Below are 72,089 nucleotides of genomic sequence, written 5' to 3'. Positions count from 1 at the left end.
ATTCAAATGATAGTAACCATTCCAAGGATATTTGTGGACAAGCTGTTAATTAGTAGATTAGTAGAGTCCAAAAATGAATGAGTTCAAGGAGTTAAGGACATAAATTAGGAGTCAAAGAATCCAAAGTTTGAATCTTGATATGCGTGTGCACCTTATAAAAGTGAACGGGGGAGTACTCTTCAATGGGAGTCTCATGCATATTTGTGAATTATATGAGGCATATTTTTTGACAGGCTTTCTTTATTGGGAACTATATCAGGACAAAATAAAATTAGTCATCTAGGTAGGTTTTTTTCTTTCTTAGAGCTTTCTTTCTTGTACTTTCATTGAATCAGTAAATTTTGAGGTTTGTAATCTAAGAAATCTTGTAATTTTTGCCCGTATATATCCACCATGTGGGTATAAAGGTCGGATATTAACCTTTATCTAAAAAATATTCTTTGACAGGCTTGGGCAGTGTTTCAAGATGGACAAACAAAGAATTTGTTTAATACTTCATTGTCTGACGAGTCACAGCTAGAGAAGATCAAAAGGTGCGTGGAAATAGGGCTTCTGTGCACCCACTACGGGAAAGTTTGAAGATGCCAAGTGCCGGGAGCACTCGGCGAAGGCCAAAAAACACTCGGCGAATACCAGTCCACAGAGGGGGCAGGACGTGGAGGGAGTTGACGGTGACGGCGCTTCGTCAAGTGTTTTCTGTGTGGCACTCGAAAAACAATTTCTGAAAACATAAAAAAAAATTACCCCGCCGCCCGGTGCCCGGCAGGCCGCGCCGCCGCGGGTTCCGTGGCCGCGTCGCTCCCTGTGTCCCTGTGTCCCAGCTTCGCAAGAGTGAAATTGAAGTACACAACTGGCTTCGAGATTCACCACACCAGTACACAGCTATGCGGCAAGAGTGAAATTGAAGTTGCTGCAGGAAAGCCCAACCGCGTTGAGGAACAAGGTGAAGCCGAGCTGCCGCTGCTCCTCGTCGAGCACCAGCAGGCGATTCTCCATCTGGAACCCACCGAGCACCACCTCCGGCGCCTGGCCGCTGGCCGCCTTGACGAACCCGAGGCAGGCCGTGTTGGCGTTCCCCCTGGTGGCCGCCGCGAGCCGCCCCCTGGTGGGCGCGCTGAGCCGCCCCTGGTGGCCGCGACGCACCGCCACTGGTGTCCGCGCCGCCACCAGGGCCAGCCTTCTGCGCCGCGCCGAGCTGATTGGGGAGGGACGAGGGAGACGATGAGATCGATGCCGAGGTCTGTGTTCGTGAGGGAGGGAGACTGGGAGAGGATGCTGCCTTATCCGATGGGGAGGGAGGGAGGGAGGGAGGGAGGGATCCATGTGAAATGTTTTGGACCAATGGGAGAGTATTTTTTGAGAGGTGTGGATCGATGACGTGTTATCTTCGCCGAGTACGAAAAAGAACACTCGGCGAGTGCCAAACTTAAACACTCATCAAACAATTTTCTATTTTTTATTTTCTAAGTTTCTCTTTCTTCTCATTCTTTTCCATAATGTAAATTTAAATTAATATCAATTAATTCAACAATAACTTATCAAATTCACTCAATAATATGTATTTCACTTTTTACACATATTATTCAGTTATTTTATGTACTTATAGCTCAAATTCAATTTATATCAATTAAACTTGTATAGTGGCATTGAATGCATTAAAATTATCAAATAATTCCAAAAAATTATCAAAAATTCACATGAAGCAATCTTTGTTCCCTGTTGTCTATACAAAAAATTTTGTAGTCAAATCATAATTCAAGCATTACTTTGATTCCAAATCTTATTGAATGATGTTCAACGCTACGATTCTTCCTCTGAGATGTTTCAATTTCTAAACATCGTATGTGACAAAATATTCGAAACCTTATCAAATTTTTACCACAACTCCACATATGATATCATGACATCTTGACAAATCTCATAATTTTCGGACTTAGTTTGCATTTTATAGAATTAAAAAACAATTTCGCTACAAGCACATGATCGTGTTAACTGAAGAAGACATGCAAAATTAGCTTTGATTTAAGAAGCAAGGTCTCAAAATGGACTAAGTACCATGAATAACATTTTTTTACTAATTTTATAGCATTACTGTAATCACTTCCTGTTCAAATTTGACTTATTCCTAGAAATTCCTTTAAATGAAATTAATATCTTAAATATAGCAAACAGACCAAGAAATGTACCAAAATTGAGTACAGAATACCAAGTATTGTATGAGAAGCATAGAAAAAGTTTGAAGGCAAGAGGGAGGAAAAAAATTCAAATTTTGCCAAGTGTCATGGCCAGACACTCGGCAAACAAGTGAATGCCGAGTGTTGGGCGCAAGACACTCGGCGAATACCTGTTATATGCGAGTGCTGCAGACTGCCACTCGGCAAATTGGTATACGCCAAGTGTCGTGGCAAAACACTCGGCGAATAACTGTTAGATGCCGAGTGTGGAGCCAACGACACTCGGCTAATAACTAACACCGTCGCGCCACTCGGCAAATTGGTATACGCCGAGTGTCGTGGCAAAACACTCGGCAAATAACTGTTAGATGCCGAGTGTGGAGCCAACGACACTCGGCTAATAACTAACACCGTCACTCAACTACCAGACGCGCGACGGTGGGGGTGGGAGGGACACGTGGCCGGGCTTTGCTGAGTGTTTATTTTTGCCGAGTGTCACCCTAGTCTTTGCCGAGTGTCGCCTGGTCTTTGCCGAGTGTTTTGTTTCTTGCACTCGGCAAAGGAGGCTTTCGTCGAGTGTCAGTACTTCGCCGAGTGTTTTTGTGGCCGCACTATTCGCCGAGTGCCCAATGGAAAACACTCGGCGAATATTTTAGCACTCGGCAACTTTGGGGTTTCCCGTAGTGACCGAATATGATCGGGATTATCGACCAACCATGCAGGTAGTTCTAAAGATGCTAAATGGCGAAAAAGAGATACCTACCCCCAACAAAGCGTGGTTGCTGAGAATTTCACCCAACGCCGCAGTTGAATGATTGAATTTGCCCGTCTTCACCTATGCCACGTTCTGCTGTTCTAGATCTGTTTGCTCCTTGTACCTGTATCAGCAAAGCGTGAGCACTGTTGAGTAATTGGCTATGCTTTTGATCGAAGTGTTTGCAAATTCAGAGGGGATTGAAGAAAGAATTATCCACAGTGTTCGTCGATATGCTTAGCAGCCGTTCCTTCTCCTTCAGCGGGCGTGCAGAGAGAGCCAGAGCCTCATGTCGTGCCATACGAAAATGGTGCTCCAACCCAGCGGCGGTTGGCAGATGGGGCTGCAGATGCATTGGGGAGTTGCAGAGTTACAGGTTTGCAGCTGAAACCGAAAGGTGCGTGTCGTGTAAGCTTGGGCGTGTTCCAGGCGGAGAGGGAGGGAAGCCAGAGATAGCCGAAACTTGGCCGCGCTCTGTGACAGAACCGCCAAATTAAATATCTAATTAAGCCTAATGGCCGTCATTTGAACACATCGGGCACATTAGTTTAACGGCTTAATTTGACGATCCTTTCTCAACCCACGGCCCGATCGAAACAACACCGGTAGTCCCACGCGAATGTGGGCGCAGATGGTACAAGCACGACTCATTACTTGAAAATACAAGAGTGATCACGACACGAAACATTTAGTTTTACAAACCGAGTTCAAATACATAAATAATTTACAACCTAACTTTACAATAGATACGACTGAAGTTCAAATATAAAAGATCCTACAACTACTCTAGCTTTCACCAGTTCTGATCTAACAAGACCGGTCAGACCGGTCTACGCAAAACTGACAGGCTGCACACGCAGCCCCAAGTATACAACTCGACAAAGCCCTAGCCTAAGGGTCCCGCTCCTCGACCTGCCACCCCTCTGCATCCCGGCGGATGAACTTGAAACAACAGGGGCAGAAGTCGACGTCCGGGTGTCCTGAAATAATAAATGTGGCAACAAACCCTGAGTATTCTAATACTCAGCAAGACTTACCCGACCAGTGGGTATAACTTAGCCCACATAACTAGACATGCAAGGTTTTTGACTGGTGGTTATTTTTGCAGAAAGAGCGACTAAAGTAGTTTCCTTACTTTCATTATTTTAGCTCCAGGTTCTATATAAATGAACTCTCATCTAATATTTGCATAGACCCACTATAGCAATCATGGTGGTGCAAGCAAAAACAATTCAATGTACTAAATATTTTATATAAATATACATAACTCACATTCTAACATTTTGCAACGATGCTGCAAAGAGATCAAGGCCCTCATGACCGCGAGACATGGCGAATCGATCCGATTTAACCTTGCAAGGTGGACCTAACCAACACGGCACGCATTTGCCCCGTCGGACTATACATGCCAACCATTCCCCTCCCTGCCTCGAACTACAGAACCGCCCCACTTGCATATAGTCAGCCGAGCCCTACGAGAGACCACCAAAAGTAAACATATACATTCCGATTCTCCGCGGCCACTCGACTCGCCCTAAGGGGTGGGTAGAAGTTCTGTACTTTCGAAACAAGACAGTACTCGGCTTACCGGTTTCGACTACCTCCTACTCCCGGCATGCGGTTAGTACAATTCAATCCCCGATCAGTACTGCCGACAACAACCGGTCCTTAATTGACTCAGACGGGGCTAAGGCACCCAGGAACCCTGTCCTGCGGCCATACCTATACATCATCCCCGCCCGGTCTCACATCTCCATATCCATTTCAATACTCAAGTATTGTAACATAAGTAGACATAACCTATGTCTCTCGAGTAACTGGAAATTGCTCGACTTCTATATATTCTATCATTCGCGAGTGACAAGAAGTCACTCGACTTCTACCGCGAACTCTTAAGCATAGCATTACTATCGTCCTATCATACTAGTATAAACTCAAGGAAACCTATAGATCATGCAACTAGGGTTTCAACCAATATCTATACGTAATGCACAAGTAATATATATATATATATATATATATATATATATATATATATATATATATGTGTCATAATTTAAATTAATAGGTCGTGCTCCGGGGCTTGCCTTGCGTCTGCTGCTCCACACTGGGGTGAGTTGGGCCTTGGGCCGACTCCCCGCGAACCTCCTCCTGTGGGGCTTGCCCCTACGGCTCCTATGGCTCCGCAACCACCTCGTATACGACCTCCTCCACCGCAGCTGCTACACGTATGCTTATGACATAAGAATGCATGTAGTATGATTGTAACTTTGAAATAATCCTAACCCGTACACACGCACCACTACCCAAGACAACCCGATGTTCACAATTCTGCCAAACCAGAATATCCGGATTAATACCCGGAGTTTCCGGGTGTGAAATTTCCGGAATATCCGGATAAATACCCGGAGTTTCCGGGTTTCACACTGCTTTTGCCCCCAAATCTGAAATTTTGATTGAGGCAAAACCAACCCACAAAATTTGAAACCCTTCTAGACCCTAGTAGAGTGATTCATAAGAAGATAATTGACCCAAAGAAAATCGCTTAACACATCCTAAAACGATCAAACCACTTAGCCCTAGCTTGGGTACCTTGAGGAAGCTTCCCTTGCAAGAAAAACTCGAAAATGAAACCACCCCAAGGTGGAATACCTGGAGAAGATGATTCCCCACGTCGATTTGAGCTTCTTTGGCCTTGGAAATGGATTGGGAGGGAAGGATTTGGAGTTTAGGGCTAAGGAGAGAGGAAGAGCTCGTGGAGAGAGTGAGGAGGAGTGAAAAACGGAGTAATAATGTTTGGGAACAGTCACCATACCCAGGACACGTGATATAGCACTTCAGGTCCGGAGTATCCAGGTTAATCCGGAGTTTCCGGTCTAATACCCGGAGTATGCGGATATTTCCGGAAGTTCCGGGTCCAATTCCGGAGGTTCCGGTTTTCTCTGGCTCCAGAATTTGAAAACTAAACTTGGATCCATTTCCGTCTCGATTTGTAACGGAACGTCTTAAGTCACTAACTAGCTAATTAAATCCCAAGTTTAACACTCGGGTGTTACAATCTTCCCCCAAAAAAGAAATCTCATCCCGAGATTTAGGGATGGTGCAAGAATTTAAAACAAAGAGGGAATGGTTAAATACCTCGATGAGTTTGTAGCAACTCAGGATATTTGGACCGAAGAAATTCTTCTGTTTCCCAAGTGGCTTCCCGCTCGGAATGATTACTCCACTGAACCTTATAAAAATTGATGGTTTGATTCCGAGTAACCCGGGTCTTGAAATCAACAATTTTTATTGGTTGCTCCGGATAGACAAGATCGGGCTCCAGTTGCAATTTCTCGATGTCAATCACCTTTTGTGGAACACGGAGGCACTTCCGGAGCTGGGAGACATGGAAAATATTATGAACCGCGGATAATTGAGCAGGAAGTTCCAGGCGATACGCTATCGGCCCAAATTGCTCAATGATAAGAAAAGGCCCAACGTAGCGAGGTGCAAGTTTTCCTTTTACGTCGAATCGCTGAACCCCTTTCATTGGAGAGACCCATAAGTAAACATGATCTCCCACTTGAAACAGGACAGATCGATGTTTCTTATCCGCGTAACTCTTTTGTCGGGATTTTGCAATCTTTAAATTTTCCTGAATGACCCGAACCTGTTCTTCAGCTTCATTCACCATGTCTGGCCCAAAGAAAGTCCTTTCTCCAGCTTCTGACCAATTTATTGGCATTCTACATTTCCGTCCATATAAGGCCTCAAAAGGAGTTATGCTGATGCTCTCCTGATAGCTATTGTTATAAGCAAACTCGGCTAAAGGTAGACATTCATCCCATTTCTGACTGTAGGTGAGTGCACACGCTCTGAGCATATCTTCTAGAATCTGATTGATTCTCTCGGTTTGAACATCTGTCTGAGGATGATAGGCTGAACTGCGAATCAGTTGTGTACCAAGAGCGGCATGAAAATGTTTCCAAAGCCGGGCTATGAATTGAGTACCCCGGTCCGAAATGATTGTCTTTGGAATTCCATGGAGACTCACAATACGATCCATATACAATTATGCATATTGTTTTGCCGTATGTGTTGTCTTTACCGGTAGAAAATGAGCCGACTTGGTAAGGCGATCCACAATAACCCATATGGAATCATATCCCTTGGATGTTTTGGGTAAGCCCACAATGAAATCCATACTGATGTCTTCCTACTTCCAGGATGGAATACTTAAGGGTTGTAAAGGGCCGGCTGATCTCAAATGGCTCGCTTTAACCCTCTGACAAGTGTCACATTCTGACACATATCTGGCAATTTCTCGCTTCATTCTGGTCCACCAGAAATGATGCTTCAAATCTTGGTACATTTTATTACTGCCTGGATGGATTGAATACCTCGAGAGATGAGCTTCCTCAAGAATCTGCTTCCGTAGCTCCAAATCCTTAGGCACCACCAGGCGATTGTTAAACCATAACACACCCTCAACATCCTGGTGAAAACATGCAGCCTTATGATCATTTTCCCTAAGCCTTTGCCGGATCTTCTCCATACCTGCATTATTTTTTTGAGCCTCCATAATTCGGTCCCGGAGTGTAGGTGTGAGAGTAATATTAGCAAGTGCGCCTTCAGATACAATGGCCAGATTTAATTTCTCCATTTCTTAACATAAGGTTGCATGCATCGCTGTGGCTGAGATACAATTGCAACTGCCTTTGCGACTCAACGCATCGGCCACAACATTAGCCTTGCCCGGATGATAATGAATTTCCAGATCATAATCCTTGATGAGTTCTAACCAGGGTTCCCCTTACCGGTGGGAACCGGTCCGGTTTGACCGGTTACCGGTCCAACCAGTCCGATCCGGTTCCGGTTTGGGCCGGTACCAAACCGGCCCAAATTCAAAATTCAAATTTGAATTAAAAAAAATGAAAAATTCCTAAAAATACTTCAAGGTGCGACGAATCTAATGGTGTCAAATTTTCTCAAAAATTCGTTCGTTTAACATACTTTTCGGGCATTTAAAGTTAAAAAAAAAGAAAAGGAAAAAATGAGACGGCCCATTAAGGCCCACTTGATAAACCGGTCAAACCGGCCGGTAAACCGGTCTAACCGGCCGGTATACCGGTCCAAACCGGTTACACATGCAATTTTAAATTTGGATTTGAATTCAAATCGGCCAAACCAGCCGGTAAACCGGTCAAACCGACCGGTAAACCGGTCTAACCGGTCGGTATACCGGTACGAACCGGTTGAACTGAGTTTTTTGAATTCAAATTTGAATTTGACCGGTTTCTACCGGTAACCGGTCAAACTGGTCCGGTTTACCGGAACCGGAGTGCTCCGGTTTGGGGTGTCTGGTTGGGAAAAAAAACCCTGGTTCTAACCACCGTCTATGGCGCAAATTCAGCTCGCTCTGGGTGAAAATATACTTAAGACTCTTGTGGTCTGAGTATATGTGAACAGGATTACCCAGAAGATAATGGCGCCGGATCTTTAATGCATGCACGACTGCTGCAAGCTCCAGATCATGATTAGCATAATTCTCTTCATGCCGTCTGAGGGCTCTGGTGGCATAGTCAATCACTCGTTGATCCTGCATAAGGACGCAGCCTAGGCCCGTACCTGATGCATTACAACCAGTATTAATGGCCGAATAATATCCAGCGAGGACAAACAGGGATGAGATTGTAGCCAAGATCCGTACCTGATGCATCACAATACACATCAAAAGGCCGGGTAATATCTGGCTGAGCGAGGACAGGGGCAGACGTCAGAAGCTTTCTCAAAGTCTGGAAGGCCTGCTCACATTTGTCATCCCAACTAAACCTCACCCCTTTCTTGAGTAACTCAGTCATGGGCCTAGTAATTTTAGAGAACTCCGATACAAACCGCTGGTAATACCCTGCTAGCCCAAGGAAACTCTGAATCTCTGAAACAGACTCTGGAGTCTTCCATTTCAGGACATCCTGAATCTTGCTAGGATCAACAGGAATCCCCTTGTCTGAGATGATGTGGCCCAAGAACCGGACTTCCTTGAGCCAGAAATCACATTTACTGAATTTGACATACAGCTTGTGCTCCCGCAGGCGCTGAAGCACAATGCGGAGATGCTCTGCATGTTCTTCTTCATTCTTGGAAAATATCAGGATGTCGTCAATGAAAATCATGACGAACTTATCTAGTTCGGGCATGAACACCGAGTTCATGAGATACATGAAATGAGCAGGGGCATTCGTTAGCCCGAAAGACATGACCAGATATTCAAAAAGTCCGTATTTGGTGGAAAAAGCCGTCTTGGGAATATCCTCAGCTCTAATCTTTATCTGATAATAACCTGAGCGGAGATCAATCTTGGGAAATACTTTGGCCCCGAATAGCTGATCGAACAAAATATCAATCCGGGGAAGGGGATATTTATTTTTGATTGTGACGGCATTCAGAAGTCTATAGTCCACACACAACCTGAGGCTTTCATCTTTCTTTTTCACAAAGAGTGCAGGACAGCCCCAAGGTGACGTGCTAGGATGGATATAGCCCTTATTAAGCAGTTCTTGTAATTGTTTCTTTAACTCCGCCAACTCATTGGGTGGCATCTGATAAGGTCTTCGGGAAATTGGTGCCGTTCCCGGTTGCAACTCAATGGCAAACTCCACATCACGATCAGGGGGCATTCCCGGCAAATCCACCGGGAAGACGTCCGGATATTCGCATACCACGGGTATATCTGATAGCTTCTTGTCCTCGGCATGGTTCACCGTATGGACCAATGGGGTGGAGCTAGCGAGAGACAAAGTTATCAAACCATGGACAGGAGAATTAATGTGCACAGTTGAAGAAATAGTGTCAAGAATAACTCTGTGAACTCCCATCCAATTCATGCCGAGAATAATATCCATCTTCTGGGTTGGCAACACTATAAGCTGGGTGGCAAAAATTTTCCCTTGTAACTGCAAGGGAACTTGTCTAACGAGTTGATTAGTAATCAAGTGCCCCCCGGGTGAGTGAATATTATATGGCCTGGATATGCTCTCTACTTCTAACCCCAGTCTGCTTATACATTCTTTGCTAATAAATGTGTGAGATGCCCCAGAATCAAATAGCACAGTAACGGGGTGTCCGTTAATAGAGAATGTACCCGACATCACTGGTGCTCCCTCAGGGATGGCCTCGAAGGTGGTATAGTGCACTTGTCCTGGTTTGAAATGAGCCACTTGCTGCTTCTGACTCTGCTGGCCGGACTACTGGCCCTGCTTCGGTGGCATCGGATAGTTGCGTGCGAAATGTCTAGGCTGCCCACAGTTGTAGCACAGGAATAAATTGGGGCGCATCCCCGGCTGCTGCACCCATACTTTCTGCTCACCCTGCTGAGGAACAGGAGGTCTGGCTGTCCCCTGTGATGATGTGTACTGAGGGGGCATGTATCCCCACTGCTGCTGTGGCTGGTGCTGAAAAGGGGCTCTCTATGGACCCGACTGTACTAGGCGGAACCTCTGAAGAGCGCTGCCAGAAGATCCCACATCTGGTGCCTTTCTCTTTTTCTCCGCCTTGTGAGCTAGATGGGCGTCCTCCTGAATGATAGCCCCGTTGACTAGCTCACTGAAATTGTCGAACCTGACCATTGCCAAGCGATCCTGGAGCTTGCTACTGAGCCCCTGCCTGAAACAGGCATGCTTCTTCTCATCGGTGTCCACATGGTACCCGGCATACTGTGATAGTGTTGAAGGCCTAGGAATACTGTAGCACACTGTTATTGCCCTGCTTTAGGGCCAAAAACTCTATGAGCTTCCTTCTAATCACCCCCGATGGAATGTGATGTGCCCTGAAGGCTTCCTTGAACTGTGCCCAAGTGAACCGGGTGTCCGCGGGGAACATTGCCACATTATTGTCCCACCACGTGCGTGCGGGACCCCGGAGCTGCTGAACTGCAAACCCTGCCTTGTCGCTGTCATTGTAGGGGTGCAGGGTGAATTTGGACTCAATAGTCCGAAGCCAGCCGTCCGCCTCCAATGGTTCATCCGCATTATGGAAGAGTGGTGGCTGAGTAGCCAGAAACTCCGGATATCCAGGAGCTGGGGGCTGGGGATGATGTTCGTGCCGCTGTGCCCTGCCCTGCGCCACAATCTCACGGAGGAGTGCCGTCTGCTCATCGCGTCCGGTGAGCATGGCCGCAATGGCTTGGGCCAAATCAGGAGGGTTCAGTGGTTCGCCCATTCTGCATTCAGCCATGGTTGGGTCAGTCCCAAAGTTTTTTTATTACAAAACAATCAACCCTGGAAGAATGCAGAAAGCGTAAATTAAATCAAAAGCCGAAATTCTTTTTGCATCTAAATCCGGACTATCCGGATTCTCACACGGAATATCCGGATATCCCCACCCGGACTATCCGGACCTATGTCCGGAGTCTCCGGATACACTCGTGGTGTTTCAGTTCGTCCCCACCCTCAAAATGCAAGAATCTTTTTAAATCAATGAATGACATGATGCACAATGCATGACCATCCTACGGTGACCTCTCATCTCCATCCCAATAATCTAGCTGCGACTCTAGCATTAACTATATAGGGCTATTACAATTAACCCCCCCCCCCCACGCTACTAAATAATCTTTATCTTAAGTTGAAATTCGTTTTTAAGTCGTAAAAACCTCAAAATTAGTCATGCTCGTACCACCCCCAGTGCGTTTCGGCTCTGATACCAGCTGTGACAGAATCGTCAAATTAAATCTCTAATTAAGTGTAATGGCCGTCATTTGAACACATCGGGCACATTAGCTTAATGGCTTAATTTGGCGATCCTTTCTCAACCCACGGCCCGATCGAAACGACACCGGTAGTCCCATGCGAAGGTGGGCGCAGATGGCACAAGCACAACTCATTACTTGAAAATACAAGAGTGATCACGACACGAAACATTTAGTTTTACAAACCGAGTTCAAATACATAAATAATTTACAACCTAACTTTACAATAGATACGATTGAAGTTCAAATATAAAAGATCCTACAACTACTCTAGCTTTCACCAGTTCTGATCTAACAAGACCGGTCAGACCGGTCTACGCAAAACTGACAGGCTGCACACGCAGCCCCAAGTATACAACTCGACAAAGCCCTAGCCTAAGGGTTCCGCTCCTCGACCTGCCACCCCTCTGCATCCCGGCGGATGAACTTGAAACAACAGGGGCAGAAGTCGACGTCTGGGTGTCCTGAAATAATAAATGTGGCAACAAACCCTGAGTATTCTAATACTCAGCAAGACTTACCCGACCAGTGGGTATAACTTAGCCCACATAACTAGACATGCAAGGTTTTTGACTGGTGGTTATTTTTGCAGAAAGAGCGACTAAAGTAGTTTCCTTACTTTCATTATTTTAGCTCCAGGTTCTATATAAATGAACTCTCATCTAATATTTGCATAGACCCACTATAGCAATCATGGTGGTGCAAGCAAAAACAATTCAATGTACTAAATATTTTATATAAATATACATAACTCACATTCTAACATTTTGCAACGATGCTGCAAAGAGATCAAGGCCCTCATGACCGCGAGACATGGCGAATCGATCCGATTTAACCTTGCAAGGTGGACCTAACCAACACGGCACGCATTTGCCCCGTCGGACTATACATGCCAACCATTCCCCTCCCTGCCTCGAACTACAGAACCGCCCCACTTGCATATAGTCAGCCGAGCCCTACGAGAGACCACCAAAAGTAAACATATACATTCCGATTCTCCGCGGCCACTCGACTCGCCCTAAGGGGTGGGTAGAAGTTCTGTACTTTCGAAACAAGGCAGTACTCGGCTTACCGGTTTCGATTACCTCCTACTCCCGGCATGCGGTTAGTACAATTCAATCCCCGATCAGTACTGCCGACAACGACCGGTCCTTAATTGACTCAGACGGGGCTAAGGCACCCAGGAACCCTGTCCTGCAGCCATACCTATACATCATCCCCGCCCGGTCTCACATCTCCATATCCATTTCAATACTCAAGTATTGTAACATAAGTAGACATAACCTATGTCTCGCGAGTAACTGGAAATTACTCGACTTCTATATATTCTATCCCTCGCGAGTGACAAGAAGTCACTCGACTTCTACCGCGAACTCTTAAGCATAGCATTACTATCGTCCTATCATACTAGTATAAACTCAAGGAAACCTAGAGATCATGCAACTAGGGTTTCAACCAATATCTATACGTAATGCACAAGTAATATATATATATATATATATATATATATATATATATATATGTCATAATTTAAATTAATAGGTTGTGCTCCGGGGCTTGCCTTGCGTCTGCTGCTCCACACTGGGGTGAGTTGGGCCTTGGGCCGACTCCCCGCGAACCTCCTCCTGCGGGGCTAGCCCCTGCGGCTCTTGTGGCTCCGCAACCACCTCGTATACGACCTCCTCCGCCGCGGCTGCTACACGTATGCTTATGACATAAGAATGCATGCAGTATGATTGTAACTTTGAAATAATCCTAACCCGTACACACGCACCACTACCCAAGACAACCCGATGTTCACAATTCTGCCAAACCGGAATATCCGGATTAATACTCGGAGTTTCCGGGTGTGAAATTTCTGGAATATCCGGATAAATACCCGGAGTTTCCGGGTTTCACACTGCTTTTGCCCCCAAATCTGAAATTTTGATTGAGGCAAAACCAACCCACAAAATTTGAAATCCTTCTAGACCCTAGTAGAGTGATTCATAAAAAGATGATTGACCCAAAGGAAATCGCTTAACACATCCTAAAACGATCAAACCACTTAGCCCTAGCTTGGGTACCTTGAGGAAGCTTCCCTTGCAAGAAAAACTCGAAAATGAAACCACCCCAAGGTGGAATACTTGGAGAAGATGATTGCCCACATCGATTTGAGCTTCTTTGGCCTTGGAAATGGATTGGGAGGGAAGAATTTGGAGTTTAGGGCTAAGGAGAGAGGAAGAGCTCGTGGAGAGAGTGAGGAGGAGTGAAAAACGGAGTAATAACGTTTGGGAACAGTCACCATACCCAGGACACGTGATATAGCACTTCAGGTCCGGAGTATCCGGAAGAATACCCGGAGTATCCGGGTTAATCCGGAGTTTCCGGTCTAATACCCGGAGTATCCGGATATTTCCTGAAGTTCGGGGTCCAATTCCGGAGGTTCCGGTTTTCTCTGGCTCTAGAATTTGAAAACTAAACTTGGATCCATTTCCGTCTCGATTTGTTACGGAACGTCTTAAGTCACTAACTAGCTAATTAAATCCCAAGTTTAACACTCGGGTGTTACACGGCGAGTTCCGTTCCGTTGACGAGTTGTCAAATTTGGGTTGGGGCAAGCACCAAGCAGCGATGTCTCCTGCTGTCCGGACTCCGGAGCCATCTCGGCTTAGCTTGGGCACTGCACCACCGGCAATCATTTCTTCCTTGACCCGCCTCCTTGTCCTTGTCTCCTTGCTAGCAACTAGCTGTTCGTACTAACCAACAGCGCGCACGGTGGCACAGGGAGCGACACAGACCCTCGCGTCGTAGAGATGGCGTTCCATGGCGCCGCTGGCAGGCATATGGCTGCAGATGCATCGGGGAACTCGCAGTCTCAGCAAACCTGAAGCCGAAAGGCGTGCATGGTGCGAGGTAGGGCATGTTCCAGGCGTCTGAGAGGATAGGGAAAGATCGAGAGACGGCCGTAACTAGGAGGCGCTCCGGCGAGCGGCGGTGTGAGGCGGAGGCAGCGTCCCTCGCGGCCCCGGGCAAATACCGTCCACCCCCTGGGTGTCTAGCTGTCGTCCGATGCGACGTGGGTGGCCCAGATCAATTGAGTCGCGAACGGCGAGGTACATGAGGGTCTCCCACAGTTTGCGAAGACGCCGCGCCGAGAGCTCTGGTTGGCATCGCAGGAGTTCATTTTGGCTCTGGCGGGCTTCTTGCGCCGAGGTGTGTGGCTCTTGTTCTTCACCTGCAGCATGCTCCGATTGCTGAAGCAACAACAATCGTTTGAGGCTTTGTTCCCGATTTCGATTTGTCGTCATTCATCTTGCAGCTGCGTGGACGATTGTGGTTCTCAAAATGCCATGCTCGGAAGCAGGACGCCGCCTGACGAGGAGAAGCAGAGCACGGCTGCCGACCTGGAGTCATCCGGCGGCGCCGCCTTGACAGGAGGCCAGGAAAAGATGCGGCGCGGAGCGATGGAGATCGCCGGCCGTGGCGGTTGCTTGCGGTGGGGATGGAGGAGGTCGCCGGGGAGGCGCGGCGTCACCGGCGGCCGTGACCATGAGCGTGCCAGAATACTCGCAATTGCCCCCCCCCCCCCGGATTGGATGGCAAAAGTTTCAAAATACCCCCCATATTGGATCGCTGCTAATATTCGCGATCTAGTTATTTGCTTATAGCCCCCTAATTTGGATCGCGATTAATAGTCACGATCCGAATATTTACAATAAGCACCCTGGTCGGGGTTGGCTCCTCCCGTCCGCCGCCGCCCTCCGCGCCCGGGCGCCGGGAGTGCAGAGGGCCGTCTCATCCACCGTTCCCGCACCCAATACCTACATCCACAACCTCTCCGGGATCGGGACAACTCGTCGGCAGACGAGGAGTCCAGCAGCCGTCGCATGGCGTTCCAGAGCGGCGCAGCATTCTTCCGAGATGCCGCCGCCACCGCCGCCCGTTCTCCCGGCCGCCTCGATTGCGAAGAGAGGCGAAGGGAGAGGAACGAAACAGGAGGATTCTTTCCCTTCGTCAGAGTCTTCATCGGAGTTGGTTGCCGGTGGCCGTGGTGCTCCGTCCGCTGGCGCAGAAGAAGAAACAGAGTAGGGTCAGGGCGAAGAACGCCAGCTGCATGTTCTATTAGAGCGATTCTGACATGTCGAGCTCCCTAATCAATTGGTGCCACATGTTCTAGTTCTACAACTTGATAGTTTCATCTTGTACTTGTTTTGGTTTTCCATGAATTGTTGGTGGAATGCGCAATGAGATTTGCAAACAATGTACACTAATTTCCGGGAAGATTCCTGAGTTCCTGACAGATGGATGAATTGATCCAAAAAGACGGATAGCAGTACTGGTTAATAACCTGCAAGAGTACGAAGAGGCCGTGAAACCAGGAGCACTGACAAATCATCAGTAACCTCATTTGCACGGGAAGACCATTTCTCGTTTGAAACTTTGCCCTCTCACAGTTGAGACCAACCTTGCTGATTTGCAGAATCAGAGCAACTCCAAACAGGCTAGCTATCTAGGATGGATTAGCTAAAAAAAGAAAACAACTCTCGAAATTAGCATCCAACAGCCTGGCTATCTTCGTCGGGCCGCTATCTGCCTTGCCAATTCCTCCCCATCCCTCGTCAAAAGTACCAAGCGAAGCCGCCTCGTCATCGCGGCCTCCCGCTCGCTCCTGTTAGCCCCAACACATGCCTAGACACCAAGAAGATCACACCCAAGACGCTAGGCGAGAAGCAAGAGGAAGAAGAAGAAGAAATAAGTATTCGAGCACCCACTCAAGAACTACTCGAGCCGAGCACAGCCGCACTCTCCCGGCCACACACGCACACTACAGCTCGTTGGAGCTGCTGCTACTTCACTGGAATTGAGAATGGATGAACTGATTTACATTGTCCAAGTGAGGTGATACATATACACAAACGCTACCAACTACCTACTCTCTACCAACTACAAGTACCACCAACTATTAGGTACTTCTACCAACTATTCTAGGGCACTATTGCCCACTACACCTATGATATATGACAGGGCGGCAACTGCTCCGTTGACTTTGCCCCCTGCCATGGAGAGAGTGTCTCCCTGGAGAGAGAGTAACAGTAGATTAAGTTCAACAAATCTTCCCCTAATCTGTTGGTAATCTCAAGCCTCACATGTCCACCATGCCTATCGTCTTCCTCAGCTCAGTGAACCGAAGCCGCCTGAGAGACTTGGTGAGGATGTCAGCGAGCTGCCGGTTGGTGTCGATGAACTCGATGACGAGCTTCCCTTCATAAACGCAGTTCCGCATGAAGTGGAACTTCACGTCTATGTGCTTGCTCCGGTCGTGGAGCACGGGGTTCTTTGCGAGCGCGATGGTGGACACCATCAACACTGGAGGAGTAATTTCTTCTTCTCCGGTGATCTCCTCCAGCAACCGGCGCAGCTAGACCGCCTGGCATGCGCCCGTGGCCGCTGAGACGTACTTTGCCTCGCACATCGACAGCGCCACTGTCTTCTGCTTTAGCAACTGCCATGAAATCGGGGCCGAGCTGAGGAAGACGAGCATGCCTGAGGTGCTCCGCCGCCCATCGATGTCCCCCCGCCATGTCTACATCGCTGAAGACCATCAGCCACGGCGCCTCCTTGTCGCCGGACCTGGGGAAGACAATCCCCAGCTCCGTCGTCCCCTTGATGTAGCGCAACAACCACTTCATCGCTATTCAGTGATCCTCCTGCAGATCCTCCATGAAACGGCTCACGTGCCCGACTGCGAACGCAATGTCCGGCTGAGTGTGGGTGAGGTAGCACAGACCGCCGACGATGCTTCTGTACAGCGTCACGTCCACCTTCGCCTTCGTGGTGTGCCGCGATAGCTTCAGGCGCTCCACCATGGGCGTGGCACACGGCTTGCACCCAGCTCTGTCCGTGCACTCTAGCAGCTTCTCCGCGTACGCGCGCTGCCCCAGCCGCATCTCCCTGCTCCCCTGTTTCACCTCAATGCTGAGTAGTAGGAGAGCGAACCCAGATCGCTCTTGCAGAAGCGATCCGCCATCTCCTGCTTGAAGTCGGCGATGTCTGCCATGCACGTCCCAGTCACGATCAAGTCATCGACATACACGCCGACGATCAGCTCGAACTTTCCCCTCCGCCGCACATAGATTGCATTCTCTGTCTCGCAGTGCGTGAAGCCGAGTTCCTGAAGCGTGGTGTCGAGCTTGGCGTTCCACGCCCTCGGCGCCTGCCGCAGCCCATACAGGGCCTTCCGCAGCTGCAGCACCTTGTGCTCTGCTCCCGGGATGACGAAGCCCGGAGCTTGCTTGACAAAGACCGTCTCCGACAGATTACTATTGAGGAAGGCCGACTTCATGTCGAGGTGGTGCACATCCCAGCCCTTCACCGCTGCCAGCACCAATAGTAGTCGAACGGACTCCACCGGCGCCACCGGCGTGAACACCTCCTAGAAGTCGATCCCCTTGTGCTGGACGAAGCCCCGTGCGACGAGTCGCACCTTGTGCTTGACGATGTTCCCCTGCTCGTCGCGCTTGACCTTGAAGACCCACTTTAGGCCGATCGGACGACAGCCTGGAGGAGGCTCGACTAGTTCCCAGGTCGAGTTCTCCTCGATGGACTTCATCTCCTCCATCATTACCTTCCTCCAGCTCACCTCCCGTTCTGCCTCAGTGAATGTGGGTGGCACCTCTGAGCTTGTCAGCAACAACTCGGCGTCGTCGAGTACTTGATTCGTCAGCTCGAGTACTCTGCTTGTTGTCCCGAGTACTCGACTTGCCTGCCTAGGCGCTCCTTAGTTGCCGATGATGTTGTCCAAGGTGTGGAACCGCACCTCCCCGCCGTCGTGGAAGGCGTCTAGGTACTCGTCGATGTTGCTCGGCGGCGATGCAAACTCGATGGTCCCCGCCGCCGGAGTTGCTGGTGTCGACAAGCCTTGTGGCGGCGTGTTCTCCCCTACTGGAGACCACACATCCATGCTCTCGACGCCGGGACTTGGCGGCTCGTCCTATGCCGCTTGAGTACTCGGGGCATGAGTACTCACAGATGGCGCCTGAGTACTCGGAGCTGGCGCCTGAGTACACGGAGATGGCGCCTCCTGCACTGCCTCCGCCTCCACTCCAGCATCCCCGCCGCCGTAGATCACCATGTGCTCGATGGTGAACGTGCCGCCACTGTTGCCGCCCGCAGCTTCCGCCGACCAAAGATCCTCCAAATCCCAGGCCACCGTCTCGTCGAAGACGACGTTGCGTGACACCACCACCTTCCCTGTATGAGGATCATACAACCTGTATGCCTTGCTACCTTCCTCGTAGCACAGGAGTACCGTGCGAGTACTCCTGTCCTCCAGCTTGCCGATGTTCGACTTCGTCTTCTTCACGTAGCAGATGCAGCCGAGCGTCCGGAGGAAGGAGACGTCCAGTTGTCGACTGTACCACGCCTCGTAAGGCATCATCCCCTTCAGGGCCTTCATGGGTGCGCGGTTTAGGATGAACACCGCCGTGCTCACCGCCTCGCCCCGGAACTCCAGCGACATCTTCTTGGCCTTCAGCATGCTTCGAGTCATGCCGACGACCGTCTGGTTCCGACCGTCTTCCACGCCCGAATAATTGATATTGCAAAACATCAATTAAAATATTCAATTAAAATATTCTAGCATAGCATATTATCCCACAGCCGAATTGTTGATAACACCTTATCAACACTTAGGGGAATATAACTATATTGTATTGATTCATATTATTCAACATTCAATTATAGCTTATTTCTTTCATACAATATGTATGCTAATATTCTGGCTTTTGCCCATGACCACCAATATCCAACATATCATCATCAGATACTGGAATATTCATTTTTAAGTCATAATCTTTCTTGATATTTTCTTCATAATCTTTCTTTATAGATTCAATATGTCCCTTTATTTCATGTCTTAATTCTTGCAGCACTTCTTCTTTTATATCTTCCTTCAATTGAGGAATTATTGAATCAAGCTTTTCTTCGATTCTTTTCTCAATATTTTCATCATTTGATGCTTCTGCCACATTCTTCACAACATCTTTATATGTTGGTATTTTTGAAGGTCCATCTTCTTGCATATTTGCTCCTTGCAAATTTGCCTTCTTTTCACTTGCCTTTTTATATTTTTGAATATATTCTTTTGCAGCAGGTTCTATGAAATAATTTACTCCCAAAATATTCCTTGCATATGTGAGAGCTAGATCAATGTCTAAATATTTTCCATGATATTCCTCCATCTTTCTCTTTTTCTATCTGCTGAGCTATAACAGATTCAAATGTTACATAAATTCCAGGCATTTTTCCTCTATATATAACATATATGGGTTTTTTCTCTATATTGGCAGATGATTCTTTTGGTTGTATCATTCCATTGATCAGGTGGAAATATTCAGCTAAACTGTTTAGTATTGCCAGCATATAACCTTTATCTTCTCTCTTATTATTATATTGAAACCAAAAGTTATCCAATATGCATTCTTGAACTTCATCTAGGACAATATGATCTTTCGACTTAATTTATATGTATTTGGAGGGAAAGTTCTTAAATTATTCTCAGCTCCAAAGCTGAATGATTCAAACCCATTAGGACTTAATCCTCTCTTCATTCCTGCAAAACAGATGAACATGAAAATATATCAGGCAAGGTATTACCCTTTCCTTTAATATATTCAAATATTACTTTATAACCATTTCCTGGAATAATATCTTCAAATAAAACCCATCTCCTAGTAGAACTTTTCGTACTATTAACTTTATTATAATATTAACATATAGCTTCACAATCCGTTCTTACTGTAAATTCCTTGAATCCTAAATATAATCTGAAAGCATTTATTGTATTTATTACAGCTAATATTTCTCTATCAGTATGATTTATCGCCTTTAACTTATATTTTTCTGAGGCATATCTGCATATTTTTCCTTCCGTCTTTGGTGAATACTTATGTGGTTTTTGCTTTAATATAGCTCCCCATCCTATTTTAGATGCATCTGTTTCTATAATAAAATAATAATCATCCAAAGTTAATTCTAAAGGTTTTAGGTCTTTAACCTTTTCTTTTATAATTCTTACTAGTTTTATATCTTCTGAATTAAAATATTTTTGTCCATTTTTTCTTAACTTTGCATACAATGGCCCAGCCAATTTAGCTAAATTTTCAATATAATTTCTAGAATAGTTTATTATTCCTAGGAACTGTTGTAAGGTTTTCTTATCATTCATTATATCAAAGAATTGCATAATTTTCTTTGTAATATGTTCTTGCCGATAAATGTTTCCTTCTCCTATCTCATGACCTAAAAAATATATTTTTTCTTTGCATATCTCCATTTTCTTTTTTAGAGAGTATTAACCCATGCTGCTCTACTTTTCTAAAGAATGTTTCCATATGAGCAATATGTTCTTTGTAAGTTTTCGAAAATATTAATAGATCATCTATATAAACCAATATAAATTCTTGGTTTTCATTAAAAATATTTTGCATTTTTCTTTGAAATAAGGCAAGGGCATTTTTTAATCTAAAAGGCATTAGTAGCCATTCAAAATGACCTTGAGGACATGTAAAAGTAGTCCATTCTATAGATTCTTCTGCCATCTTTACTTGCCAAAATCCAGCTTTTAAATCAAAATTTGAGAAATATTTACTTCCTTGTATCCTATTTATCCATTCTTTCTTATTTGGAATATTATATCCATCATCTATGGTATTATCATTTAGCCTTTTATAATTTATAACAATTCTTGACTTTCCTCTAGCTATCTCAGCATGATTTCTGACTATAAATGTAGCTGACCTATGAGGACTCTTACTTTCTCTTGTAGCACCTAATTTTAGTAATTCTTCAATATGCATTTTAAATTCTTCTATATCTTTGGGTGTGGCTTCTATAGGACTTGTCTTAATTATATAGTCATGATTTATTATGTTTATTTTACATAATATCTCATTTTTATCCCAATGTTTCATTGGTATTTCTCCAATTATTTGAATATCATCTAATCTTTGTATAATTTTATCTATGTCTTTTTAAGATTTTATATCTCTATACCAATTTGGTGATAAAGATTGTAAACTAATACATTCTATACATGAATGTTCTACATGAAATTCTTCTATATTTTCACCTAACTCTTCATCTATATAATTATCATGAACACAATCTTCAAAATTTTTAATTTCTATATTAGTATTATCTGAACTAGAATTTATAGTTTTTCGTACTTCTGTTATGTATGGAATATTATCCTGATGAGGAATAAATGTAATTCCTTGCTCATGTATTATTGTAGTTTGTAAAGAGAATTGCAAAAATCTTAGTCCAAATATCATATCATCATGTATCATAGACAAGTCTCTTATTGTAATTTCATCTAATATGTACTTTGTATTATTTATTTGTATCTCAATGTTGTAAGATAACTGATTATGAACCTTTTTTATTCTAGACATATCAGTAGATATATCTGCCTTATCTTGATCAATTGTATGAACTATTTCTGGACATCTTACAAAATATTTATCATGAATAATATTCTTTGTGCAACCAGTATCTACTAATGCTAATATTTTATAAGTGATAGTAGGTGTTAATTTTATTTTAACAGGAATTCTTATTCCTACAATTTCTTTAAATGGCAGCCTAACTATATATTTGCTTCCAAAATTTATTATAGCATCTTTTAATTGTATAGCCTTATCATCTTTTTTATTAATAGTCATTTGATCTTTTAACTCAATATTATGACTAGCATCCTCTTTTTTCTTATTTATTTCTTTGAGTTCTATCATGCTTCTTAGTTCTTCTAATTCTGCTTCTAGATTATTTACTCTATTTTCTAAATTTCTAACTCTACTTACTAGTATTTTATCTTGTGATTCTAATTCTATTTCTTGTCTCCATTTTTTATTAGATATTTTTAAACATGATGCACATTCTTGCTTTAAACATATACTACATGTAAATCTATTTTCTTGACTAGGATAATATATGCAAAAAAGCATATCTTATATTATAATCACCTCTTTCTTTTATCCAATCATGCTCACAATCTCCTTCATCCATTAATTCACTTTTATATTCTTTCAAATTATTTGTTTTCTTAATTTTTAGTTCTAAAGCTTCCATAGTATTTTCTAAATTTTGCCATTCTACAACATCTAAAGAGTCCATATACTCTTTGTATTGTTGAGAATTATTTTCCTCTTCTTCATTGCTTTCTAGTAAGTTTATACCATTAATTTTATTTTGTTCTATTTCAATATTATGCTTGTTTATACTAATTTTTTGTGGTTGTATAATTTCTTTAGCTCTAAGTTCTTTCTTATCTGATTGCTTTATTTCAACTTCTCTTTTCCTTTCCACAATAGGTGTTTTAAAATTTTTATCATTTAATTCATTTTTTAGCTTAGCTATCTTTCTAATAAAATATACTTCTTTTTCTCTAATAGCAGGCCATTCACATAGTATGGAAGTATTATATTCATTTAGTATTTTCTTTAGCTTTTGTTTGTAAAATTGTATCTGACTGACTAAACTTTCCATATAATTTTCCATATGGACCAAATTCTATTAAAACAAGATGTAGCAAAACCCAAATATTAAACTTTAATAACCACGATTAACCACGGCTCTGGTACCACCGTTCACGGACCTTCGGGAAAATCGAATCTTTGAAATATTCGCGATTCAAAATTTGAGTTACTATTCATAGCACTATTCAAATTTAGCACTCACTATTCAAATTTGGGGCACTATTCAAAATATTCACTACTATTCAGATTAGGAATATGAACAGTGTGCGAGCACTCACACCGAGTGGCTCAGGCACCCAACAAATATATGTCGCTTTCACTCAACTATTAGGCACTATGCAAGGCACTTGCTTTTAATTTTATGGTGAGTGGAAGCAGAATGCGTGCGCTATTAATGAATATGTGCGTGATTAGTGAGAAATGAATATGCGTGATTATTCACGTTGCCAATATGTCGCTTTCGTAAACACTATTTGCAACAGTGGTTCTGGTGATTAGTGAATATGTGTGTGATCAGAGTATGCGGACTATGCGTGTGTATATCTCAGGATCTTTTGCAGGTTGGTGAGACCAACAATTCCGCCGGTCATGGAACTTATGCTTGTGACAGCCCTACTCGGTACTCACCGCGTGCATCACAGGCTCGCTTTCAGAACCAAGCCGACCCGATCATCTCCCTCGCTATCCCCAGCCACACAAACACAAGACTCAGGCTCTATCGTCTCTCCAGGCGGTTCCACCCGAAGGGAACACTTCTCTGCGGACACAGGGTTCTCTACACACGCCGCTACCAGGGCTAACACGAGAACATCACACGCAGAGGTTTCTCCTCTAGGGTCCCTAGCATAGAGATGTCGCCCCATGCGAACGAGCTCAAAGACAGCAGGGTTACTCACAGGAAAAGCTTAATCCATTACAGCAAAGCAAGCTTACACACGGCTTTCCCTTTAGGAAAACCCCAAGCGCTTAGCACAAACCTTAGGGATTACCTTATACACAGAGGAAGGACACTGCGGCCTCCTTTATTCTACGATTACACAAAGGTGGTGGAGTAATACAATGGTAGTGGATGGTAGTACTAATTTTGGCTTATTCTCTCAGAGACATTATGAGGTAGTGGAGTTCTTTATGGGATATTGGATGGTGGAAGGTGGAGTGGTGGCTTCGGTCTTCTGGTGCTTATGCTCTGAATGTCGATCGCCCCCTCTTGGCCGATACCACTGTGGTGGCCCTGAATTTGTAAATATAATGAATATGTTAACACACACACACACACACACACACACACATATATATATATATATATATATATATATATATATATATATATATATATATATATATATATGATTGAGAAGCCTCTCTGCAGGTGAAAATTCTGCACCATTTCGGTGTGGCAAGTTTCGTTCCCTGGTGGATTTCTTGATCAACAACAAACTAACTACTAAGGTTTCAGGCATCATCCTTTATGATGACGACGACTCACCCAATAGCCAAGCTTGCTAATAAAATTCATGGTGAAAAGAGGGTCACTTTCCTTACCTGTTCAGAATCGCTTCCCCTGTACATATATTGCGCACTGCTAATCACAACATGCCCTGCTCTCGGGCCAAGTCAACATCCCATGTGCATATATGCATCCACCTTCTTTCTCTTCCAGCTGGATGCTGCTGCTTGTCCAGTTATCCTCGCTGCATTTCTTTGCTTCATTGAATGGGCTCTGGTCGTTGATAGTCAAAAGGATACCCTATGTTTATGTTTACCAAAACAAAAATAAACTAGGATGGCCACTCTATTTCAGGATCATTTGAAGTGATAATGTGCATGTATTAGTTGCAGGAAATTTCAATTTATCATAGTAGAGCTATTATGCTGTAGCACCACACCATCTGCAGCCAAAATTAATCGGGGCCATTTTTTTAATGCATGAGCCCTATGAGACCTGAACTGTGTTCTGCTCAACATTCAGATCGATCTGTTTTGTTTTTCCTCCTCTATGTGAAGACTTGAGACTCAGTGGTCCTAGTTTTATTTCAAAACTGTGGTCACAGGCTGATAGCCTGTCTTATTTTGTTTCTATGTAGTGGGTGGTTCGAACAATTATGTAAAAATAGCGTGTGCCGGATTTTTTTTAATTCATTATCTAAAAATATAGTGGGTGGATCGGCTGGAGCAATTATTTATTGGACAACTTGTTCAGACTGGAGCAGACTTCGGGGTTTCACTGAGCAGATAGCTACAAGACCAAGCCGGCAGCATCATTTACTCTGCCTGCTCAAAGGAGGAAGAGGTGTGAAGCGAAGGCAAAGAGGAAACAAGGTCAGTTCCTGCTCGACTACTGTACTTATTTTGATTCTTATGATGAAATTATGAGAAGACGAGAATGATTTGTCGATATTATCAGCTCATAAGATCAGCGTCTGATGCCTTTCCTTCTCACATATAGTCTTGAAGATTATTGTTGTTGCAGTCAACCGCGCAAGAGCAAGATGGCCGATATTGCATTTGGCAGCGTAGCGAAGATCGTCGAAATCGCGCTCAAGATCAAGGAAGGAGTGAAGACGGTTAAGCAGAACCAGGAGGAGTGCCGCGACATCCAGAGGTGTGTTGCCAGGGTCAGCGCTCTCCTCAAGAAGCTTGACGAGATGACGGAGACGATGAAGGACGAAGCGATGCGTGACGCGCTGGAGGATCTAGCCGAATCCCTGGAACACGCCCTCGAGCTCGTCACGGAGTGCCAGCGGAAGCACGTCTTTCGCCTCTTCTTGGGAGCAGGGGACATGGCCAAGGAGCTGCGCCGGGTGCAGGACGATATAGTGAGGAAACTGCAGCTGGGGAACTGCGCCACCAATGTCTAGACCACCATCATGCTGACAAACATCCAATCTGCTGGTGGTCCTCCTCCTCCACCCCCACTCCCACTCCCACAGGACATGCTTATCGATGGTAAGGAAAAGTTATCAAATGAAGTGTCAATACTGTCAATTGCATCTTGAGTCCTTGTGTGCATCATTGGTTCATGTAGCAGCTAGGATAATGTTATTCTGTAATCCAGATCAAGCTTAGTGTTTTATTGCAACTTTACTCTGTGTATCAAAATAATGTTGCTCTTATATACTGTTTTCTTAGATCAACTACTGCTCCTACAGTTTCTTAATCTAATTCAAACCCTGTTCCTGTGTGGGTTTTTACAATAGACTTTACAATATTCAGTTTATCTGAACTGAAGGCCGCTACAGAGAACTTTTCAGAAGAAAAGAAGATTGGAAGTGGTGGCTTTGGTGATGTTTACAAGGTAATCGTATCCGTTACTTGGTTTGTGTACTTTTCCATATATCACGTAGGCATTCACTACTTGAACATTTCCTCTACAGGAAGAGGCAGGTTAAGACCATACCAAATATTTTTCATGTAGCAGTGCAAGGAATTTCCAATTAAAAATTTGTACAAGTTTTCTGTCCCAAAGGTCAAGGAATATTTATCTACCTATCCCCATCACCTACGAAACCAATTAGCATACACCACGAATTATCCAAACCATCTAAAAATAACCCCTAGGGTGGTTTTAGAAGTGATTTTTTCCCTACACAGAGTTACATGCTGATAACGACATGTCAAAGACATGTTTGTAAACCTACTTAGTTCACCCGTAAACTTCATATCGCAAAGCAGACAAATTTATAGGAAAGATATAATAGCAGTGAGAGGTTGCAGATAGTGAAAAATAAGACTCGGCTCTTAAAAAACACCAGTGGATAGAAAGTTAAGGTTGCTGAAAATTGGACATTATGCTTTTTATTGGAAAAATGTATGCAATCTTTCAATTTGCAACAATGCAAACAGTCAACTATATAGAGCCGGCTAGCATCACCCCATCCTTAACCATCTTCAATATTACTCTAGCAGACATGTTTTCACCAGCGAACGGGTGCTTAGCCGGAGTGGTTAGGTGGCCTTAGTAACACCCCTCAGGTCCTGGGTCCGACTCCCCGTGGGAGCGAATTTTAGGCTGAGGTTAAAAAAAGTCACTCGCTGGTTCCCTTGGTCGGCATGCGTGAACCGACCTATGGTGGGCGGGCTCTCGTGCTAGGGGCTGGTCCTGGGTTGGGCCTCAAAGCACGAGTAAAGGCCCGAACCATAGGGGGCGGCATCCCCATGTATGAGGAGGCTAGCTTTCGTGACTTTTCTCGACCGGGCTCCGGTTGAGCTCTTCTTAATGTAATACCGGGGGGGGCGGTCTTTCCCCCACCAGCCGAGATTTTTTTAGCCCACTTTCTAAATCTCAATCACATCTTGGCAATATATTGTGTCCTCCAATAGCTCTGATAAGTCATCCTTTGTGACATTTTAGCTTCGGCTCATTAGCAAGGGAGTTTGGGGAGGTGAAATATCTTTGGTGGGTTGTTATAAAAATTTCTAGTTGTATTGGGCCCAGTTTCTACGTCCCTCGAAGTTGGTCACTCGTTCCTAGTGCAACTCCCAATTGAAAGCATCTCAAAAATTCAAACCCCGACCGAAGCACACACATTGTGATCATGCTTCATTCCAGCCCAAAGCCAAAGATGAAACTTGGATTAAGATTTTGAAGCCTGAGGCCAGGGCGCCATTGAACTTTTGGCGAAACTATGCTCCATCTGACATGGTACGGTGTGTACACTTCTCAGGGTGTTCTGCAAGACGGACAAGTCGTTGCCATAAAAATATTGTTTTCTAGTCATACCATTGAGGAGAGCCGGCTATATGATGAAATTAATGTTTTTGTAGATCTGAAGCACAAAAACATAATTAGACCTCTGGGATATTGCCACGAAATCAAAATGTCCTTGTGCAGGCCTAGGGGTAACAGAAAATGTCTTGGAGTTAGCACCGTAGAATTTTGTTTCGTAGAAGAATACATGGAAAACAGCTCCATACATTCAATGGTATGTTGTTCTGTGCAAATACTGGTTACAGTTCACCTCTGGACCAAGGATCCTAACTTTGATGTCACTGATCAATAGTAGCTTCTCGTTGCATGATATGTGATCTGCAGGGTCTCAACTTATTGATTGGTCCTGCCGCTTCAAAATGGTTCACGGAATAGCCCAGGGGCTACATTACCTACATGAGCAACGTGTCGTCCATCTGGATCTGAAACCAGATAACATCCTCTTCGATTCGGATATGAATCCTCGGATCAGTGATTTTGACATAGCTAAAAAGTTGGGCCTTGATGATGAAGAATCCATGATTGGCACACCGTAAGACGTTGCTCATGTAATAACGTTTTTTACATTACAAAAGCAGGAGGGACTAATTTATGTTTTTACTTTCCAGGCTTTTGAATCTCGGGATGATGTACGGATGGAGTTGTTTAAACCGTCATTGTGTTGCGAGTCTGAGCTAATACAGATCAAGAAGTGCATGGAGGTAGGGCGCTTGTGTGTTGAGATGAACAAGGAAGACAGGCCCACCATTGAGGATGTGCTTGGGATGCTAAATGGCGTGAAAGAGTTGCCGGCTCCAAAGCAGCCACGGGGCGTAGACTTAGCGCGGAAGCGGCCCTCCAACCTTATTTGTCCGGAATCAGGATCGCTTGTGCCTCTTGTTGTCCCTAAGGAAGAAACGTGTGCCTCTGGCGACGTGGCTTGACCGCTTGAATTACTTTTTACTCTCCCTTCTCGCTTGTATTGAAAAAGACGGCCGGACACGTAACACTAACACGTCCTCAATTGTCTAGAATTTTTGTGGTCAGGCCATCCTTAATGCAAGATTTCATGTTTATATTTTCAAGAATGATATATAATTGAATTAAGTAAGAGTGCATTTCATTTATATATAGATGAAATAGGTCACACCATGCATTATTTCATCTTTTGTTATTTCCAAGATTTCGTAACTAACTTATACAATCCTCCTCTCATGGGTTCATCATGCTTAAAAGACACAGATTGAGTGACTTGCTCTGCCGCGTACTGGAAATCATTTTCAGCTGAGTACTGAGTACTCATCACGTCTGAAATTCTGAATGCAATACACTCGACACACATATGTTGCGGTTACAATACAATTAAGAATGATATGAATTTGAGAACACCGAGTTGTACCACGGTGCTGAGCGATAGTGTGCCACCGTCAGGGTTTATCCCTAGCTCAGTGATCATCGTCTGTATCCACAGCACAAAGTGCCTTTACACTTGACATACCATTCACCTGCATAATAATACGTCTCAATTTGTTCAGTGGTGCAAATAGCATTTCCTTCTTCTGGATTACACTCTACACAGATGCAGAACGAAATTTGCTGCTTCAAATTATCAAATAGAAATTGGGAAAAAAATTATGGTAAAGAATAATGATGTCTGGAACTTTACTAGTCTTATCGATCGAGCAATCCAACAGGGAGCAAAACGAGCCACACCTTTTTTTTTTTAAGAAAATAGAATTATCTCCGGTCTCTGCAAACCGCACACAGCCAAGTTCTTACAGCAAATTCAGCTTAAAAGCTGATCACTGAAATAAAAATAAAATTTCACTAAAGAAGAGCTATATGCCTATATGTATAGGTGCAAATCAAAGACTGGACACAAACAAAAGCAGAGATATATAGTGCATAGGAGCTTACCTCAAACGGAGCAATGCCTGTCCCAGAGTGTTCAGCGACTCGGCATGGCAGATTGACAATGCGTGATCCTTGTCAGTTCAGAATCCCAATGAGACCGAGCTATCAGCTATGCAACAGAGGCAGCGGCCTCCTTCCAATCTGGGCACGACGCCTAAAATTGTAACGTACCTTGCCTGCCCAAACCCAGCTTCAGAAGTATTTCCACGAAAACCTTGCGGCCGTCTGAGATGCGAGAGGCCATCATCAGGCTCTACGGCACCGCGTGGCCGCAATAGCTGGCTCTCAATCGCTAATGCCAAACACGAAAGTGCACCGTCCGCGGCTGTATGCGAAGCACTAGAAGGATTCCGGCCATGGCGAACATCTGGGCCTGACAACAGCCACAGTTAGCTCCCTCAGCTCCGTGGTTTCATCTTGCAGCTCCGTGGACGATTGTATATCAGCAACCAAAGCAACCGCGAGTTTGCGTCCTCAATTGCCGGCGGTTCTCGAAACGCCATGCTCGGAGAAGCAGAGCACGGCTACCGACCTGGCGTCATCTGGCGGCGCCGCCTTAACAGGAGGCGCGGAGTGACGGAGGTCGCCAGCCGTAGTGGTTGCCTACGGCAGGGATAGCGGAGGTCGCCGGGGCGGCGCGGCATCACCGCCGGCCGAGATCACGAGCGGGCCGGAGTACTCGCAAATTGCCCCCCCCCCCCCCGATTGGATGGAAAAAGTTTCAAAATACCCCTTAGATGGGATCACTACTAATAATCGCAATCCAGCTATTTGCATATAACACTCTAATTTGGATCGCGTTTAATAGTCGCGATCCGAATATTTACAATAAAACCCCTGGATTTTGCATATAGCACCCTGGTCGGGGTTGGCTCCTCCAGTCCGCCGCCGCCCTCGGCGCCCGATCGCCGGGAGTGCAGTGCGCCGTCCCACCCACCGTTCCCGCACCCAATATCTAGCATCCACAACCTCTCCGGGGAGCCCAGCAGCCGTCGCATGGCGTTCCGGTGGAGCAGCGCAAAGTTCTTCCGAGACGCCGCCGCCGCCCGTTCTGCCAGCGGCCTGGTTTGCGAAGAGAGGCGAAGGGAGAGGAAGGAAAGAGGATTCTTTTCCTTCATCGAGTCTTCGTCGGTGTTGGTTGCCGGTGCCGTGGTGCTCCGCCGTCTCAAAGAAGAAACATAGGAGGGTCCGGTGCACTGTTCTGTTACCGACCGAAGCTTAGGTGACCATGGTGCTCGCCCGGCGGATGAGAGCTCAGGTTGGCATAGTAGGCGTTCGTTCTGATTCATGGATGGCTTCTTCAGCGATTGAAAAGCTGGGCGTCCACAACAGCAGGCAGATTGTGTTTGTGGAAATGCGCCTTTAAGAAGATGTGCACTGTGTCCCAATGCACAACCTTTGCCTCTCCGGCTCCATCTGAATGATGAACATTTGCTGGTTCTTTTTTTTTGCGCAACAGGGTAGATATATTAATGAAGCACAGTACATCCAGTACATCCCCCTGTTACATAAAGGACCCTGAAAGAAGTAGAAATTACAACGAGATCCTTGACAACATCTTCTCCGATGAGCAGCTCCGTCTGCTCAGACCGGAGCCAAATCCACCCGTCGCCATCGCTGGAGACTCCAAACTTTTGGTCTGCCGCAAGATCCAGCACCCCAGACCCGCTAGGACGCATCTTCCTCCACTGAACGAACGTCGGCGATCTCCACACCATGGATGACGGAGGAACCGAAACTGATGCCGACACGCCAGAAAGGGAGTCCAGGACGGCCGATGACAAGGCCGGCGGCCAACCAGACAAAGACCCCAACAAGGAGGAAGACCACAACTCCACCCCGCACGCTAGAAGGTAGAGGAGATCTAACCTCGCACCCTGCACTCCGGGGATGACGACGCCACCGGCGACGCCAACAGAGACCGCAAGGAGGAGGAAGGGGCTCCTGCATCCCTCGCCGGAGACGACGCCGACACCTCCGCTGCCGCCGCCAGAGAAGCACAGGAGAAAGATCACCAAAGACGACGGCCTCAAGCCGTCGCCGCTGGCAGAGACGGGAAACCGCCGGGGATGTTGAAGAAGGCTGCGTCGATACTCGATCTAGCTTCACCGCATCCACGCCGTCGTCACACGCAAGAGCCGCAGCAGCCCAGGTAGACTAACCTCCCAGCAGAGCCACCGGAGGTCGCGCCATCAACGACTTCAACACCGCATCTCGCCTGGAGGAGAAAGAGCAGCCATGGAAGCAAAGCCGTCATCGCCACCGCGCGGACGAACGCCGACCTCGCCCCCATCTGCAAACCTAGACTACTACCCTAAGAACTAGCCTATACACAGATTGGCCGAAGCCAACCACCGATCCGGACCCGCCGGCCTGAAATCCCACCCTTCCCGGTGTCGGAGACGACACCGGAGGGGAGGATTCGAAGCCGGCGGGCCGGAAACCCTAGCCGCCTCTTTTCCGCCTCGGGGGGAACTGTAGAAGGGGAGGGGAAAGAAGGGGAAAGACTCATACATTTGCTGGTTCTGTCAGAGCAACTTTGACATGTTTAGCTCCCCAAAGGTGCCAAGGTACCAGCTTATTACCAAATGTCTGAATGAGTGATTTCATAAGCTGTGCAAACTGAAACTGAAAGCTTATTATTTCAAGAACATTTTGACGTGCTTTACGGGTTGGCTTGTTATTGTTCCGTATTATGTCATCTTGACCTACAAAATTAGAATACGGAAAAAATCTTTTAACTTAAGTTGTAAAAATGAGCTACTACTTTCGCCCTGTTTGGTTGGCCGGTGGCTCGTGGCTGGTGCTGATTTGTTGTGAGAAAAAAGTACCGTTGACTGGCTGGTGCTAGGTGGCTTATTCTGATTGTTTGTGAGAGAAAAGTACTGCTGGTTGGTGGCTGATAAGCCAGACAAACAGAGGATTTGTTTTTGATAAAAAAAGCAAGAGTCCTTTGTCAACAGAGCTACTTTTTAGGTCTCTTTTGAGGTTTGCTTTGATTAGTGGTATGGCCTTTCTTGATCATTTTAGTGGAAAGGCTACGTTGGCTAACCCTTGCTGATTTGCTTGATCAGCACAAACAGACTGAAAATAGCACATCCAGTGATCCAGAAAAACCTGAACGAAAGAGAGCACCAGAGAGAGTTGGTCAGGTAATAATAATAGCAACTTTCAGTTGTCAATAAATAGCACTGCTCAAGAATTCAGCATTGTGTAATAGTTCAGCAGTGCCAAAATTATAAGAACCGATTGCTCCAGACTGTTAAGTGTTAACTCAGTCATCTCTGCTGCTATGGTATCTCCGGTAGATCTCCACAAACGTGATTTATTTTGCAATCAGTTCTTCAGTCTTCACAAAGTCTATGAAAAAATGGACTGAAACTACTTGCTCTTGATTCAACTTTGCATTGCTGATTGGATTGGCTTCGGATTATTGCACACGAGCTGGAGTCGCTGCATTGTAGATGCCTCATGCAGGGTCCATCACAAGAAGGGAGGCGGCGGTTGATGGGAATCGGGATCATGGTGGAGGAATTTTTCCTGCTCGGCGGCCGTCGTGTGGTGGTCCACCGCTTCACGGCTTAAGGAGGAACAGAGGAGGCCCGAAGAGCACCGGTGGTGGTGGCGATATTCGAGGCGCGTGCGGCGGTTGCCTGGCGGCGGGGACGGCGGAGGTCGCCGGGGTGGCCACGGCCCGGAATGCTCGCAAATGTCCCCAGATTGGATCGCGATCCGGTTATTTTCACATAACCCCCTAATTTGTATCGCGATTAATAGTCGTGATCCGAATATTTATATTTACAACCCTGGGTTTTGCGTATAGCACCCTGGTCGGGGTCAGCTCCTCCCGCCCTTCTGCCACCGCCGCCGACGTCTCCACCTGTCTGCCGGGAGCGCAGAGCCCATCCCACCCACCATTCCACCGCTCGAGACCTAGCATCATCAAGCTTCCCACGAATTGCAGCGGAACATCTCCACGGCCAACGAGGAGCCCAAAACGGCCGCCTGGCCGGCGCCGTTGCGCGGCGTCCCGCAGCTCAGGGCATTCCGGTAATCGGTGACATGGATCGCTGCACCAAATGGAATCCTTGTGTTCTGTTCTAGAGAGGAAATCGTTTGCTCTGTGCAGGGCTCCACCGTGTTTGCCCATCTCAGATGAGCGCAAGGTGTTCGTGGGAATGTTTCTCAAGTCGGTCTCATTGGAATTCTGAACGGACAAGGATCATGCGTTGCCAATTTGCCATGTTGAGGTGATGTACACTCTGGAACAGGTTTGCATCTCCTATCTATTCCAGAGTCTCCAGTACACTTTGGGATTTTTCTGGTGCTGCACTGGCTCCCATTGCTGTCTGAGGTATATTCTTATGCGCTCTCTGCTTTTGTTCGTCTCTGTTTCTGCAGATGTAGATTTCTGCATCATTTCTTTGTGGCACGTTTTGCTCCCCGGTGGATTGCTTCATTGACAAGAATACCGTATGCATGCACCACTGAACAAATTGGGACTGTGGTCTTACGGTCATGTATAGGAATATGGTACAACAAGTCTACCAGCCTGCTGGCAGCTTGTTCAATGGGTCCTAGATGATCACTGAGCCAACGCTAAACCGAAACGGTGGCAGAATGTTTTTCTTTTTTTATGAGAGTGGCACAATATTATTCAGGGCTATGATATGACAGGTGCATTTTAAAATTCGAATCATTCTGATATTCTAATCAGAACACTGTACATTGACAGTCTTGCATTCTGACATGATCGGTACTCCGCTGAAAAAGAAGGAAGGGTGCATTTTCTGGTACGCGGCAGCAAGCCACCTGATCTGTAATTTTTTAACATGAGAACCAACAAAACAGGTTCCATTGTTAATCAATTTTTCTATGGCATGTCGCCTTCAGTGTGAGGAATCAATAATCCAGGTTCAAACACAAGGAACTAAATTTCCATCTCATTTTACCTAGTGGTAGTTGAAATATCAAGGTCGAGCTCATCAGAAATGCTGCATGCCAGAAAATAGAGTACCTAATGGTTCAATGTTTCTGTTGTACTGCAAACCAACAACAGGGAGGTCTTGGTTTTTAAAATTAAGACCTGGAGCAAGATGGTAACTATGGTCAGGTCACAGGTCAGCCTTTTTTATGGATTGGATCCTCAACTTGCTCATATTACAACATGCATTAGTTGGAAGTTGGAACTCAGGAGAGCTATGCCCTTACATCCTCGGCGTGCTATCTGAAGGCTTTGCTGAGCAGAGTGAAGGATTGTCAAAGTAAAGCTAAGGACTGCCATAATAGGGGAGAAAAGGTTCGTTATCTTACCTTCTTACTCATGTATGCCTTTGGATGTATATATCCACCTTGTGGAGGTGGATAATATAGTTTTTTTTTGAAGAAAAAAGTGGATGTATGCCTATTTCATCTTCCTTGATCATCATATTTAGTAGTTCTGAATTTCTGATGATATATACCTTGTATATATGTATCATGCTCTGTCAGTAAGAAGGTGAGAGATGGCGCTATGTGGGATGGCTGCCAACATAACACAGCTCCTAGGGGTGGACGTATTTGGGCTTGATCAGTATGATCGAGAAGGCTGCGCGGACGGCCAGCCAGAATAAGGAGGCATGCAGAAAGATCACTGAGCGTGCATCGATGATCAAGAATCGGCTGGAACAGTTACAACAAGTCTCAAGATCCTTTGAGCACCCGGAGATGTGGAAGCCAATGAAGGTGCTTAAGATGACCCTCCACAGAGCATACAGATTCATCATAGGCTATCATCATAGCAGCTACATCTACAAGTTCTGTTGTGGCTCTGATCTCGCCAACGAGTTTGAGTCAGTGCAGAAGGATATGGATCTCTGGAATCAGCATCTGACTGATTTAAAAATGGACATCCTGTTCAAATTCACAGTTGTTGACATGCGGAGCTTACATGGAAATAGCAATACCATCAAGCAGGTAAATGTACAATGACTACAGTAATCTCTTCTCAATTTGTCGATTAGTGTTAGTGTAGCACAATTTTGTGGTTAGAATGAAAAAACAGGGAAAATTCAACTGTCCGTGATTTATCATTATTCATTCTCAGCAGTACTGTATTAACAACATGGCATTTTTTATCATCCCTATTTTATTGTTTTAGGATTGTGCTCATGTACCTTCTGCAGGGTCGCCAGCTAGTCATTTCAACAACAATAACAGGTGCAATGTTGCAACATTTCTTTTAACTTCATCAAGAATTAGCCTAGGATTGTGGAGGTAGTTTTATAAACTACCTTCGTTTAATACCTCTAATTAGTGATCTAATTAGTGGTCAAATGTGTAAACAGTTCCGGACTAATTTTTTTCCCACCAAAACAAAACACGGCCTCCCCTGACCCATTCGTCCATTGTTAAAGGGTAGAAACGCTTCCCCTATCCAATTTATTGCCCCGACTGACCTGTACGCTGCTACATGGTCAGGTCAAATCGATATCTCCATCAGCAATGAAATGCAGCTTCCCCTGTAGCTAGCATCCAGCCAAAGCTCTACTGTTCTTGTGCAGAGTTCGCGCCATTGTCAATGGTTCTGCTACGGCGTCGCAGTCTCATCTTAAACTACGATTCCTGCACTAAACCAAAGCTTATCATTGGGCCACGTTGCTTCCTTTTCCTCAAGCATTGGATGAGAAACGAACGGCATCGAGCCCTGCAATGTGGCTCTCTTCGTGAAGTTTCTTGGGTACCAAGTTTCTTAAGTAAGTCTCGGTCAGAAGAGGAAAGCGTATTTATCTCTCCCTTACCTGTTGCTTCTTCCCGACCCTTCCGACATCACAATCGCAGCGCAAGAAAATCTTTGACCAGAGGAAAGGTGTGTGATCTCTTCTTCTCCATGAGAATCCTGTTGGTCGACAGCTCCATGTCGTCGCTCCATCTCCCCACCTGCGCCTCCGCCGCCAACACGCTCCCCACGAGGTCACGATCCTGTCGTTCCACCCCTGCCCGCTGTAGCGTAGCGAGTGCCGGCCGGGGCGGAAGGACAGCATGGTCTTCGTGAGCGCCCGCGCCGCCCCGCGCCCGCGATCTCCGCCGACTACGCGCTCCCCACCTGCGCTTCCTCCCATCGCGCAGCCCCGCGCCACCATGTCCCGCGCATACGCCCGGATGGCGGCATCCTCTAATCAAAACCCTTACGGCCTGCTAAATTATAATGGCAGATTTTCTCATCTGCACAAATCTATTCCCGTCCATTATGCAAATTAAGTATCTATTGTAGTTCCTGAAAAGAAATGGATGCCAATAATGTAACAGGGGCCAAGTTAATGGATCGCTGCTGGCCGTGCCTAAACTGATCAAACAGGCCTTCATGCTCAAACTCGCTCAAATGAAAGTCTTAAAATTTAAAAGCATTTAGTATAATGGTTGCTCAAAATTTCAAAACCTACATCTTCACTACAGAGCAAATTTAGAAATCCAAAGCTCTATGATAAATCACCCATTGAACCAAAAAGATTTTAAAAAAAGTGTTCGATATCAAAATTCAAATTGCTTCTACACACGAAAAGAAAAAACTGTGCCACGGGTACATCCACCGGCCACTCGCGGCAATGCCGCGAGGTTTTCTAGTTCATTGACGAGTAGTGCAAGTAGTACGGTGCCAATGGGCGTCATTTTCTCGAAGACGACATGACTATAATGGTCGTTTCTTCGTTAAACTTTAGAAGAAAAACAATTTCAATTATTCATGTTCCTACCAACACAGGTCATAAGAACAACTCCAAGAGACTAGGTAAAATCCTAACTAAATTTAAAGTTTTGAAAGATTTGTAAAAAAATAAAAAGCTCCAAAATCAAAGGTAAACCAACGTACTCTTCAAATCTCCTAGCTATCCATATTCAAATCACTCCTCCACCACACTGACAGGTGAGACCCATTCGTCATCACCTCCTCTCTACCCCCTCTTCCCGCGGCCAACTCCGCCGGTCAACTCCTCTCTACATCTATGCTTCCACCATCCAACTCCTCTCTGTCCTCTCTCCTCCTTCCCGCTCCCATCGTGCCCGCGGACAACCCCTCCCTGCACGCCTCCGCCGGTGCATCCTCGTCCACCCCCCGCCAGCCACCGACGTTGGCGCTGGCTCCTCATCCTCCACCTCCCGTGGCGCGTCATCCTCCTCGACGGACCGGTGCGGGCGTCGATGGCGTCCCCCAGCGGCCCGATGGTGCACCTCGGTGGCATCCTCCTCCACCTCCCGCCACGCCTCCTCCACATCCCCGCAGCGCGGGCGGTCGGCAGCGCATCCTCCACGGTGGCCCGGCGGCAACGTCAACGTGTCCTCCACGGCGGCCCGGCGCGTCTCAGCGGCGACGTCCTCCATCTCCCCGCAGTGCGGGCGTCCAGCCGCGCAGGCATCGGCGCGTCATTCCTGGCGGCCCGATGACATCTTCTTTCACCTCCACCTCCCGCAGCGCCTCCTCCACCTCTCCGCGGTGTGGGCGGGCGGCGCATCCTCCCCAATGGCATCCTTCTCCACCTTCTCATCCCCGGGACGGGCGCGCGGCACGACCGAGCGAGCGGGAGCACACCCGCCAAGCTGGGAGGGTGGGACCACGCATAGGAGGCTGCAGATGGCGAGCGAATTTTCTCGGTAAAAGTAGTTAGCGGGAGGCGGGAGATTCCGAGTAGGATGGATTAGCGAGGCAGATGAAGAGTCTGTTGGATCCGGTTTTTTTACTGATTTTTCTTATTTTTATCTAACCAAATAGATTTAGCTAGTTTTTTGAAGTTGCTCTAAGTATACGCCTACCAATAAGATGATCGTTACTCATAACTATGAGCCTCCAGCTATGTTAAAGACTCAAATCCGGATGAGTGGGTTCCGTCACAAGGAAACAGACTAATTGAGCATATGGCCAGACTCAATTTTTCACAGTGAAAAATAAAGAGAAAAATGCAGTGTAGGTCCATTAATTCGTAAGCAAGTGTCATTTGGGTCCAATCAACTCTGAAATTGCACTTCTGGGTCCATAAACTTTCTAAGTGGTTTACAATAGGTTCATACCCCTTCGTTTGAGTCTTAAATTTATTTATAACCCGCCGCACATTCATTTTTCTTAGAAATGAGTCCTTCTCCCAATACCCATCTACTCTCTCAAGTGTCTCCTTGTCTCCTAGATACAGCCAGCTGCGGCGAAGCCCAGGCGGCGAAGGCACCTCATGCCTGGTGTGGCCCGCAACGTCGGGGAGCCCGCGTGGCATGGGGTGGCAGAGCCCGAGCCCACGGTGGGCATGGCCACGGATGAGATGATCGCCTTGGGCGTGTCACAGTCGCTGCAGAGGGACGCCATGTCCGTGTTGTAGGGCCGCGTGCGGCGTGCCGAGGCCCTACTAGTTCGGGACCCTACCCGCCTTCCGTCGCATCGAGGAGCTCGTGCCTCGGCCTTATAGTGCCCTAGGACTCACTTGTAAGAAAAAGAGATGTATATGGGGTTATACATAAATTTAAGGTTCAAACCAAGATCTATGGACATATGGTACGCCACTTAAAAAGTTTATATATGGACCCAAAAATGATATTTCAGAATTGATGAACCTAGATGACACACACAAGTTAATGGACCTACGGTGTATTTTACTAGAGTTGGATAAGACCAATCTCAATGGATAAGGGACGGGCTCCCGTACACCACTCCCTCTCCGCTGGAAACTATAGTGGGATATCTTTAGTCTCAATGGTCGTAAATGAGCTATTTTTTTGTTACACAATACTGTTATAAAACACGTCGTCAACGATTGGATCTTCTTCCTCTCACACCTCTCACGAAAAGCACAAGAACACAAGTAGACAAGATACAATGTAGGTGGAGCTTTTCTTTATTCCTCGTATTCCACATTTACAATGAAGGTCTCCCTCATATATATACTCTGACCTATGACTAGAGTTTTGGTAAGAGCCCACAAGCAACCGGACATGGACAAGGACTTCTAGTCCTCCTTTCCTTCTATATGCAGTCCGGTTGTTTTACAACACTCCCCCTTGGGCGATTACCGCGAAAGCATATGCCTCGTTAAAAACTCCATCCGAAAACCCAGCGAGAAAAACGGTCATTGGAGAAAAGAGTGCATATCAACCGCAATTGTATTGCATATGTTGCCTCGTTAAAAACCTTACGTGAGAAACCTTCAAGTAAAAACTCACCAAAAGGAAAAAAGAGCACAACAATAAACCTTCTTGGTTACATATAATTCTATATTTACTATTCTTCGTGAATAGGGATCAATCTTCAAGATTATGCAAGAACTTCATGGTTCTTGCAACAATGATCTACAAGATCTTAAACAATCAAGTGGTACACCTTCATGGTAAATCAAAAATTAATTATTAAGTTGATTCCTTCAAGGTAATACTCAATGAAAAATATACTCCCCCTCATAGCGACATACTTTGAACTTCGGTGTTCAAAAATAATTGCGTATGAGTAATAATATTTAATTAATACAATACATTTAGTCTTTCAGAGACTTCTAGACTACGATTAGGAGCTATGCTTCCAGCAGTAACAACCACTTATGTAATTATGCAATACAAATAAATATTTTATCCTTTCATAAGAATATGGGGACAATGAGTTGCAAATTTATATACCTTCTAGGTATTATTCTTTCAAAACTCAGTGTTTGAAATTGAATACTACATCAGCAACTCAATCCTTACTTCTTTAGTGTATGCAAAGTCTAGACAATGATCTATTCAGTAGATCTTTATTTAGCCTTTTCCACTATAGATAATCGGTCTTCATTTGGCATTTGAAGGGGATGATTCAATTTGCCAGTCACCAATATACCTTCTATGTTATTTGAGGATACTTACAATTCAGTGCTAGCTAGAAGCTATATGGGCACATGCAGGTGCTTGTATGGCACATTCAAAGCTATTTTATTCCTCATTTCATTCTTAATCATTCGGGTCTGTACGAGTCTTCGCTTGTATCTTCAGGATTATTGGTGTTTATTCAGTAATTGACTGATAAGTCATTCATTGACTATTTTCTTCAGGAATCTTCAATTCTTCAAGAATAATATTTCTCTTCTATGAGAAATTTTCTCATGATAGATAGAAGTGATTTACACAATCTATTCCTTCTAGGATATGCTCTTCTTGAGACTTTAAATGTTCATTCAAGAATATTATCTACCTTAGACATTTTAATATTTAGTATGAGATTTAATTATATTTCTTGCTACTTTATTCCTTTGAGGAAAATGAGTCATTCACGGATCCTTTCTCATGGATTTTCATAATCCAATGATTAACTGCATAATATTTCTTTTCATTCATGCCATTTGCCAGATATGTCGCAGAATATTTATTCATATATAATGGGAGTTTACTAGTCTTTTGAAAGACATATGAACCATTGCATTTCACCATATCATTATTTCACAATGACTCGTATAGTTTGAACTTCTAGGTTCAAATACTTTCTTCATGGTCCAACCTCAATTGCTTTCTTTCATTGACCCGATATGAGTGCTTCATGCAACTCTGCCATGGACTTTAGTCTTGGATCCATGTTCTCGTTTAGAGAAACATCTGCAATTCTAGAGGTAGTGTTGTCGACATTCATTCAATTCTCCCATATCTTCAGGATAATTATCTGCTCATCTCAACACAAAATATTGCGCGCGCTTTATAGTGTTAGGTACTCATCTTCATGATGACCATTTCTTGGTTTGTGAGGTATTTAACCTTAAAGGTCTTTCCTTTTCGGAATGTGTGGAGATTCTCTGTAAATTGTTTGACAAATTCATGTTATCTAAAACCAACAGGCGTCCCCGTAGATTTTAAATTAATGATCAAATCATTTGCCATGGTGAGTATATTATTAAATACCCGGGATATATCACACATAGCTTTTAACTTCTAGTTAATAACTTCATGTTATTTCTCCTAATTTCCGATGTCCCGTGAGTATTCATTATGTGCATATTCTCACTGGGATCAAGTCCTTCAGGGAGTTTCACTCCAAGTGTTTACCACATCAGGTGGCACCCTCTATGGGCTTCCTCACAGTTTTATTTTTCTGGCATTATACTCCGCTTCATGCGAGTATGATTTAGTGCGTGTTTATATTCCCACTTCAAGCTTCCAGGAATATTTTATGAAGAACATTCTTGCTTCCAATATAAGGCATTCATATGGGCTTTCTCTCCCCCTAATGCCGATATTAGATCTTCATTAGTAGCATACTTCAAAACTATCCCCATAGGCACAATATAATGGAAATTCATATCCATATTTCTCCAACTTCAAGTTGATGCCCATTTATGTATGCTAAGATGGTGAAATAATTAATCACACACACGTCTTTTAAATATAGGGGTTATTTGTTATAGCTAGACTTTATTAATGTAGTAACATTAATACTACATTCATTCGATAATAGTGTGCAATGTGGTATATTCGGCATACCTATAATTTGCACAGTTCTAAGTCTATGAGACTATTTTTATTGTCTTGCTTCTTTCTTTATTTAGCTCATTTATAATCATAATACTCATACAATATACTTCAAGTATGTAACATAAACTTCAAGTTTATAAATATACAAAGTATAATCTACATGGAATTTCTTCTAGAAAAATTAATTTCTCATTCATTCAAGAATTCTCCATATACTTTTGATTCCATAATACAAATTGTTTTCCACGTAATAGACTAACAGGTCTATTTTTCCTTTCATTTATCCGCAAATCCATTCTGATTGGGTCAACCAATTTCTAATTGGATAAATTCATATTGAGCCAATTCTAGGCCAATTTTCTCCCCCTAATCTTAGCCTTCTTGACTAAATATAATTAATGACTTCTTGTCATTTTGTATATGTGCATACAACACATGAGTGAGCCAGCATGCTAGCTGGTTGATAGATTATTACGATGGACTACTAGCCATCTCAATAGAGTGGGAGCTGCTACTCAACAGGAGAAGCTTGAGTGAAGCATAGCATGCAAGCTAGTGCAAATACAAAAATAACACGATGGCTACAAGCCAGTGCAGAGCGGAATTTTAATGTGATACCCGTGCAAGGGTTCCTAGTCAATGTAATGACATGCTGGTCCTTACATTGGGTGAAAAAAACTATTAATTGGTCATTCTAAGTGACACAATGGTATATGGACTACAAAAGTATGTGCAGAGCTACATGCTTAGTCATTGCAGTGACTATGGCTATGGGCCAACTTCCACGTTGATTGTCCCAACAATCTAACAGGATGAGGCTCTGAACCAACAATCTTACAGGATTAGGGATATGCCTATTAACTTTTTTAAAAATACTTTATCCACATTCTTCATAGACCTCTATAGACCAAATTTCTCCCGCTTTTCATACCATAATTGTACTTCAGGTACTGCTAGTGTCTATATATATATATATATATATATAAAATATGGTATGAAATTCATATATTAGTTGTACTATTCAATGTATAATAATGCGGTGAGTAGAATAAACTTCAAGTTATAGGGCTTATGTATTCAATACATAGTTGAATAATATATCAGTTCATCGCCAGATTAAATCCTTCGGGATAAATTAAGAAGCGTGTATATTACTGTTCATGTGCTTCTTGGAAAATTATGTTTCCATTCTACCTACGTGGTAGTAGGGCACACTAACCTTCATGGTTACTTGAGGATTTGTGGAAAATATCATTTCAGATGAATATTTAATAGGCAATATAAAGCAATTATTTAAGATATCCAGCATGTAATTCTTTAGTTATTATTCCATAAGATTAAACTGATTACTACAGGTAAAATATGCTACAAGCATGTGGACAAAAGATAAGGTGAGAAAACCTATGCAGAGGTAAGAAACACCATCTCTTGAATTGCCCTTCTAGTCTGGGAAAGATACTTAAATTAGTGCTATACTTCATGTTTTAAAGCAAAGGATAATAGCTTACTCTTCATGAGTATAACCAAATTCTTCGTGAATATAATTAATAATGCAACTTATGTCAAAAATTCTATTTACTTATGGTTTAAGGGGTGAGTATGAAACTTCTTTGTGTCATTGCGTCTCCCCCTGAGACTAACATCACTTCTGGAATGTATTTTATTTCCTTCCACTTCTATGGCTTATGCATCTTCTGATTGCATGAATATTGTTTTATATTGAGATTATGCACATTCTTCTCGAATTGCAAAAATGTCTACATGACAAAACAATATATTTCTTCAAGAAAACATATTAAATTCGCATAACTTCATGTTATGTCTAGCTCAAATAATTAATTTGCTTCTCAAGAGTTTACTGCTAGTAAATCATAATGCCATATTGGAAAATAAATGTGTTCTGGACCAATAAGCTAAAATAACTTTCAGAGTTATATAGCATCTCTTCTAGAAATTATATGGTGCAGGCTTCAAACCAATATTATATTTCTTTGAGAAATAATAGATTTCATGTCATGTTCTATATTATTTATGCAATTGCTACAAGCACACTTCATGTGTTTAAATGCATGAAGTAAATGCAAAATTAATTATGATTGGTTAATCTATTCGATAGATATTTCCCACAACTTTTCTAGCAAAATATTTACCTCATTCATATTCTCAGGGGTATTATGTCTAAGGTTCTTCAAGATTGCATGAATATCTCAAATTACAGAATGCGAGTGTAACTAATCTGTCTTCAAGACAGATTATCCTGAGGTGTTTTTCATCTAGAAAAAAATATTCAAAAACCAAAATGCCACGGGGTTTGTCGTAATATTTATACTGATCTCTAATTCATTTGACTTCAGGGTGTAATGCGCTAAATAAGCTTGAGTGCTTGACTACACTATTTTATATTCGTGAGCTCTCCTTCATGAATTATTTGCTGTGGTTGTCTATTACAGGCTGCTTGGCCTGGTACAACGCACGTCACAAAAATCGTCTCCTCCGCCTGTCTCCCTCTCACCCGCGTGCAACGTCGGGTGACGTGGTATGCGGAAAGAGGCATGCGCTCTGTCGCTTGAAGGCAAACGAATCCCGAGAATGCGGCTGCAGGCCGACGATGGGAGCCATTTGATGCTTGCGGCCTTGCAAGGCAGTATGCATGTGCGCGTGCATGCGCTTTCTGTGTAGGCGGTCGGAATTAGCATCACGATTTCATGATAATAGACCGACGGTGCAATGCAGGGTTGTATCTCTACTATGAGCTAGCACTAGTGCATGTACATTTGTTTGGATGGCACCGGCTGCTCTGCTTCGTGCAGCGTACGGCTACGGGCGTTATGAAACTGCAGTTCGGCTGCAGGCGAGAGATAAAATTCGGGAAGATGATGCTTCAGGCGGCGATGGCAAGTATGCGCGTGCAGGCGCAATCGCCGGGGTCGGGGTGAATTTGGGAAGCTTAGCTGCAGGTGAGTTTGATTAGAGCGAGTTCGGCATTTTGTCCGTTAGGTTCAGCCTTGGAGGTTTGGACGATGGTGGCACCTGCAAGACTGCCCTTCTTTGCCGGGCTCAAGCTGCACTTGACTTCAGGCTATGAGCTGTGCTACAAGCCGAGGATTTACATAATGATGTATCTGCGAGATGCTTGTGTGCGAGTGATCTTCATGATCTTTGTTCAGAACTATCATGCCTAAGGCAATGACAAGATCGTTTTGGCTGCCAGACATCATGCACGTGGCACTGCACAAACAAAATTTCACCCTTTTTTCATGCCCTTATATATTACTGACGTAAAGTCAGCAACATGTCCCGTGTCCGTGTCGATCATGGAGATCAATTTAAGTATACGACTTATTAGGTTCAGCAAATTAAATCTTCCAATTCAATGCTTGGATTCACAGATCTAATCTACTAAAAAAAATCATACCGTGCTGCTTTATTCAACGAACAGATTCGAAGCCTGTCGCGTAGGACAATTCGGCAAGGCCGGGGGACCTGCCTGCGTGATGACGAATCGGAGCAGATCCGATCGCTGGCGACGTTGATGTAGTCGACGTCGTCGAATGGCGTGGACGACGGCGAGATTGCCGGCGTCGAACTTGATGACAACTCCTTCGGCGCTTGTAGTCGATGAAGAGCGGTCGTGCTGATAACGTGTTATAAAACACGTCGTCAACGATTGGATCTTCTTCCTCTCACACCTCTCACGATAAGCACAAGAACACAAGTAGACAAGATACAATGTAGGTGGAGCTTTTCTTTATTCCTCGTATTCCACATTTACAATGAAGGTCTCCCTCATATATATACTCCGACCTATGACTAGAGTTTTGGTAAGAGCCCACAAGCAACCGGACATGGACAAGGACTTCTAGTCCTCCTTTCCTTCTATATGCAGTCCTGTTTTACAACAAATACTACCCTAAAGTAGCAAACACATGAGACTAAATTGGGGACTAATGGACTAAACGATTTTAATCCCTTGTGGGTAGTTAATGGATCAAAAGTCACTATTTGTCACTCATTATTGCTACGATCCCCACCACTGCATGTGCATAGGCAGTCCCGAAGAAATCACTCCAGTTTCTGATATAGGACACCGCATAAAGAAACTGTCCTCTCCGTTGCAAAATTTTCCCCGGCATCTACCAAAAGAATTGACCAATGATGCACTTAATTCTTCTCTCCAGTATCTGGATTCTTTGTGCAAGTCTTCAAAGCAGAGCTCGAGCTGAACAACTGCACAACGCACGGCAGTGCGCGGTAGCAGGCGGCCAGTGCGCGTGCAGCAAGCCGGCGGCCAGCGCGAGCAGGTAGCGTGCAGGTGCGCGTGCGGGTGCCGACGGCCAGCGCGTGCTCGGCGGCGTGCGCCCTGGGTCGACGGCCAGCGCGAGCGGCGGCGTGCGAGTACACTCCCGGGGCCGGCGGCCAGCGCGAGCGTGGCGACGTGCGGGTTTGCTCCCGTCCGCGGGGGGGGGGGGGGGGGGGGGGGGGGGGGGGGGGGGCGCTAGCGGGGCGTGCGGCGACGGCCCGATGAGCTCCGCCGTCGTGGGGCATGACGATGGCCACCGACGAGCTTCTGCAGGCCGGATCCCGACGGCGGCGAGCCCGGACGAGATCTCCACCCCTCCGTCGCCGCTAGCCAGCCCCGCGCTGGAGCTCACCCCGATTTCAAGTGGCGGGCGGCGGCGCTGCTCCTCTCCTCTGTCTCCTCTCCGGTGCGCGAGCGGCGGTGCTGGACATCCACAAGGTCGGCGGCCCTCCTCCTCGCCGCCGCGGCCACCCTGGCAGCGGCGGCGGCGCTGGCGGACTCGGCCAGCGCGCTAGCGTCTTCGGCGGCGAACGCCACCGCTACCCCTACGCGTGAGTTCGGGGGAGCACGGGATCCAGACGGAGAAGGCAAGAAATGACTAGTTTCGTCCCAATGGCGTTTTAGCGATTTCTATGCGCCTCGTTGCTAGCGTAGACCTCATTTCCTCCTGCAGAAACCGTTTCTCTCTTTTCTACTCTCTCTTTTCTTTAACTCGCTTGCCACATCAGCAAAGCATTAATGAAACAATTCAATTAATGCATATAGAAACCACTATAAATACATCATTAGGACTGCCATAAAGGCGGCCCCTATGGTAGAAATCATGCACAAAATCCAAGAGTAAAAATCTAAGTGTAGACTTATTTTATTCTCTCTCCTTATCCCTCCAACACTCTTTCTCTCCTGATGGAAACTACTTGAGTCTCCCCAATGGCGTTTAGGTGGTTTCTTGTGCATCGGTGCTAGTGTAGATCACTACTACAGAACAGATCTTTGTTCCAGACCATTTGTCCCGGCAGTCTTTGGGCCCAGGACAATAGGTGGCTTTTGTCCCGGATCCAACGGCTAACCGGCCCAGGACAAAATGTGGGCATTTTGTCCCGGTTGGTGGTTCCAACCGGGACAAAAGGCCCGCGTAGCCTTTTGTCCCGGTTGGAACCACCAACCGGGACAAAAGACCCCCATTTTGTCCCGGTTGGTGTCTCCAACCAGGACAAAAGGCCTTGGGACCCTTATCCCCTTCCCTCTCCCCCGCCTGAGCCATTCAGCTCACTTGTTTTTTTGCTGTTCTTGGCTCGGGATAGAGGAGTTCTTGCTCATTTCTTCACCACATTTGTGAAGATCTTTGATTCCCCGTCCATCCATCGGCGCTAAAGGTTTGTGGCTTGTTTTTCTCTTCTTCCTTGGCTTGTATAGCTCATTTCATGCTTTAGAAATAGAGAAAATGTGTAGCTAGCTCATTTCTTGGACATTTAGCTAGCTAGATTGTATATGTAGGTGTGATTTTCTTTTAGATTTAGATGAGTATGTGGATAGTAGAAATTTTTTGAATGAGTGTAGACACTTCATGTGATGTACTTGTATATATGACCATATTGTGGATAGTTGATTTTTTTATTCATGAATGAATTAATGAAATGAGTATATTAGAATTTTTTGTATTATGAATGAATTATTTTGACACTCTAGTGATGTATTTAATCAGGCTCACATTGAAACCATCTAGAAGCTAAGAAAATCTTTATTTCGAAACAAGTATACGTCGTTAATCTCCATCCAACGGTGATGGCACTACCTTTCAGGGATACACGATGCGCTATAAGGACGTCGCAAATCGGTTGGTCGCATCACCAGCACTTCCGATTGATAAGAAGACAGCATTTGACGCAGTCAGCATGGCCGTTGTTGTACTGAGAGCATATCAACAAGCATGCTGCCTGTGCCAAGTGTTGTGCCTATTAATCGTAAATGTTGGTGCTGCGACTGTCCGATTGGTGACATCCTTGTACCGCACCGTGTCCCCCCGAAAGGCTGTGTCATCACCGCAGGGTTGAGGTTACTGACATATACATTTTCAGAAATAAAGGTTTATTTTTCTTCTAGAGGGTTTCTAGATATTGAAAAGAGTGTACTCCTAGAACTGAAGGGTGTCAAAGTAATTAGAAGTTATAGAGAATTCTTTCAATTAATTAGAGATTTCTTGAGGATTAATGATACATTTCGTCTTTTTTATATGATTTCATTGTTATTTGCAAGAGTTATTAATCTGATCATTGTAATTGTAATAGTAAATAATTTTTGCATTGTAATGGTAAGAATTTATAATTTTGTGGAAAATAAAGGTATTTTTCAGTAAAATATGGCTTCAGCAGCTGGAGAGAGTGGCGCCGGTGGGGGTGATCGTTGTCCTTCTGGAGAGAAGGGCACAACTCGAGTAGGTCGTCGGTCCAAAAAACCTAGTGCTTTTCATAGGGCAGCGCTCCGTTATTTGGAAAAAGAATATAGAGAATGCATGGCAAGGGGCGAGGAACCTCTGTTTGATCTTGAAGATTTATTGCGGGGTTACGGTTCGTCACCACCAAACTCGGAGGTTTCAGCTCCGCCATCTTCTTCTGCGCCAGCAAGAAATCCGTTAGAGCATTCTGCGTTCCAACGCAAGGACGGTTGAAAACCTATGTGTTGTTAACCGAATTTTTAAATTTCATGTATAGTACTCCTTTGTTAAGTTCTGTAATGGATTAAGTACTCCTTTTAATTAATCAAGATGTATGATGGATATTGCATATCTTTTAATTATTCATGTTATGTTACATTTAGTTTAATTTAGGTTTGATATATTTTATTTATTCGATACGTGTAAAGAATTCAAATCGATTTATTTAAAATGCAGATGGACCAGCAATGGATGTACAATGCTGACCGACGTTCGAAAGAATTCATTGATGGCCTGCATTATTTTTTGTCTGTGGCTGAGGCAAACAAGCAGAATGGTTTTATGTGCTGCCCGTGTGTTCATTGCAACAATAACAAGGATTACTAATCTTCAAGAATCCTACACAGCCACATTTTCGCAAATGGTTTCATGAAAAAGTATGTTTGTTGGACGAAGCACGGAGAATAGGGGGTTACCATGGAAGACAATGAAGAAGAAGATTTTGACGACCACTTTCCCAGGAATGCTGGAATCGGTGCATTCGATGACGATATTCCCATGGAAGAGCCCGAAGTAGATGTAGCAGAAAATGATCCCAGCGACGATCTGGGGCAGGCATTGCACAATGTGCAGGCAGACTGTGAGAGTGAAACGGAGAGGTTGAAGTTCCAGAAGTTGTTAGAGGACCACCATAAGTTGTTGTACCCAGATTGTCAAAATGGATTTAAGAAACTTGGCACCACCTTGGAGTTGCTGCAATGGAAGGCGACAAATGGTGTATCCGACAAGGGATTTGGTGAATTACTCAAACTTGTTAAAAAATGCTTCCTAAGGACAATGAATTGCCTGCCACAACGTATGAAGCCAAACAACTTGTTTGCCCTTTGAGACTGGAAGTGCAAAAGATACATGCATGCCAAAATGACTGCATCCTCTACCGAGGCGAGTACGAGAATTTGGATGCATGTCCCGTATGCAGTGCATTGCGTTACAAGATTAGAAAAGATGATCCTGGAGATGTCGAGGGGGAGCCTCCCCGGAAGAGAGTTCCTGCGAAGGTCATGTGGTATTCGCCTATAATACCACGTTTGAAGCGTCTGTTTAGAAATAAAGATAATGCTAAGTTGATGCGATGGCACAAAGAGGAACGCAAGAAAGACTCGATATTGAGACACCCCGCTGATGGGTCGCAGTGGAGAAAAATAGATAGAACGTACCCTAAATTTGATTTGGATGCGAGAAACATAAGGTTCGGTTTGAGTACGGATGGCATGAATCCTTTTGGTGAGATGAGCAGTGATCATAGCACTTGGCCTGTGACTCTTTGTCTGTACAATCTTCCACCATGGCTCTGCATGAAACGAAAGTTCATCATGATGCCAGTGGTTATCCCGGGTTCAAAGCAGCCCGGAAATGACATTGATGTGTACCTAAGACCATTGGTCGAAGAACTCTTATTGCTCTGGGGCGATGAAGGTGTACGGATGTGGGATGAATACAAACAGGAAAACTTCAACCTACGAGCATTGCTGTTCGTAACGATCAATGACTGGCCTGCTCTTAGTAACTTGTCAGGACATTCGAACAAGGGATACAAAGCATGCACACACTGTTTAGATGATACCGATAATATATGGTTGACTCACTGTAAGAAGGTTGTATACATGGGTCATCGTCGGTTTCTTCCCATTAGGCATGCGGTACGAAAAAAAGGCAAGCATTTCAAAGGCCAAGCGGACCACCGAACAAAACCGATGCACCGTAGTGGTAAAGACGTCTTCAACATGGTAAAAGATCTAGAAGTTATTTTTGGAAAGGGATCTGGTAGCCAACCTGTTCCGAACGAAAATGGAATGGCGCCCATGTGGATGAAGAAATCTATATTTTGGGAGCTACCATATTGGGAAGTCTTAGATGTTCGTCATGCAATTGATGTGATGCACCTCACGAAGAATTTTTGCGTCAACCTGATAGCATTCTTGGGAGTGTACGGAAAGACAAAAGATACAGTAGAAGCACGTCAAGAATTGCAACGTATGGAAGAACGAGATGCCTTACATCCACAACAGCGAGATAATGGACGACAATACTTAAGTCCTGCCAGCTATACTTTTAGCAAGGAAGAGAAAGAAACCATGTTTGACTGCTTGAGCAGTATAAAGGTTCCATCTGGATACTCATCCAAAATAAAAGGAATCTTAAATTTGGCAGAGAAGAAATTTACAAATCTCAAGACCCATGACTGCCATGTGCTTATGACCGAACTTCTTCCGGTTGTGCTGCGGGGGATTCTGGCTGATAACGTCCGGTTAACCATCGTGAAGATATGTGCCTTCCTCAACGCAGTTTCTCAGAAGATAATTGACCCGGAGAATTTGATAAAGCTGCAAAACGATGTGGTGAAATGTCTTGTTGGCTTTGAGCTGATATTTCCACCATCTTTCTTCAACATCATGACACATCTTTTAGTGCACCTTGTCAAAGAGATTGATATTCTCGGACCAGTATTTCTACACAACATGTTCCCATTCGAAAGGTTCATGGGGGTACTCAAGAAATGTGTTCGTAATAGAGCTCGTCCAGAAGGAAGCATCGCCAGTGCCTACGGAACTGAGGAGGTCATTGACTTTTGTGTTGACTTTATTGATGACCTTAAACCGATTGGAGTCCCTGAATCGCGATATGAGGGGAGACTAATTGGAAAGGGTACATTAGGAAAGAAATCTTATGTCTGCACAGATGATTTCTCATTCAAGAAAGCGCATTGTACGGTTCTTCAACAATCATCCTTGGTTGACCCATATATCGAGGAACACAAGAAAATTCTACTCTCCAATTTCCCGGAAAAGTCTGAGGCATGGATTACACGTGAGCACATGAACACTTTCTGCAACTGGTTGCGGAAGCATCTAATGCATAACATGGATATAAGTGAACAACTGTTCTTATTGGCTAGGGGACCATCTTGGAATATCTTAACATACCAAGGGTACGAGATAAATGGAAACACATTTTATACGATAGCCCAAGATAAAAAGAGTACAAACCAAAACAGCGGTGTTCGTATGGATGTCACGGACAATAATGGAAAAAAAGACACATATTACGGCTACATTGAAGAGATATGGGAGCTGGATTACGGTCCCAATTTCAAGGTGCCTCTATTTCATTGCCAATAGGTTAAGCTATCTGGAGGAGGGGTAACAAAAGATGAGTATGGGATGACAATAGTTGATCTCAACAATCTTGGGTATAGAGACGAGCCATTTGTCCTAGCCCAGGTTGTCGCTCAGGTTTTCTACATTAAGGACATGTTCAGCAAGCCAAAGAAGGGGATAAACAAGCAAAAGGATGAGTCTAAGCGACACATAGTTCTATCAGGAAAGAGAAACATCGTTGGAGTGGAGGACAAGACAGACTTTTCAGAAGAATATAATAATTTTGTTGTCATTCCACCTTTTGAAGTAAATGCTGATCCATGCATCCTGCTAGCCAATGATGATGCTCCATACTTGCGCCGTGATCATAATCAAGGGACATTTGTGAAGAGAAAGTCTGTTACCGCTAATCCTTCATGTACTTGAATCATTTTATATTATTGTATAAAAACATAATCGCAATTCGAATACTTTTATTATATATGTACTATACAATTATACTTTATGTGTTATATATATATTATTTTATATATTTTTCACTTAATTACTAGACTCAATTATAATTTTCATTCAATAATGGATTACTCAACTAATTTTATTTATTTCATGAAATTACATTCATATTAACACACTATACTCTCTCACTAACACACACAATCTCACTAACACACACTATCTCTCAAACTCACACACTACTCATTAATATCATGAAATTGCTTAATTTTATCTAAAATTCATTTTTTAAACGTTAATATCGTGATAGAATCCACTTTCTGTCGAAAAGCAACAGTTTGAAAAAAAAAATTCACCTAATATATTTTTGCATGGTCAAAATAACAAATATGATTTCAAAAAAGTTAGATATTTCATTGACCCAATCACTTGAATGAAAATTAATTATTTTTGTTGCGTGTATCAAGTTTATATAGAGATAAGAAATTTTGTTCCATAATTTTTGGAATCATAATTTTATTAACTGAATTAACAAATGAAAGCCAATTTTAAAAGAGAAGTAAAAAGAAACAAAAAACAAACATAACATTAGGCGGGAACAAGGGAAAACGGGCCCCTTTTGTCCCGGGTGGTAGATCCACCTGGGACTAAAGGTGGGCCGCGGGCTGGGAATTTTCCCGGCCCGCCCAAAAACCCCTTTTGTCCCGGGTGAAGCCACCACCCGGGACAAAAGGGGGGCCTTTTTGTCCCGGGTGAAGCCACCACCCGGGACAAAAGGACCTTTTGTCCCGGGTGGTGGCTTCACCCGGGACAAAAGGCCCCCCCATATATTTCCTTCCTCCCACCTTCGCCCTTCCCCCAAACACTTATTTCTTTTGGTGCCGCCGCCGTCCGTTCCCCTGCTCCCCCACCGCGCGCGCTCAACGTCCCCGAGCACCGCCGCCGTCGACGTCGCCGCCCAGAGCCCCTGCGAGCGCCGCCGCCGTTGACGTCCGCCATCCCGGCCCCAGCCCCGTGCCACCTCGGCTTCGCCGTCCCGGCCTCCACTCCGCGCGCACGCCCTCGTCTTCGCCGCCCCCGGCGGCCTCCACTGCACGCCGCCGCGCCGCCACCCTCTCCGCTGCGCGCCACCGCGCCGCCAGCTCCCCGCCTCGTCGTCCAGGGCCGTGCCGCGCCCCTAGGTTTCCCCGCCGCCCTGTGTGAGTAGTGTGGCCAGCCGCATTTTCTTTTTTCTTTTCAAATTTTATGTTTATGTAGAATTCAATTATCATGTATGAGTAGTGTTAATTTAATTTATTATATATTAAGTAGAATTCAATTATTAGAATTAGGTGCAAATTTTGTGCAAATGTTATTAGAATTCAATTTTGGATATATTATTAGAATTCAATTATGGAAATATTATTAGAATTCAATTTTGGAAATATTATTAGAATTCAATTTTGGAAATATTATTAGAATTTAATTAAGGAAATATTATTAGAATTCAATTTTGGATATATTATTAGAATTCAATTTTGGATATATTATTAGCAATAAATTATGGATATATTATTAGAGAGAATTTCGAGAGAAATAGAGAAGGAAATATAGAATTAGAGAGAATTTCTATTATGATGTATTTATTATTTAATTATGTCATTCAAAGACTTTAATTCATCATGTATTTATTATTTAATTATGTCTCGAGCTCACAAACTCGCGCTAACACACAAACATTTCCGATAGTTTCCGATAGTTTCCAATCGTTACCGATCCCGACCGAATCATTTCCGATAGTTTCCGATCGTTACCGATCCCGACCGAATCATTTACGATAGTTTCCGATCGTTACCGATCCCGACCGAATCGTTTCCGATAGTTTCCGATCGTTACCGATACCGACCGAATCATTTCCGATCGTTACCGATACCGACCGAATCATTTCCGATCGTTACTGATACCGATCGAATCATTTCCGATAGTTTCCGATCGTTACCGATCTAAATATGTGGATTATTTAGATAATTTTTTTAAGGGTTTTATTTGTATTCATATTTTAGTTACGATGGACCCGCGACACACAGACGCGGAAGACGAACAGTTCTTGTTGAATATGATTGGCGAAGGTCAAGGAGATGTCGCTGAACAAGCTGATGATGGCAGCAATACCGACATATATTTGAATATGTCCGGTGATGGAATTGAGGCACCATCTATTCAGGATGACGCTGCTGCTGAACAAAGTGCTAATGTACATATCACAACTATAATTATTTGTAGTGACAATCATATTTTCATCTGAATCTATATGAATACTATGAATGTTTTTTTATAGCCGTCTGGATCATCGTCGCAGCAGAAAAAGACGAAGCGAGGCCCAACAAAAAAAACTGGAAGGGCGGTTCATTATAACGGAAGTTGGTCCAGATGGCGAACCGATCGCTCCAGAAGCTGCCGCCAAAAAATTCATAAGACAATCCGGATGTATTGTCAGGGACCACATCCCGATCAGCTTCAGGCTCTGGAAAGCTTCCAATCCAAGCGAGGAACAGGATGCGGTACCCGAAAGAGAAAAAGAATGGTGCTGGCGGGAGCTTAAGAAAAACTTCACGGTTCCAGCTGAATCCGAAGAGAGATGCAAGCGCTGGACCCTGAGTAAGATGGCCGAACAGCTGCGATCATTCAAGAAAATTTTGACGAAGAAATATATCAAGACCGGGACCACACCCGTATTTACCAGCGAGCTCGAAAAGCTCAGGGGTCACTGGGATGCATTTGTGGAATACAAGTCTTCAGAGCTTGGGCTTCAGAAGGTGCAGAAGGCCAAAGACAACGCCTCGAAGAAAGTGTACCATCACACTCTAGGCCAAGGAGGCTACAAGCTTGTAGTACCCAAATGAGAGAAGATGGAGTAGGATCTGCTTGATAGAGGCATCCAACCTGCGACCATGAACTGGCCTGAAAGGTCAAGCACTTGGTTTTATGGTCACGGGGGAAGCTTGGACCCATTGACTGGTGACTGCATCTATGGGCCAAACATCCAGCGAGCAGCCCAGAGACTACAGGAGGCCATACAAGCAGCGGCCGAGGGAACATTCCAGCCGGATAGAGAGAGGGACGAGCTGACTTACGCCCTTGGGAATCCAGAGCATCCGGGCCGCACAAGAGGCAAAGGCGTGGTTCCGTGGAAGTATGGGTTCAGGGATTACATTGATTCATATAGAAGCCGGCAAAGAAGAAAGAATGATGAGCGGGAGCACTTGCGAAGGCTAGAGGAACGGCTCATGTCACACGATCAAAGACTGGAGGAAGAGGTTCAACGCCAAGTGGCCACAGCAATGAGCCAGCAACAGCAAGCGCAAACATTGCCTCCAGAGCCTAGTGTCGCAGCCGATCACCTGTCTCAACGGAAAAGCAGCTGCGCTTCCATAGACGTCGCCGCCGCCGAGCCCACGGGGATCCAGGCCGCAGTTGAAGCGTCGGCCCCGCAGCGATTTCCAATGGATGAGATCACCCACCGGACACCTTGTGACCTGCAGACTGCCGTTAAGAACTTAATGTTCACTGTTGCGTACGGTACCGCCATGCCAACCGAACCAGGTGACGTGTACCACGGGCAGCAAATTCCGCCTAGATACACAAGAGTTGGCGTGGAGCAGGTGTGCCAGGGTTGGGAGACGCTCGAGCTTGATATTCCTGGAGGCGATGGGGAGAGGACACTAGCAGAAGCCATTCATGACTACATCCTATGGGATAAGCGCTACATTGTCCTAAAGTTGGATGATCAAACACCAAGACCGGCATCTCAGCATGCCTCTCCAAGACCGGCATCTCCACAAAACTCCCCAAGGGCAGCACTGTCTCGGCAAGGTTCACCGGCACATTCTCCATCACCATCATCTCATGCGTCTATGAACACTCAAGCGTCACCGTCGCCTCCATGGTCACCCCCTCCGCCGCCGGCAAAGAAGTAGAAACGGCCGCCGGCAAAGAAGGTAGCTGCACCGGCTAAGGAGCCTCCAAAGAAGAAGGAAAAGAAGAAGAAAACCAAGGAGGCTCCTTTTAAACCCTGGGACATGAGCCTTGAAGAATGCGATCGGATAACTCAAGAAAGAGTTAAAGAGCACTTCAAGCCGAAGCCGAAGCCGGAGCCCGAGAAAGTGATAAATCCGATAGATTTGAAATTTTTTAATTGAATATGCAAAGCAAATAAGAGAAAATTCATTCCGAGAGACCCCCCTTCAGACTACGAACGCACAATTATCAAAACTACTGAGAAAAAGAAGAGACAATCAAAGTCGTCATCGTCCGACGTTCCACAGCTCGAAGCCCAAAAGAAACAATCAATAGAGCCTCTCGTAGTGGGACAGACGACGCAAGAACAAGACTTTGTTACATTTTTGAAAGAATCAAACCTGACGGCCGCTCAGATTGCAGGGGGAGAAGATATTCCAAAGGCCGATGTGGTCGTCAAATGGACGTTTGAGATCGGCAAAACTCTTGTACCCCCCGAAGTAGTGTCTGTGCTTCCAACGCAAATGTATAAGCTGCACCAGTACTACATGCGTGCGATGGCCGATTGCATATTCATGCAGGGCACAAAGATTAAAGATGATGATTTCTTACGGGGGGAGGCCATTATATGGATAAACTGGGAAGAAATTTACCAACTATTCCATCAGGAGGCCCTCGACATCTCTATGGTCGGCTTGTGGGTTCTGTAAGTATTTTAGTCTCCTTACGTATTGTTTTGCATGATCTCAACATACTGATCTCTTGATTTATTCGGTATCATGTAGAATGGAGATACATACTTGCAGAAGAAAGGGATACTCTCACCTCGGCTTCATCGACCCAATTACTTGTAATTGGAGGCTTCTACGCGACAATACCGATGAGATATTCCAAAACTTGTTCAAGTACATAAGCGTTCATCACAACAAACAAATGATATTGTTTCCTTACAACTTTGCGTGAGTGATTCCTTCCGTCTAACTCTTTCTATTCTGTAATCGAATTGTTTAAAACTTAACTACCAAGAACTGCCTCCGTATAATCTTGCAGTGAACACTGGGTCCTAATTGTCATAATTCCCGAGAAGAGCCTACTCGTGGTTATGGACTCATTGAGGAGACCTCCAGAACAATACGAAAATCTTCTTAACATGATGAAAAAGTAATTCTACCACTACTCCGTCGGTGACCGATAATTTGAATCACTTTGTTACTTGACTATAATTGTTCTAATCATGCACAGGGTTTGGAAAGAATTCGCTAAAAATCATCCAGGCAAATTTGACAAGGAATTGAAGATCAAGACAGATTTTTCGGTACGCACTTGGATGATTCGTTGCACGATTCATTAGTTTTATTATATATTCATATAAATACCTGATAATTTCTTCTCTCTTAAAGTGTATGAGGCAGAAACCAGGCACTGTATTATGCGCATACTATGTATGCGAGAACATCCATGGTCTGGTAGGTCCTCCAAAGGGCTGGACAGATTGGGAGGAGGAAGTAAGTAAAAAACTTGTTAATATTTGAACTCGTATTTTAATTAGTCGAAATTAATTATCCCCTTTTTCCATAGGTCGGGGAGATGCGCGATAAACTCATACTGGAGGAAAAGATTATGGCGATTCAAGAACAATTCTCCGGATTTATTGTTGAGCAAGTCCTCGATCCAAAAGGCGAATTCTACTATGATGGAATATCTAATATTGACAATCACAGCAAATATGACAATATACGCGTATATATGTAATTAAGAATGAATATAACTATGTAAATATATATGTGTGTCTATGTATTAAATTTCTATTTATGAGTATGTATGTATGTATTAAATTTCCAAAAGGCGAATTCTACTATGTAATTAAGAACGAATATACCTATGCAAATATGATGGAGTATGTATGTATTATATATATAAGCACTCCAATAATATATATGTGTATATATATATTTATATAATATTGGTCCTAGACATTTTCATATGTAAAGGAATTCACATGTATATATATATATATATATATAAGTGAATTAATTTATATATGAAAACTATCTAGGACAAATATTATATAAGTAACTATATATATATGTATATATTAGTGGAGATCATACACACTGAATTCCAATACATAAGTTTAATTGAAATGCAAAAGTATAATTGAAATAGAAAAAGAATTTAGAAAAGAAAAACATGAGAAAAAAGAGACCTTTTGTCCCGGTTGGTGTTTAATTGAGAAAAGGGTGCGCCAGCCAGGTGGGTGCTGGCTGCACCTTTTGTCCCGGTTGGTGTTAACAACCGGGACAAAAGGTCCTCTTTTGTCCCGGTTGCCAGACCCGGGACAAATGGGCACCCCTTTTGTCCCGGACTGGCGTTCCCGGTTGGGAAACCGGGACAACAGCGGTTTCCCAACCGGGACAAATCAACGTTTTTGTAGTAGTGGATTTGATTTCTGGCCTGCATAAGAAACGTTTCTTCATTTGGAACTCTCTCTCTCTTCATTAATTCTATTGCCACATCAGCAAAAAGCTGAGTTGTCAAGACAATTAATAGACATAGAAACTATCATAAATGTTCCATTGGGACTGCCCTAATATGGGTGTTTTGGTATTTATTCAGCAGCTTTAATTGTATTTAGTTCCCCCATCCAAATAAGGTAGGGACTAAAGATTAGTCGGGGACTAAAGTTTAGTCATGGGAGTAATAAATGGATCCAAACAGACCCTAAATGAGACTAAATGGGAGGGATTAAACTTTAGTCCCATGGATACAAATAGGGCCATAGTCTAATGGATGAAGTTAAATTTCCGGTGGCCACAGCCTTGCTATGGTTGCATACAGCTAATTGGGGGGTGAAGACTGAAGACCGGCCATCGCTCGCTTTGTGCAAGCCAGGACGGCGATCGAAGAGGTGAGACAGGAAGGGAGGGCCAAAGGTCAGTGGTGCCCGCTTGCGTAATTACTTTAATTATTGTTACGAGTAACAAGGAGGGGATGAGAAATATTGCTTCCCGATCACTTGGCATCAGATCCCCAGCTGTGCTAGGCTGATTTAATTTGATGCGTTTTTATTTGGATGATCTTGAAGATTATTTCAGATAACTGTGCAAGATAGAGATGGCCGATATCGCATTTGGCAGTGTAGGGAAGATCGTTGAAATCGCTCTCAAGATCAAGGAGGCCGTGGAGACGGTTAAGCAGAACGAGGAGTGCCAAGACATCCACAGGTGCGTGGCCCGTGTCACCGCCCTCATTAAGCATCTTGATATGCTCAAAAAAAAAAAAAGCATCTTGATGAGGTAACGGAGACGATGGAGGACGATGTGATGCGCGACGCGTTGGATGATCTGGCGGAGAGCCTCGTAGGCGCCCTGGAGCTCGTCACCAAGTGCCAGAGGAAGCACGTCTTTCGCCGTTTCATAAGAGCCGGGGACATGGCGAAGGAGTTGCGTGTCAGCCGGAACTCCCGGCCAAGAGCAAAACAGCGGGCGAGATCGCGAGGAGGAGGAAGAACAGTAAGTAATTTTGGTGCCGCAACTAACAGCGACGTTTTCTCTAAACTTTATTTATAGAAGTGCTTACACAATCGAAGGGCAGAGCTCGGTCTTGCCTCCCTGCATGCGCGCGCCACGACCCGCTCTTCGTGCGCCATCCCGCACGTGAGGTCGTGCCGCGTGCGACGCGGGCGCGCTCTGATCCAGCTATCCCGGAACCTAGAGCTCATATGTCTAACAAACTAACAGACTAACTAACAGAGAAACAGAACACAAGTTTATCAAGGCTAACAATTCACCCCCTAAACTTGTTGTTCTCCTACGATCCTTCCAACTCCCAACAGGACGCGCAGCTCACAGAATTTGTCACACCCCAGTGGCTTTGTCAAGATGTCGGCCAGCTGCTTCTCAGTGCGAACATGTTCAACATCCAGCAGTCCCTTCTCAATGCAATCGCAAATGAAATGGAACCTGATATCTATATGCTTGCTCCTCTCATGAAAGAGAGGGTTCTTACTGAGTGCAATGGCTGATTGACTATCCATCTTCAACTTGAATGAGTTGCGCTGCTCACTCTTCAGTTCAGAGAGCAGCTGTGAGAGCCAGAGACCCTGACAGGCCGCTGTTGCCCCTGCAATATACTTGGCTTCACAGGATGAAAGTTCTACAACCTTCTGCTTCTGTGATTGCCAACTTACTGCACATGAACCAAAGAAGTACAGGACTCCGGTGGTGCTCTTCCGTGTATCTACATCACCACCCATGTCTGCATCACTGTATCCCAGTAGTCTTGGTTCAGCTCCAGCCCTCCTGTAATGACAACCATAGTCGATCGTCCCTGCAATATACCTGAGGATCCTCTTCACTGCAGCCAGATGCTCGGTGGTTAGAGCCTCCATGAACCTGCTAAGATACCCCACAGAGAAGGCAATGTCAGGTCTTGTGTGCACCAGGTACCTCAGAGAGCCGACAATGCCGCAGTACTCGGTGGAGTCGACGGGCGGCGCTGAGCTGATCTTGCTGAGTTTGAATCTGGGCTCCATCGGCGTGTGGCAGGGGTTGCAGCCCTGCAGACCCGCCTTGTCAAGCACCTTGCGTGCGTACGCTGACAGGGAGAGGCAGATGCCGTCACTCTTCTGGGTCACCTCGATGCCCAGGTAGAAGCTGAGCAACCCGAGGTCGCTCATCTTGAACTGGGCCTGCATCTCGAGCTTGAAGCGCTTGATCTCGCTGTTGTCGTTCCCGGTGATGACGAGGTCATCGACGTACACGCCCACCAGCAGCCGGGACGCGCCACGGCCCCTGGCGTACACTGCGTGCTCGGAGGCGCTGTGCTTGAAGCCCAGAGTGCACAAGGCTTGATCAAGCCTCGCGTTCCAGGCGCGCGGTGCCTGGCGGAGTCCGTACATCGCCTTGGAGAGGCGCAACACCTTGTCTTCTTGGCCGGTGACGACGAAGCCAGGCGGCTGGCGTACGTACCTTGAGGTCTCCATTGAGGAACGCTGACTTGACGTCCATGTGGTGCACCGGCCACCCCTCCTGGGCAGCGAGCGCCAGCAGCAGGCGGACAGATTCAATCCGCGCCACGGGAGCGAAGACCTCCTCGAAGTCCACCCCCGGCTACTGAACGTACCCCTTGGTGACGAGCCTGGCTTTGTGCTTCACCACCTTGCCGGCACTATTCTTCTTGACCTTGAACACGCACTTTAGGCCAATTGGGCAGTGGCCGGCCGGCAATGTCTCCAGGCACCAGGTGCCATTGTTTTCAATGGAACTCATCTCCTCAAGCATTGCCCAGCGCCAGGACTCGTGCTGTTCTGCTTCGGCAAATGTCGCCGGGTCTTCTCCAATCTACAAGAATAGCTCAGCTTCAAGATTACGCGGCGCGAGGCCTGGAGGAGTGGCCGGGCCCAGGACGTTGTTGATCGTCCTGAACCGGGGCAGCACATCGTCGCTGTCGTCGTCGAGGAACTCGAAAGCGTTTGGCGGTGGCGACACGAATGCTGGAGCTGTCGTTGGTGCTGATGCAGGTGGAGCCGAGGCGCTCCCGCCACCGCCGGGCGGTGGGCTTGGAGGTCCCACCTCCTTAGTCATGGTCTCCTCCATGCAGTAGTCGATGACGAGTTCTGTCATGGGTTCCACCTTGTTGTCGTTCACCTTGCTCCAGTCCCAGCTCACCTCTTGGAACACAGTGTCGCGGGACACATGCACGCGCCGTGCCACTGGATCGTAGAAGCGCCATGCCTTGGTGCCCTACTCATACCCGATGAAGACCATAGGAGAGCTCCGTTCGTTGAGCTTCTTGAGGTGTGGGCGCGCCGTCTTCACGTGTGCGACGCAGCCGAAGGTGCGCAAGAATTCGACGTCGGGCTTGCGGCCATGCCAGGCTTCAAACGGAGTTTTGCCCGCCACACTCTTCGTGGGCGCTCGATTCAGGAGGAAGACCACCGTCGAGACAGCCTCTCCCCAGAACGCCGCGGGCACCCCTCTCCCTTTTAGCAAGCTTCTCGCCATGGTCACCATGGATTGGTTCCTCCTCTCCACGACACCGTTCTGCTGTGACGTGTATAGAGCAGAGTGTTGTCGCTTTATGCCATGCTTGGAGCAGTGTTCCTCGAATGCGACGGAGGTGAATTCACCCTCGTGATCAGTGCGCAGCACCTGCAGGCGCCGTCTGGTCTCCAACTCCACACGAGCCTGGAAGCGCCGAATCGCCTCCAGTGTGTACCCCTTGTTCGAGAGCAGAGACAGCCACATGAAGTGGCTGTGGTTGTCGATGAGGAGGAGAAAGTACGACTTCCCTCCCGGAGTCGCCGGCAAAATCGGCCCATAGAGGTCGCCATGGACCAGGTCGAGGACGCCATCGGCCCGACGCTTGGCCTACGCTGGGAAAGGCCTCCGCTTCAGCTTGGTGGCGATGCAGTCACTGCAGAGCTGGTGCACGTGCTCCACCGGCGGCAGCCCGTCCACCATCTTCTATTTGCTGAGCTTACAGAGGGCGTCGAAGTGGAGATGGCCGTAGCGCTCATGCCAACGCCACGGGCCATCGTCACGGTGCGCCGTGAAGCAGAGCGGTCGGGCGATGTTGACACGCAGGGTGTACAGACGGTTGGCAGAGTGCTTCACCTTGGCGACGAGCATGTGGACGTGCCTTTGTCACGGAGTGCTTCACCTTGCCCTTGTCACGGACACGGAGGATGCCGTGCCTGATGTGGACGTCGCACCCTCCCTCGTCGAGTTGACCGAGGCTCACGATGTTGGTGGTGAGCGTCGGGATGAAGTACACTCCCGCGATGGGGATGTGTTCCCCGGTCTTCGCCTGCAAGATCACCGTCCTAGCGCCCTCAATTGGCACCAAGGAACTGTCCCCGAACTTGACGACGCCGCGGATCTGAGTGTCGAGGTCGTGGAACGCCGTGCGGCACCCAGACATATGGTTGGTGGCACCGGTGTCCAGGTGCCACAATGACTCGTCGCGGTCATCTTTGCCGGTGTTGAGTTGGGCACACACTTTCGCCTCGACGATTTGCAACGGGTGGCGGCCGCCGGCGATCTGCGGAGCAACGGGTTGGGGAAGAGCATCTGAGGTCAACGACGCCGACACCATGAGTAAGGTGGGCTCGTTTTCATCTTCTTCCGCCTCGACCTGCCCTCCTTGGCTCAATGGCCCTTTTTGCCACAATACTTACATTTATCGGATCACTTGGGCTGGCCCATACCTTCACCGGTTCCTGGAGCTTGGCGAGAGCCGCCGTTGCCACGACCACGACCCCGAGATCCGCCTCCACACTTGTTCCCCGCGCCACCGCCGGAGCTCTCCTTCTCTCCGGAGCCTCTGCCAAGCTTGAGCTTCACCATCCACTCCTCCTGCGTCAGAAGGAGTCGCCCCTGGCCGTCGACGACGGGCGCCGCCGCAAGGCGGCGTTGCTCGACGGCGCGGAGTCTCCCGGTGACCTCCTCGCGGAGTCTCCCGGTGACCTCCTCAACCGAGACGGTGTTCAGGTCGAGGAGAGTCTCAATCGCGGCGACGACTTGCTCCAGGTGCTCATGGACGACGTCGAGCATCTTGCGCTCGATCATGGCACCGGAGATGTCGTCCCCAAGTGTGCGAAGGTTGTTGGCGAGGCCGGTGATGCGCACGGAGAAGTCCTCGGCGGACTCCCCCTCCTTCCAGCCCAGTGCTGCAAACTCACGCCGGAGTTGTTGGGCCTTGCTCTCGCGCACGCGCTCGACGCCGACGTGGATGGTCTTCACTGCCTCCCACGCAGCACACGCAGAGCGCTTGCCGCAGAGCGTGGGTAGCATCTCTGCCGGCACGGAGCACAAGATGGTTGCCAATGCCAATCGATCGTCGCGGTACTCGATCTCCTCGTCCTCCTCCGGCTCGACGGCGTACCAGATACCCACCGCCTCCATGTTCACCTGCATGAGCATGGCCCATTCCTCATAATTGGAACGGGTGAGCATCGGGTATTGGATTGTGGCGGTGGCCTCCTTGATCATGCGCTTTACGATGATCTTCGGGCCACCCCTGCCTCGATGCGGCGTGGGGGAGAGTGACAGGCGGCGGCGGCGGCGGCGCGGCGACGTGTGCGAGCGGCCGCCGTGCTGTTCGAAGTGGCGGGACATCAGGTCCCTCTTTCAACCTTCGCTCTGGTACCAAATGTCAGCCGGAACTCCCGGCCAAGAGCAAAACAGCAGGCGAGATCGTGAGGAGGAAGAAGAACAGTAAGTAATTTTTGGTGCAGCAACTAACAGCGACATTTTCTATAAACTTTATTTATAGAAGTGCTTACACAAACGAAGGGCAGAGCTCGGTCTTGCCTCCCTGCATGCCCGCGCCACGTCCCGCTCTTCGTGCGCCATCCCGCAGGCCAGGTCGTGCCGCGTGCGACGCGGACGCGCTCTGATCCAGCTATCCCGGAGCCCAGGGCTCATATGTCTAACTAACTAACAGAGAAACAGAACACAAGTTTATCAATGCTAACATTGCATTAGGTGCAGGACGACATCTTGCGGAAAGTGACCATAGGGACCTTCTTAGTTGTTCTTGTTGATTGTTTTGCATGCATGTTTGTGTTTGATGTTTACTTCGAGTATAAGAGTTGTTGTTCGAAGTCTTTGGAGATCAAGAGTTTCAGAGAGCAAAAGCGGAAGAGTAATAACAGTAGCTTTTCGTTGGAGAAAAGCAAGTGTCCCTAATCATCCTTCTATCTATATTTTTTTACAAGAATACTATGAGTTAATTGGAATATGGAGAATCACCGAGGAAAACAGTACAACCACAAGAATTACATGGCTCTGGTCTTGGCTAATTAATTAGAGAGCCTAGTTTGAAGTGGTCTTACCGAAAGGGCAAAGAGGGGGAACGGAGTTCCAGGAGTATAGCCCGGTCCTTCTGGGGTAGCAACCTTTGCTAAGGTGTTGACCATTAGGGAGAGTTATGGTCCACTCTGTTCTGAAACTCCAGTGGACTACTTCTTATTAGAGAATCTTTGTAAAGACCTCGTAACGTCCCTATGCAATCACACCTCGGAAGTGTGGTATTGTGCCTAGCTAGCACATCATGGTTGGGTTTAAAGTTCTTCGAAACTTTTACGTGAAAGTGTACAACCTCTGCAGAGTGTAAAATTGTTATAACAGTCGTGCTCACGGTCAAGATCGGCCTGGACCCTCACATGATTAATAAACTTACTGAGTACCAACCATAAGTGTACTCACCCTTGCTAAACCGTTGCTCAGAAGAAGAAGGTGTCTGAAGTTTTGAAGATGGTGCTAGGCGTACGCAACCCCCAGTCGATGCCTGTGAAGTTTGGAGCTTTTGCTTCCTAGAATTCTGCTGTAAATCTCTCTTTCTTCATGTGATATTATTTCTGTTATTCATAATGATATTACCATATGTATGGAACTAGATCGTGACATACATATAGGTAGCAGTTGGTTTTGTTCTAAAACCAGGTGCAAGGGATGTATTAACGTACCAGTAGACAAAGGAGAACCTAACATGACTTATAACATCTATTGATAGGTCACATTTTTATGAAGCTAACAAAGCTGGTTTAGTACTAGAAAAATTTAAGTAGGATGTCACGTAGCACGTAGACGGGCGACACTCACGTAGTATCCCGTTGGCGCTTGGCGGAGGGTTTGGAGGAGAGCACCTCGCGTCGCCCGCCGTGCGTTGTCCGAATCCGCACTAGGTCAAGTGAGATTTCTTTGAATCTCGTATCGCACGAAAAGCTCGTCCTTGCTCTATAAAAGGTAGGGACCATCAGCATTAGTCATCTAGCTATATAGAAGGCAGAATCATCTCGCTGAGAACCGCCACCGGCCGGCCGGGAAAATAAAACAAGCAGCACAGCATGCAGGTCTCAAAATTGCTACTCGTCGTAGCTCTCGTGTGCGTGGTCCTCGTCTCTGGGGGCGCCGACATGAGCGCCGGCGCTGCAGGCCCTGCGGCCGTGCGGCAAGCTCTGCTGAGAGCCAGCGTCCGCCCGACCGGCCCGGCGGCGGCTTTCGGGGGCACCTTCGTCCAGGGCGGATGCTGCTATCCGTTAATGATCAAATGCTGCTATTCACCGCCGGCCGACGACGCTGCCTTTCCGCCGGCGTTGGGCCACGGCGACTCCCCGTAGTTGTGAATCGCTTGGCTCATCGGAGATGTCCGTGCGTCGTCCTCCTCGGTACGGGCGCTCTTGCTGGCTAGTACTATAATGCTAGCAGTGAGCTTAGATCAATGGAATAAATATTGCGATCGACATGCTCATCACATGCATGTTTCGTGTGACGAGTGCATATGCGCAGCTGGCTTGGTGGCTGGAGTTTTTTTTTTTGCTCTTTATCTTTAGTTTTTGGCTGATCCGTGATGTAAATGGGACGCTGCAATGGCGGCACCTTCGCTATTGTGGGTCAACACATTCAAAGCGCACTATATAAAAAACACATTATAGGCCCATTGGGCCTGTGGAATTTCCATGGGAGCCCAGATGGGAATAAGCATGGGTGGATTTTTTCTATTTTCTATTAATCGTTTTTTTTTCTACGCCTAAAATTAAAAGATCGTCATCTACTCGATGATTCCAAATCTCGATGCCAGCTCACGTCTCCGTTACAAATAATCCTCCACTCAGACCTCACGTGTCTGCGTCCCGGTTGTAATACAAAGATTAGACCTTGGCTATGGTTTCGCTGGATAGTAGACAGAGATAATGGGAATCTCGTTAATTCATTCATGCGCGTCACTAATTAGATGACGAGGCATTTGGCTACCTTAAGAGAGTCATAGTTACCCCCGCCGTTTATCCGCGCTTGGTTGAATTTATTCACATTGACATTTAGAGCACTGGGCAGAAATCACATTGCGTCAGCATCCGTGGGGACCATCGCAATGCTTTGTTTTAATTAAACAGTCGGATTCCCCTTGTCCGTACCAGTTCTGAGTTGGTTGTTCGACGCCCGGGGAAGACCCCCGAGAGGGCCGTTCCCGGTCCGTCCCCCGGCCGGCACGCGGCGGCCCGCTCTCGCCGCGTGAGCAGCTCGAGTAGTCCGCCGGCAGCCGACGGGTTCGGGCCGGGACCCCCGAGCCCAACCCTCAGAGCCAATCCTTTTCCCGAAGTTACGGATCAATTTTGCCGACTTCCCTTGCCTACATTGTTCCATTGGCCAGAGGCTGTTCACCTTGGAGACCTGATGCGGTTATGAGTACGACCGGGCGTGGACGGTACTCGGTCCTCCGGATTTTCATGGGCCGCCGGGGGCGCACCGGACACCGCGCGACGTGCGGTGCTCTTCCAACCGTTGGACCCTACCTCCGGCTGAACCGTTTCCAGGGTTGGCAGGCCGTTAAGCAGAAAAGATAAGTCTTCCCGAGGCCCCGCCGGCGTCTCCGGACTTCCTAACATCGCCGTCAACCGCCACGTCCCGGCTCGGGAAATCTTAACCCGATTCCCTTTCGGGCAACACGCGTGATCGCGCTGTCTGCCGGGGTTACCCTGTCCCTTAGGATCGGCTTACCCATGTGCAAGTGCCATTCACATGGAACCTTTATCCTCTTCGGCCTTCAAAGTTTTCATTTGAATATTAATTTTTTTTAAGACGTGCATAGCACGTTTTTCATCAAGAGAAGAGGAGTTTCACATAACGCAGCTTTAGGAGAAACTCTAAAGTGCAGAGTTACAAGAATCACGATCAACAAGGAAGAAATAAAAAGACGACAGGAAGAACAAAGAGAAACCCATCTCACCACCACCACACTAGAAACTATCTAAGACGACAAATGCCTGCACGGGAGAAACACCATGGATACACGCACATCACCGCTTGCCAAACAACCTGGAAGTAGCGGAGGCCGAGCGAAGAGGTCCTGCAAGACGATACCTTCAAGAAGGAAGCGACGACAACGTCACCATCGTCCGCCCACTCACGAAGGAGCAGACCAAAGTTTTCACCTGGCAAACCAAAAGGATTTGAAGGCCGCAACAATGCCCCCAGCAGGGTAAGTTACGGAAGAGAGCGCAACCATTGTCGGCACTAGCGGACGCTAGGCAATGATTTCGTCAAAGGCCTCCAAAACCGAATCACACAGCCGACCGCCGCAACGGGATGAGAGCCAAAGCGATGGAAATAGCAGCGGGAATCCTTGGCGATGACAGCGGGGAACAAATGCAGGCACAGTCGAGAAGAAGGAAGGAGGTAGGCCCAAAAGCGACGTAAGGACGGCCTCTGGGCGACCAAGACGACCGGGATCAGACGGAGACCCATTTCGGGTTAATGAGGTTCAATCAAAAAAATTATGACCTGTTGCAACGCGCGGGTATATATCTAGCAATTAAATAAATGATTAACGATAAAAAGATGAAAAAATTGCACCACTCGCTAGTAAAGTTGAAATGGTGAGATATAAATATCACCGGCACAATTGGTGTAATTGGTGTAAAAAACCGATTATATGGGTCTCTTTAATCTATTGTTGCCGCGCACTTAAGGTCCAAAGCCCATCACACAAGCACCAAACATATGACGTTTGGCCATGCCACCGTGCCAGCTGGACGCTGGCCCCCTACCAACTTCTCAGAATAAAACTACACATCTCTCTCTAACTCCCAATAAGTCCATGCATTCCAACATTATATTTTGCACTACTTTGACAAGTTTATTTGGTTCAATTGATCTTAATCTACTGGTCATGACAATGGAGTGTTCAGCTGACCAGAAACACTTGATGTTTTTTTAGATCGAGTGTTTTTTTTAGCAAACAACACTCAGGTGTTAATTGGACGCCCCTAAAACACTCAAATGGTGTTGAGTAGACGATTCATTTCATATTATCTTTTAATCGTAGCCTCTCCTTTTATAAGATTTCTATTCTATATGGAGTATATAGCTACGTATTTTTAGGTAAGGCTTAGGAGGGCCTCCTGCTCCGATCGAGCTACAGCGCAGGGCACTTATAGGCAGTAAGGTAGTTAATGATCTATTTTTCCATGGTGGAAAAGGAATGAGGGCGCAGTAGAGTGTCCCCTCAAGCAAGCCCACAACGACGCTTCCGCCGAGCGGCATATGTTTGTGCTACTGAAGAAGGGAAGCTCTGCACCATGGCCCTCGCCAGTTGGGCCGACATGCGGCCACGAACACCGTTTTTCCACAACCCTCCTTTCCCCTCTCTTTCCTGATCTTGCTTTTTGATTCCTGGCTTACCCTCCTTGCTCACATCTGACTCATTCCATTCCCATCCTTCCTACTCTATCAGGAGTCATCTTCTACCTCCACTCTCTTCTCTACGTCGCCCACATTCGCCGCCCCTTATCTCTCTTCTACCTCCATCTTCCCTCTCTCCCTCTCACCCCCTTATCTCTCGTCCACTTTTTCTTCGCTTCCTCTTCTTCTCCCAAGACACAATGACGCCGCCACCGCCCGGTCATCCTCCCGGCTGCAGAAAGATCTCCCTCCCTCCCTCCCTCCCTCCCCCCCCTCTCTCTCTCTCTCTCTCTCTCTCTCCCCCCCTCCCCCTCCCGCTGCCTCTCCTCTCTCTCCAGGCTGCTGCCTCTCCTCTCTCTCCCTGCCGCCGCTCCTCTCTCTTGTCTACCTGCAGCTTGCCGCCACGCCATAGCAGCCACCAGTTCGTCGGGCACCACCAGTTCAGAACCAATCTTATTCCCCTCCCCACCTGCAGTTCAGCCCCAATCTCATTCCCCTCCCTTCATTTTTGTTAGCAAAAAATATGAAAAACTAGATCGAACACGAGACACAATTTTTATGTGGAAAACCCTTGCGGGACAAAGCCACAGGCGTCAACCGGCGATCTTTACTATGATGAGAGAGTTACAACGCAGGGAATACAATGAGTCATCATGGTCTTCCTGTGCAGCTTACAAGATGTATATAGGGTGGACTAAACTAACTGCAGTCAAATATGGAAACAAATCCTCTAAACACATAACCCGAACCGTGGGCCCTCCCGACGTCCCCACAAGACACATGTTAGAATTCGGATCATAACCAACAAACTCCACCTTGAGACGAATTCCATCTTGCAACGAATGAAGTATCATCAATGAACTCACTTCAATAATAAATAATCACCGATGCCAAAAGTCACTAGGACTTAAACTTTAATACCAATCAAGCTTGAGCATAGCTCAAACTTAGCTGTAGGTACAGGCTTAGTCATCATATCAGCAGGATTGTCATGAGTATTTATCTTGCATACTTTAATAACACCACCTTGAGCAATAACATCTCGAATAAAATAATATCTGATCTCGATGTGCTTTGTTCTTTCATGAAACATCTGATCTTTAGTAAGGCAAATAGCACTTTGACTATCACAATGTAGTAACGCAAGAAGAAATCCTGCAAAGTTCAGAGTATAAACCTCTCAACCAAATAGCTTCTTTAGATGATTCAGAAACATCCATATATTCAGCTTCAGTAGTGGACAAAGCAACAGTAGCCTATAAACGTGCTTTCCAACTCACGGCACAACCACCAATGGTGAAAACATAACCTGTGAGAGACCTCCTAGTATCCAAATCACTAGCATAATCAAAATCAACATAACCAACAAGTCCATCTCTAGATTTCCCAAACTGCAAACAAGCATTAGAAGTACCACGCAGATATATGAAAATACACTTAACTGCATTCCAATGCTCTTTGCCAGGATTAGCCATGTATCTACTAACAACACTCAATACATGAGCTAAATCAGGACGAGAACAGACCATAGCATACATTAGTGAACCAACTGCACTTGAATATGGAACTCTAGACATGTACTCAATATCAACATCTGAATCTGGACATAAATCTAAGGATAATTTGAAATGTGCAGCTAATGGAGTACTCACTGGTTTTGTATCATACATATTAAAACGATGAAGAACCTTCTCAATATAACCTCGCTGATTGAGGTATAACATACCAAATTTTCTATCTCTAATAATTTCCATACCAAGAATTTTCTTAGCTGCAATAAGATCCTTCATCTCAAATTCTAAATTCAGTTGTGCCTTCAGCTTAGCTATTTCTGATTTATCGTTTGCAGCAATCAACATATCATCAACGTAAAGAAGCAAATAAATAGTTGAACCATTAACTTTCTTCAAATAGACACAGCTATCATAATTAGACCGCTTAAAACCATGAGAAATCGTAAAGGAGTCAAATCTCCTATAGCATTGCCTAGGAGATTGTTTCAAACCATAAAGAGATTTCTTCAATCTACAAACAAGGTTTTCCTTTCCAGGAACAACAAAACCTTTAGGTTGGTCCATATAAATGACTTCTTCTAAATCCCCATGTAAGAACGCATTTTTAACAT

The 72,089-nt window shown here is 45.7% G+C and overlaps 3 long non-coding RNA genes across 8 annotated transcripts in view; 2 read left to right on the top strand and 1 right to left on the bottom strand.

Moving 5' to 3' along the window:
* Positions 1-1,451, bottom strand: part of LOC120639772 — a 1,861-nt gene extending 410 nt beyond the window's left edge. Inside the window, exon 1 of the long non-coding RNA XR_005661661.1 lies at positions 1-1,451. This exon is cut by the window's left edge and continues 80 nt beyond it. This is a non-coding gene — a long non-coding RNA (uncharacterized LOC120639772).
* A 23,348-nt stretch (positions 1,452-24,799) lies between these two features.
* On the top strand, positions 24,800-28,973 carry LOC120639770. 5 transcript variants are annotated; one of them, XR_005661658.1, is made up of 6 exons: positions 24,800-25,494; positions 25,630-26,121; positions 26,373-26,470; positions 26,550-28,097; positions 28,208-28,415; positions 28,492-28,973. It is a non-coding gene; the product is annotated as an uncharacterized LOC120639770 (long non-coding RNA). The 5 variants fall into 5 exon arrangements; XR_005661660.1 differs by having other exon boundaries at positions 24,805-25,494; positions 27,940-28,097; XR_005661659.1 differs by having other exon boundaries at positions 25,646-26,121; positions 26,373-28,097.
* A 4,625-nt stretch (positions 28,974-33,598) lies between these two features.
* LOC120639768 lies at positions 33,599-36,218 on the top strand. 2 transcript variants are annotated; one of them, XR_005661655.1, is made up of 4 exons: positions 33,599-34,047; positions 34,178-35,075; positions 35,267-35,731; positions 35,916-36,218. It is a non-coding gene; the product is annotated as an uncharacterized LOC120639768 (long non-coding RNA). The 2 variants fall into 2 exon arrangements; XR_005661654.1 differs by lacking the exon at positions 35,916-36,218 and having other exon boundaries at positions 35,267-35,834.
* The last annotated feature ends 35,871 nt before the right edge of the window (positions 36,219-72,089 follow it).

The sequence above is a fragment of the Panicum virgatum genome, chromosome 7K (genome assembly GCF_016808335.1).
Source record: "Panicum virgatum strain AP13 chromosome 7K, P.virgatum_v5, whole genome shotgun sequence".
NCBI lineage: Eukaryota > Viridiplantae > Streptophyta > Magnoliopsida > Poales > Poaceae > Panicum > Panicum virgatum.
Note: the sequence above shows the minus strand (reverse complement) of the source record. Positions and strands in the feature narration are given on the sequence as shown.